Source organism: Dermacentor silvarum, chromosome 2, assembly GCF_013339745.2.
Source record: "Dermacentor silvarum isolate Dsil-2018 chromosome 2, BIME_Dsil_1.4, whole genome shotgun sequence".
Classification (NCBI taxonomy): domain Eukaryota; kingdom Metazoa; phylum Arthropoda; class Arachnida; order Ixodida; family Ixodidae; genus Dermacentor; species Dermacentor silvarum.
In genome coordinates this window covers 185,722,379-185,789,272 of record NC_051155.1, presented here as the reverse complement: position 1 = coordinate 185,789,272, position 66,894 = coordinate 185,722,379, and the positions used below count along the sequence as shown (strand labels likewise).

General features: G+C 46.8%; 3 protein-coding genes across 3 annotated transcripts in view; 2 read left to right on the top strand and 1 right to left on the bottom strand.

Annotated features, from left to right (window-relative positions):
- The first annotated feature begins 8,737 nt into the window (after positions 1–8,737).
- Positions 8,738–14,842, top strand: LOC125943244 (uncharacterized). Its single transcript, XM_049662022.1, has 3 exons — positions 8,738–9,149; positions 13,328–13,588; positions 13,654–14,842. Exons 1-3 carry the CDS (start codon positions 8,850–8,852, stop codon positions 14,383–14,385), a joined length of 1,293 nt encoding a protein of 430 aa, XP_049517979.1. The 5' UTR covers positions 8,738–8,849; the 3' UTR covers positions 14,386–14,842.
- A 6,990-nt stretch (positions 14,843–21,832) lies between these two features.
- Positions 21,833–43,348, bottom strand: LOC119442290 (protein CWC15 homolog). Its single transcript, XM_037707110.2, has 6 exons — positions 43,215–43,348; positions 42,871–43,001; positions 42,675–42,787; positions 37,131–37,201; positions 33,074–33,172; positions 21,833–22,081 (listed from the first exon to the last, which is right to left on the bottom strand). The coding sequence occupies exons 2-6, from the start codon at positions 42,999–43,001 to the stop codon at positions 21,848–21,850; spliced, it is 648 nt and encodes a 215-aa protein (XP_037563038.1). The 5' UTR covers positions 43,215–43,348; the 3' UTR covers positions 21,833–21,847.
- Positions 43,349–55,720: 12,372 nt separating this feature from the next.
- LOC119442289 (2-acylglycerol O-acyltransferase 2-A) overlaps positions 55,721–66,894 on the top strand; it is a 19,318-nt gene continuing 8,144 nt past the window's right edge. Inside the window, exons 1-2 of the mRNA XM_037707109.2 lie at positions 55,721–55,955; positions 61,088–61,395. Of these exons, the coding sequence (XP_037563037.1) occupies positions 55,774–55,955; positions 61,088–61,395 (490 nt within the window). The 5' untranslated portion in view covers positions 55,721–55,773. The remainder of the gene's footprint in view (positions 55,956–61,087; positions 61,396–66,894) is intronic.

Sequence of the window (66,894 nt, the reverse complement as noted above, 5' to 3'; positions counted from 1 at the left end):
AATTAATCCGGAGTCCCCCACTACGGCGTGCCTCATAATCAGATGGTGGTTTTGGCATGTAAAACCCCATTTTTAACGCGCCTCATCATTTCGATACATTGCGCTGTGTCATCAATAAAACAGTACTTCTAATCGGTGTCCGGCCGGCTGTCTCGCCACAGCCCACGGGCAGCTGTGCTGCGTCTGGCGCAAGGGAAACGCATACATGGTAACCCAACTGTCATTTGGTCTATAGTATCAACAGCAATACCTTTAACGGGAGGTGGTGTTTTACTTCTTTAGGCTGCCAAGCCAAAGGTATATTTTAAGCATTTGTACTATAGTATCGCTGCAGGCAACGAGTATTTACTCGTCCAGGCTTCAGCGTTGCTTCCTTCTTTGTCAGAATATATATATATATACTGATCACCGATGGGTCCCAGTCGTCCGTCGCTCACTTCGACTGCAAATTTTACAAGCTCTTCACGACGACGCAACGGCTGGCCACTTAGGATTTTATAAGACCTACGACCGCATTAAGACTCGCTGTTTCTGGCCTGGCCTGTCTACTAGTGTTGCCAAGTACGTCAGTTCGTGTGCGTCATGCCATCGAAAACGTTCGACCTCTCTTCCCACCGGCCCTTTACAACCATTGCCGTGCCCGTCCGTTCCCTTTGAATTCGTGGGCATCGACTTATACAGACCCCTTCCACTTAAACCCCATGGTCACCACTGAATTGTCACCGCCGTGGACCATCTCACTCGCTACGCTGAGACGGCAGCTCTTCCTTCTGGTGCGGCCTCTGAGGTCGCCGAGTTTGTCCTGCAAGCCATTATCTTGCGCCACGGTGCGCCTCGTGTTCTTCTAAGTGACTGTGGCAAGACATTTCGTTCCCATGTTCTTGCTGAAGTCCTGCAAGCCTCAAACACCATCCATAAGACCACCTCTGCGTACCATACCCAGACCAATGGTCTTACCGAGCGTTTCCATCGAACTCTTTCCGACATGATCTCCATGTATTTGAAATCCGACCCCACAAACTGGGACACTATACTTCCTTTGGTCACGTTTGCATATAATACTGCCGTTCAACGCGCAACAAACTACAGCCCCTTTTCCCTCGTGTACGGCCGTGCACCGTCTTTTGCTTTGGACACCACCTTTCTCTCTACGCCTTCTGTTCCATCCACATTTCTACCAGAGGAGTCCGCCGCCCGCGTCGCCCACTGCCGCGAAATTGCGCGCGCCCACACCGCGACCATTCAGGACAAGAGGAGAGTCCGTTGTGATGCGACCCGTCGTGTCATTTCGTTCCGCCCAGGCGACGAAGTGCTCCTGTGGACACCTGTTCGAGTGCCAGGGCTCTGTGAAAAATTTCTTCTCAGGTATCGCGGCCCATATACCATGCTTGAAAGAAAATCTGCCGTGAACTATCGCGTAGCTCCTGTAACCAAAGTTACTGACCGCCGTTGCCGCAGCACTGAAATTGTTCACATCCCTCGCCTGAAGCCGTATCTTCGGCGTTCCGACCGTTTCTGCCTCGCTGCCTTACCGGCCGCTTTCGTGAGGGGGGGGGGGGGGGGGGGGGGTAGTGTGAGTACTAAATGTGCAGTTCATCATCGTCTTCAGGTGTATATACCCATCCTGATAATCATCATCATTTTGTCGGGTTGGTGTTCGTGGGCTGTCTCGCGCTGTGTGACAATACAAGAGCTCTGCCTTCGTCCCGGGCGTCGTCCCACAATATATACAGGGTGTTTCAGCGAACACTTTCAAAATTTATTTAAGGCTGCCTGTGGCAGATAGCCCAATTCTAGTCAATGAGCTGGTCTACTCGAAGAGGCGGACATAACTTGCACGAAAAATTGAAATGCATAATCGACTAATTAACAAAAATTCACTAATTAAGATTTTAACTAATTACCTGTTGGCTCATATTGCAATTTACAAATTGTAGCCGTGTAGTTCGCAAGGCGGATCAACTTAGAATTAATTCTCAGGATGACACCAGTTTCGAGATATTAATTCCAGAACTTCGCGGAGGAATGCATTGGCGTTCCAGTTAATTTTGTGCTTCGATACAAAAAGCGACGTTTTGGTAAGAAGCTAACTGGAACGCCAATGCATTTCTCCGCAAAGTTCGGGAATTAATATCTCGAAACTGGTGTCATCCCGAGAATTCGTTCCAAGTGGATCCGCCTTGCGAACTCCACGGCTACAATTTGTAAATTGCAATATGGGCCATCATGTAATTAGTTAAAAACTTATTAGTGAATTTCTGTTAACTATTCGATTCTGCATTTTAATTTCCTGTGGAGGGGGGGGGGGGTGACAGCTTGCCAATATCATCTAAACAGCACCAATTTCAATTTCCTCACGGGAAATTGTAAAAAAAAATGCACTTTTTGCGAGTGTGCAGACGATTGCGCGTCTTACATTTAGTTGCAGTACTCAAATGCGCAAGGAAACAAAAGGGGTTAAACAAAAGGGGGGGGGGGGGTTAAGTCGGCCTCAGGGGGGGGGGGTTACAACCCCCCCCCCCCCCCTGCCCTTGTCGGTGCGCCACTGGACGTGCGTATAGCGTCTAGTCAAGGGGACGTACGCCCTATAGCGAGTTTAATGAGTCCGGTCAGCGCATTCTCGTTCGGTAGCAATCCTACGCCTAACACCACTGTCAACTAATGCGTTCTCAATATGAGCGGCGAAATGCACTGCTGTTCCTGTAAACGTGTATGAACACTGCATCTTTCTCAGTGCAGACAAGTGTTGATTGAAACAGCAATGCGTTTGGCCTCTTATTCTGCGGGCGTAGTTTTGGAAAGGTGACTCAATATTTCTGATAAACTGAGACTATAGACTTCTGACCAGCTTCTATTCTGCAATTGTAATGCGTGCTTTTAAGTAATCATTTAAACAGTTGATTAACAAGTCCGCCAGGAACATAAATAATTTATAAACGCAGCAGTCGCGTAGCTCGCTGTCCTTTTAATAAAACCGGTGAGAGTATGCATGTATAAATAACTTTGAGAGTTCAATATACAGGGTTCTCAAAGTTAAACTATCAGTAATTTTCATAAATATGGGTATGACAGCTACGCAAATTCTGCCTGAACAGGTGGTTTATGCGCTTCGGCCGGTGAACGCAACTTTCGCGAACAAGTTAGAATCAGTAAGTACATAATTGAATACAATTGTTATATACCTTTTCTTTTTAAATTTCGAGATTATGGCATATGTTTATACGAGAAACTTGAAGACAATTATATTCGAGGGAAACCCCATTTCACTTGACATTTCTTAAGCGTCAAATTTAACAATATCGAATTTAACGCGGTTGTCACACGGTGTACTTCCGATCGCGACCAAGCCCGATCGGGATCTAATTTATCGGTCACGATTGGCTTCTTTTCGCAAGCTGTGGGAAGGGAGCCAATCGCGGTCAAGACTTTCGATCCGCATCGAGCTCGATCGAGATCGAAAGTGGCCGTGTGACATTGGTATAACGCTCGGTAAGCTAATTTAGCATTCAGAGGAGGGAGTTTCAACACAAAATGGAGTATAGTCCTCGAATACGATTGTTTCCGAGTTTCTAATATAAACATACACCATAATATCGAAATGTAAAGAGGTAATTTTAACACATTTTTGTCAATTACGCATTTGCTGACCCTCAACTAGCTCGTGAGATTTCCACCAAATGGGAACTGGGTGTCGCAGTTCTCTCAGGACACTGGTAAACATTGCAGATAACGGTTGTATCGCGCTTCCCAGCTCTCGCCTAAAAAAACTTTTGGCAAAGTGCATAATTAACTGACCCTCTTGGAACTTCGCATGTGCATCAACCGTAATATGGCCCCTATTTCCTGGAAATGTCACCTCTGTGGCACATTCAGTTCTTTAGGGTCCTTGCGAAAACTTCGTACGCTGTTCGTAAGATACGCTCCTACTTTTCCGGAATGCTTGCATGAGTTATTTTCTACAAGTCATGTAAACTTCAAATAAAATCGTTAGTTTCGATCTGTTTAGTAACAGATAGAGGAGCTGCAGAAAAAAAGTTGTCCCAGACAGCTTGACGAAGCCACATCCTTTGCTTTCTTGCTTTCAGCAGCAGGAGCAGCGGATGAGCCAACAAGAAAGACACTTCTTACGAAAACTGTCACCCCCAACATGCCCCTCATCCCACAAATCGAACCTCGGGGCCACGTTTAATGTTATCTAAGGATGCCGAGCAAACAAAATACACGCTTCGAATAACGCACCTAACGCTGCAGGAAAAGAACGTTAATTTAGTAATTATTTCAAAAACTCCCGAATAACCTATACACACTTCAAACTTTCGGTGCAAATCACCCATAACATAGCCCTCATTCGATCGAAATATAAAATTTGCTGCCAACTTTGTTTCTCTCAGGGAAGCGGGGAAACTTTGTAAGCGTATCGTATAAACAGGGTGATCAACGTTAAGTTGACAGTTTTTGTTTTAATTAGGCGCTGAGACGTACGTGAAGACCACCTCTACCGTAGGGTTATGTGGCGAGGGGGACACAAAGTGAGATGATAATTATCGCTATTAGCAGTGCAATTACCAAAAATTGAATAATTAACTTTTGACTGGCTGCAGTAAGCAGGCACGTTTGTATTGAAAAGTTAGAGGCTGTAGTGTTTCTACGGAGTTTCACTTGGCAGAATTCTTCTAGCGTATCCGTGCTTTGAGATATCGAACTGCGAAGTTTAATTGCCATTCGCATGATTACACATGCAAAATAGTGAGGACCGTCGCAAAGCTCCTCCCTTATGTGACGCGCCTTTTGTGTACGGCGTTTAGTCTGACAAATAGGCAAAAGTGATAACTGCCCCCCTTTTCCTCATCGGCTGGTGTAATCGCAAAGCGCACAAGTCGGAACCGCTATCAAAACACGGAACTGCGCAGCCTGTAATGATGGTAGCTTCTGAACGTTATACCGAGATAAGGAAGGAGATTTGCGCCGGTCCTCACTGTCTTGCATGCGTAATCATGCGAACGTCAATTAAACTTCGCAGTCTCAAAGCACAGATACGCTAGAAGAATTCTGCCAAGTGGAACTCCGTAGAAACACTACTGCCTTTTCAATACAAAGGTGCCTGCTCACTGCAACCAGTCAAAAGTTAATTATTCAATTTTTGTTAATTGCACGACTAACAGCGATAATTATCATCTCACTTTGTGTCCCCCTCGCCACATAACTATACTGTAGAGGTGGTCTTCACGTACGTCTCAGCGCCTAATTAAAAAAAATGTCAACTGAACGTTGATCACCCTATATGTTGAACGCTTCTAAGCAGACAGAAAACGAGTGTTTAGCAATTTTATTTAACCGCTAATTAACCCACACACTTCAAAATTTGCCCAAACATAATCCTTAGCATGCAGCTTTACATTGGGGCCAACTCCGATTTCCATCTTCAAATACACGTAAAACGCAGAAATGCGCTTATGAGACAATCGCTGGCCCGATTTGAATGTTGTTGTTCTTTCTGGGGTTTTAGGTGCCAAAACCAATTCTGATTATGAGGCACACCATAGTGGAGGGCTCCGGATTAACTTTGACCACCTGGGGTTCTTTAACGTGCACTACAACGCAAGCACACGGGCGTTTTCGCCTCCATCGAAATGCAGCCGCCGCGGCCGGGATTCGATCCCGCGATCTCGTGCTCAGCAGCGCAACGCCTTAGCTGACTGAGCAACCGCGGCGGGTTGATTTGAATGAAATTCGTTACATCTGAGAGAGAAAGTTACATTCTAGAGACTCTAGGAAGCGAACTTTAAATTGAGAATCTCGGATATTTTACAAAAATTTCAAAAATTGGTGAGCTTCAAAAAAACGAAAAACTGTCAAAAAAATGAAGCACCAATGTTTACAATCCCGTAACTCCGCAGCAAAATCAGACATCGTAGTTCCGTCAGCTGCATATATGTTACAGAAACTCAAGTAGACAAAAGTGATATATGAATTTGCAGCTTGCGTTTAATTGTTACAATACTCACGAGGGTTTTGCAAATGTCCTATTCACAAAAAATAACGGCATATTTTGGAGCGGCGTATACTACATCAATTTTGTCCACATTAGATGTATTATTATACGCAGTGACGAATCGCGATACCCGCCGTGGTTGCTTAGTGATCATGGTGTTGCGCTGCTAAACACGAGGTCGCGGGATCAAATCCAGGCCGCAGCGGTCGCATTTCGATGGGGACGAAATGAAAAAAAAAAAAAACACACACTCGTGTCCCGTGCATTGGGGGCACTTTAAAAATGCCCTGGTGGTGAAAATTAATAAGGAGTTCCCCACTACGGCGTGCCTCGTAATAAAATCCTGGTTTTAGCACGTAAAACTCCAGAATTCAATTCGAATGGCGATATTCTTTTTTTTTTATTTCCGGCTTACAGAGTTGTAAATTGGATACTTTTTTTCTTTTTATTTTGCAAATTTGAAGAATTTTTCTAAAACATTTGCGGCATAAATTGAAAAACCATTTCTTACAGTTACTAGATTTTAACTTTTCCCTTTAGATGCAACAAGCGACCTCAGCGAAATCGGTGCAGTATAGTTGCCCACAAATACACGATTTCTTCGTTCGCATGTACTCGGATAAGAGAGAGAAAGAGAGAAAATTAACTTTATTAAATGTCCTGAAGGGGCCTGGGCACCCCTTACGGGGGCCGGCCCGGTGGCTCCGCCCATGTGGAGACTGGGAGTCGGAGCTCGCTAGCCACCTCTTGGGCCTTCTGGACGGCCTGGTGTTGAAGGGCCCTGTCGGGGCTCCTGAGGTGGTTGATCCAGTCGTCCTCGGTGGCAGGAGACCCGAAGCTAGCGTTTAGCGCGGGACACTGTCACAGCATGTGATTTAAGTCGCACTTTGGATTTTGGCATTTATGGCATTCTGGCCTTATATCTGGTAGGTATTTGCTGCATATATAGGGGTTGGGGTAACTGTGCGTTTGCAGCAGTCTAAGCGTTAATTGTTGTGCTTTATTTAGTGTTGGTGAGGTGAGGGGAATTCCTTTCTAGATAACTTATAGTGCGAGCAAATCTCGTGATAGGAGAGGAGTGGCTCCCGGTGCGTGTTGGGGCTCCCGGAGGCCGGTGAGCCGGCCCGCATCCCCGCGCGGCGCGTAAGATCTCGCGCGAGGTTATGGGCCAGCTCATTACCGTTATAGGGACCCCTGGTTGAACGTTGAGGCCTTCCTGTCCCGGGAACCTGTGGATGTGCTCGTCTACGTTTATTTGAGCGGATGCTAGAATGCTTAAGGCCGCCTAGCATAGTGTACCGCGGCGGTATGCCAGTGCAGCGGGTTCGGAGTCGGTAAATATTGTGTCGCGCTGAGGGAGGGCTAGAGCAAGGGCAATGGACTCCCAAACTCTTATGTGAGTCGATGATGTGCGGAGGAGAGCTACCGTCCCACAGCACAGGCTCTCACCTAGGTGGTGTTGTAAGCGTCCCTAAGCGTCCCAAATAGAAAAGAAACCTGCTATGAGCAACTACCTAAGAGGTAAAAACGAAATCAGGAAAGAAACAATTTATGATAACTCAAAGGGAAGCTCTTAACCTTTCGAAGCGAGATCAGGATGCCTTAGAACGCGCACTTATAAGGCGATCGGTACAATAAAGAAGAAGAATCATGTGCATGCATGCTGCGGCAAAGCTATATATAGGAAACGATGGAAGATGTTTCATTCGAATGTGAACATATCTACGCAGCTGTCGATTTAAGTTCATCTGGCCTCCTTGAAGCCCTTGGGTTCATGGTTAGCAGGGGGAAAGTAAACATGTCCACAATAGATTTTTTTTTAAGACCGCTAGGACATTAGGTAAAATAAGAACAAAAGTTTGGTGACCCAACCCACCACCCCATTTTGAAGGGGACGCTCATAGCATCCGTCCGTTCGTCCGTCCGTCCGTCCGTTCATCCATCTAAAGCTTCTCAAGCTTCCCGCAAACTAGATTCCTTCTATACCGCAAGCCAGAACCTCTCGAAGCGACAGCCTTTCTCCTATATCGGAACCGAGGGCCCATGTAACGTTTACGTCACGACGCCCGCTTCTCCCCCCCCCCCCCCCTTTTTTTTTTGCCTGTCTGGGCGGCGCATTTCCAAAGACCATTTTGCGCGCTCTGCGTTTCACGAGAATCTTCCGAGTACTATACGTATTTGCTGCTGGCTGTTTGTGCGCTGCAGACGGCGGTACATGCGTGACGCTGAACCGACAGTTTCTCACGTGGTCTCAGTTTCGGCATCACGGCGTTGCCCGTGTACTTAGATTTACGTGCCCATTAAAGAACCCCAGGTAGTCCAAATTATTCCGGAGTCTCCCACTACGGCGTGCCTCATAATCAGATCGTGGTTTTCGCACGCAAAACCCCATAATTTAATTTAATTTTTAACCGCGCGTACCATCAATCGATGGATTTACTGACACAACCTAACATCCCAAAGCAACAAGATAACTATGAGATGGCCGTAGGAAACTGCGTTGGTAGTACAGGACTCCGGATTTACGTTGACCGCCTGAGCTGTTTACCACGCTGTACCAAAGCTCGGTGCACGAGCCAAGGAGGTTGAAAAAGAAGGTTGAAAAAAAAAAAAATCCAAGGAGGTTTTTTCAACCTCCTTGGCACGAGCGCATCTGCATTCCACCATCGCCGAAATGGCGCGTATCATCATCGGGGCCGGGCGGCGCTCGAGCCGTGTTGAACTATAACGTGCGCAGCGGGGTCGGTGCGGGGATGAGGAAAAAGAAAATAAGATGGTGGTGGCCGTCGGCTGTGCTGCGCCATGGTGAGCAGGGTGCGGCGGGCCGCGGAATGATGTCCTCCACCGCTGCGGCACCATGTCATGGCACACGAGCGCCTTTTTCTCGTCGCTTGCCCTATGGACCGTGGCCGTGCTCTTCGTGTCGCCCGAGACGCAGGAGAGCCGCACTACATGGAGGCGAAGCGGCGTCAGCGCCCACGAACACCTCCTGCTCACCTGGCGAAACGTGACGGTCGCGCTGCTCTGCGCGGCCATCATGTCGCTCGGCTACTGCAAGCTGCGGCTCTACCTGGACGAGATGTCGGACGCGCTGGCCGCCGGTCGGACGGGCCTCAATCCGTACAACGTCAACGACGGCCACTTCGTGTTCAATAATGTACGTATACATAGTATAATCGAGAGTTCGAGGGAAGCCCGTCTGGTCGTGATGAAACATGAGAAAGAAAGATGTACACCGACCAAAGAAAACTTTAAAAGCAAGACGTTTCGGAAGACGTAGGGAAGCCAAAACGTCTTGCTTTAAAAGCTTTATTTGGTCGGCGTACGTCTTTCTTTGTCGTATATATAATATGTTATGTATGCGCGTCCGACGGTATGCTTATAACACACCTTGGTTCCCATAACTTGTGTGACATGCGGGGCTCGAGGCAGTGCTGAGAGGCTTCAGAATACTTGTAAAAGGGATTAATAAACTCACACTTGGCACACAACGAGGACAGGCTTAACAAACCGGCATCTTCCACGGCGACGGAAGAGTCGACTGGCTTCTGGCGCGCGGATCTGTCGGATCGTTCGGAACGCATAAGACAAGAGGTGTTGTCTGAGGAGCGTGCCCTCTCACATCCCATCCCTCTTTAGGAGGGCCAAGTCCCTCGGTTGCGAAGGCTAAATTAAGTACAACATTGTAATTTTGGTTCGGCAAATATAACAGTTAAGCGCACATAGTTGAGACGCGTACACAGAATTCGGTTAAGTGCGAAGTCTCTGGTTTAAGCAGGACAGCGATGTTGGCATTTATTAGCCGCGGCTCGTCTGTTTCTTGGGCGGTATGTCTCTTGGTGATGACAGTGGGGAGAGAGTCGTGCATCACTACTAGGTGGCGGTTAGCCTATTGGTTCCACAGGTGAGACTGGGCCCGGGTGGCGCAAAGCTTTATGAGAGACACGCACTGTTCTGGCATGGTGCATGAGACGAGGTCCGGAGCCAGAAAAATTTGAAGAGAGTTAATTAAATAAATCTTGGGCCACCTGTCCAGGCAGGCCTTCGTTGCCGCCACGGTCAATAAGCAAGGTCAAGTCACAAACGCTCTCACAGTCAAGACCCAGAAGTCCGAGATAGCAGAACAGGACGCCATCGCACTCGCGCTCACAGACCTGACCACCAGCCGTGTCTACAGCGATTCACGCTCGGCCGTCAAAGCCTTTCAGAAAGGCGCCTTTGCAAGACAAGCACTACAAATAATCAATACATCCGCACCGCTACAGCATCACACCATCTGCTAGTTCCCGGCATACTTCGGAGAGGTCAAGGACGCCCCTCCCAATCTCAATGAGATGGCTCACAGGAGCGCACGAGACCTAACCCTCCGCGATGCCACCTATTCTGGTTGTGACCATCCCTGCGAGAATCGGGACCCTTCCTCCACATACAAGGAGGTCACAAAGCACGTTTACCTAGATCGCAGAATATACAGCACACCTCACAATAAGCTCACCAGGCCTCAAGCCATCACCTCCAGAATGCTTCAAACCAACACGTACCCCACGCAGAACAGACTACATCACTACATGCCTGAGCTATACACATCATATTGCGAAAATTGCCCTAGAACACTAGACGTACATCACTTGCTCTGGCCGTGTGGTCGGACCCACGCAAACAAGAATCAAGACAAACAAAACTCCGCCAGGCTACAAGAAGCACTACGCAGCACGGACCTGGCGGAACAGCTCTGGGCCGTCCAGCGAGCCCACGATGCGGCCAGGGAGCTAAAACTCCCGGTCCCAACGTGGGAGTAACCCGCTCTATGGGGCCTTGCGCCCCGTAGCCCGCAGGACCTTGCAATAAAGTTATCCCATCCCATCCCATCTTCTCAGTCAACCGGCAAACGCACTGAAGCTATGTGCGAGCTTCCCGTGGGCCTTGGTCGCTTGGCGTTTTACATAGGCAAGGCCGAATGACAAATCATAGGGCCGATGAGTTATAGCTAGGTTATGAGAGAGCATTCCTTGAGAGAGCATTCCGCTTTGTCAGAAATGGTGACAGCTTGTGAACGCTGACTCGCCACGTGTCGGTCGATAAGAGTAGCTTAGCATGGTGGCTGATTGGGCAAGTTAGTGATTCATACTCGTAAATGGACAGCGCGAAGATTAAACGTGGAAAAAGGGCACCGCGCTTGTCCTTGTCACTTGTCTCGTCCAAGTTTAATCTTCACCCTGTACACTTACGAGTGGCTTTGGTGGTTCGAAGATAAGGCGGGCATGAGCCGCTTAAAACCAGCCTTCTTCCAATACGCCGGATGGCGCCCTCAACTAGTCTAACGATATATCACCAACTGCTATCTTGAGCAGTGCTGTATACCCACATGGAGTTCAATGTCACCGCCAACTGCTGAAGGATTGAGCATGTGAGGCGGTAAGACCGACTTTTCCAGTAATCTTAGGACTCGATCATATCTGAGAATGCCTCACATTCAGTGGCACAGCCAGAATTTTTTTCGGGGAAGGCAAGCACTCTACTGCGGACGGGCAGGGTGCGAGGGGGACGGAGCGCTGGGCAGGCCACGTACTAATAGTGAAATTTAATTTCAGGGGGTGGGGCACGCACCCGTTAGGCCACCACTTGGCTACGCCACTGCTCACATTCACCCATTCCAGGGATAGTGGCCGCAAGGAAGGGGCATTGAAGCAGATATCTGTCACAGGGCTGCTATGTAAAGCTAGTTGCAGGAGGGGCAAAATGCGAACTGACATGAGCTGGGCTTGGAGGATGTGACCGGCGGCTTGTAAACGCGAATGGCACTTTCGGAGCAATATGGTCTACGCTCAGATACTAGAGCGTATGCTCGTCGAGGTCATTCCATACGTTTCCCGGCATGTTTGGAACACTTAGCTATAGGGTTAGCGTCTAAGCGACATACCGGCAGAGTGGCTACACAGCCACCTCGAGAAGACCATTGTCTACTGTGCTAGATGTGGCATGCGAAGCTTGAGGCAGTGCTGGGAGGCCTAAGAATATTTATAACAGGGTTTATTAGACGCAAGCTTAATACAAAGCGAAAATAGGATTAACAAACAGGAATTTTCCACAACAACGGAGGAGTCGACTGGCCTCCGGCGCGCGGGCTAGACACGCGGTTCTGTCACCTCGCTTAATTGGAACGCACAAGACTAGTTGCCGGAAGAGCGCCCTCACACTTGGTATTATAGGCACTCACACTTGTAACAAACTTGCAACACAATAAAGTCTAAGTCAGCTCTATAAGCCGCGAATTTCCCGTGCCTTTCGGCCCTTTTGTGGCCCCCTCGACCACTGCAACCGAGACGAGCAGCAAGCTGAGCAGGCTTAACTGATACCTTTTCGCCAGCGTGCGGTAGATTAGACAAAGGGTGACCGTCTGTATGCAGTGGCTGCGTAATGAGCGGCAACCTAAATGAGGACCGTAATTCTTCCTGTCGATCGAATTCTTTATTTCCTCACCGACAGCCCCGCGCCGATGTCAAACTCCCTAGCGTGCCTACTCCTTGTAGTCTCTCACCCATGGCTGTTTCACGGTTCGGCACGTGTCTCGCCATTATACTATATTGCGTCTGCCGGAATCCGGCAAGCAAAGACACCTTGATCTGGGACCGTGTTTCGTAAGGTTTCTTTTCATTTTCCATTCTTTCTTGCCCTTCATCAGCGCATGACACCAGGTCTTCGTTCCCGCCAATATGGGGCACTCTCGCAAACGGGCGATAAGAAATCAATATAATCGAATAATCCCTACATCATCCGGTCCGCTGCTGAGCACGAGATCGCGGGATCATCGAATCCCGGCCGCGGCGGCCGCATTTCGATGTAGGCGAAATGTAAAACGCCCGTGTGCTTGCGTTGTAGTGCACGTTAAAGAACCGCAGGTGGTCAAAATTAATCCGGAGCCCTCCACTACGGCGTGCCTAATAATCAGGACTGGTTTTGGCACATAAAACCCCAGAAAGAAGAAGATCATCCGGTCTACATAGAGGGTGGTGCAGCGTAACAGACCTTCAGACTCCGGAGCTTGACAGTCCAGTTGAGGTGCGAGAAAGAGGTGTGACAGGTTCACTTGGCTCTGGCAGCCATGCGAGTGCACTGCTGTCACAGGACATGCATGCCACAGTTCCAGGAACACGACGGAATATCTATGCAGCTTGCCGCTGCGTACGCGGGTATCGGCTCACCGAGAGTTCTGCAACGAGTTTCGGGGCGGTGTGGTGGTGCGGACCTATCGCGGCTTCGACCATGTGACACTTCCGCAATGTACATGATACACAGGTTTCCAGCAGCTGTCTGAGAGGGTGTTTCTCAACGCAGGACAAGGTCACGATTACACGGAGCGTTCTCAACTGTCACGACCGTGCGACAGACTTTCTGGCAGCGTACAGCAACGACATCGCCGAAATGGAAGAGAACATCCGCTCCAACGTCCGCTTGCTCATCGAAGACATCGGCAACTGGAACGGCGAACTTGTCGTTGTCGCCCGGGAGCTGCGAACGGTGTCGACGTCAGGGCAGTCGGCCGTACCACCGCCCCCGAACACGGCGCCGTCCGACGCGTCGGGCAGCCCCGACCAGGTGAGTGCTAAGTGAACCCTGAATGTGAACAGTGTACGCAGCGACCATGTGTTCTGCCGTTGCAGGGGGCCGGAGTTACTGGTGGCTCGGGCACCAACACGCCGCAGCAGGGTCTCGGTCCGCTCAAGGGGCCCGACAACCGGAGCATGCTAGTGACAAAGAACCGGCGCCAAAACAAGCACACCGGCGGCAGCTCGTCGGGCGGCGCCGCCGAGCGCCCGTCGCGGCCACCGAAGCTTCTGGGCGCGCAAGCGGACCGCGACACCGAAGAAGTGGAGGTATGGCCCCCAACGACGCGGGGCCCGGCGGCGCGCAACAACGTGATGGCGTCGTCGCGCAACGCTCGCCACTCGGACCCTACGCGCGAGAACACCTTCCTGAACGTGCGCCGGCGCACTAACAGCTCGCGCACCGCCGAGTACAGCCCTCCCGAGCGACACGGGTTCGACGACCCTCGACCGCAGGCCGAGAACGTGCGCATCGAGCTTGAGGAGAGGGGCGGCCGTGGCGCCGTGCCATTAAATAATCAGCAGCAGCGTGAGGACGCAACGCCCACGGTAACGCCGCCGCTCCTGGCCTCGGAAGATGGTAGCCAGCTAGTGCCCTGGACAGGTACTGACGACCTGGACGCGGACATCGCGCCTTCACCCAAGGACGACGAGTCATCAGACTACCGCGCGGCGTCACTGCAGCGCCTGCCACAACACAACGAACAGCAGCAACAGCAGCAACAACAAAGGCAAGAGCACACGGAGCCCAAACCTGGCGACGAAGAGAACACGGGTGACAGACTATGAAAACATGGACAGTTCACACCTCAGAACGCAGTAAATTGAAAGCGATCGAAAACCCATGTCTGTCGTCTAACATCCGACAGTCTTCGAGGTGTTTTCTCTTCTTTTTTTCTTGTGGCGAACGCCTGGTAAAGGCTATACCAACGCCAGTTTTTCTTTCCTACGTAGATTTCCGAAGACACACCCTGAAAAGTTGGCGCCAACGGCTTTATGGTGTTTTCTGTTGTGATAATAGGTACTCGCAAATGGTGGAAAGTTCCCAAGCGAAAACATTGTTGGCACATGGAAGAGTGCTCTTGTACACCCAACGGCGTAGCCCGAAATATTAAAGCGAAAGCTTTACTAGGGACGTCGAGCCGAGTTTCGCCGTCGCCAGCAATTTGACCTTCATTTGACCGCAGCTGCGCCGTAGCCTTGGCCAACGTTTATAGATCTATAAACGTTGGCCTTGGCAGCACATCACGTGACTCGCTGCGCCGAGCCAATGCCTACTCTAAAAAAATCACCGCATATCCACGAAGTGAATCCTGACGAATGGGGCGAAGCACTGGGTATCGTTATACCGTAAAATAACCCGTGACATTGCCCCACTCGCGCATGTAAATGGGTGACACCGCGGTGTACAGTATATACAATGTGTTTTATTGCTCATAACGCGTATATCGTGTTGAGTTCCGGGTTGCCTTTCAATTTCATTATTACTGATTTATGGTCAGTGAAATGCAGAGCCAGCGGTTCTTCTAGCGGATACATCCTAAAGTTTGCAAAGACGAGGTCTATGCACGTTCCTCTCATGGTCGTGGGTTGCTTGTAGTCGTAAGAAATGCACCGTAAGAGAGCAGCTTGTTGTTGGCGTTGCCGCTTTGCCGCCGATTCCCTCGCTCTCGCCTCCGGGGTAGCTTGCTGTCGGCATTGCCGGCGAGCCGCCCTACCCGGGCCCTCAACTCCGGGTCCGCTTGGCGTTTTTGCCGCTTTGCCGATGCTTCCCGCGCGCTCGCCGCCGGAGTAGCTTGCTATCTGTGTAGACGCCGAGCCGCAGCATGCCGCGCCTTACGTTCGTCTATGGCAGAAAGAGATTGTGGGGTCTGGAACGCGCCATAGGGTGCGTTCCCCAGAACTGCCATCCCTGGCAGTTCTGGGGCATGACGTAGAAGCAACGCTCACCTTGTTTGGTCGAGGCATGTCTGCAGTCCTCGCGAGAGCAGAAACAGCTGTGTAGAGTGGCGCGCGGCGCCCAACGTACAATCAATGCACCAATAGAGAGTTTTAGATTAGGGGGACGCAAGCATAGGGGCCCGCTAGCGCTTGGGGCAGCGGTACTGCGCACGCGCAGACCGGTCTGTGCGTGCTCAGTACCGCGGCCCCAAGCGCTAGCGGGCCACTACGCTTGCGTTCCCCTAATCTAAAACTCTAATGAGCGGCGCGCGCTAGCGCGTGAAGGGGGCGTAGCTTCGGACGTTAGTTGCGCGTGATGAGCACCCAGAACCCCAAAATTATCGTATGGTCACGTGACTCATCTGGAATGAATCCTTAGCAAAGATAATACAGATTCGTTTTTTCAAACACCTAAGACAGCTTATATCACTACGCACTCCTCCCAAAGCCAAGAAATCGAGTTGTATTTAAAATTTTGTTTATTACCTACATCCTCATGAATTTCTGTATCATAAACAATCTTAAGGGTTAAGATTGTAGCATTATTTTGCCGGATTTGTAAGCAGGAAATTTTTTAAGTTCAACCAAAAAATTGAAAATGACCTTGCTGAGAGCTTCCTACATAAAGTGTTTTCCAAAAGCTTCTCAAAAGTGTTTACTTTAGCAATGGCGCTGCAGCTTAGCAGTGAATTTACCGTCATCGGTAGCGAGCGTGCACGAAGCTTCCACCCAATGTCTGCCAAGTGCGTCCTCAAACTGTGGATGCACTACAAGATGCCCACAAACATATGCCATGAAATGACGTATTATGTGGGTTGCATGCTGACACTTTTCGTTTTAGTGTCCACCAGTATCGCACATTCCTTTGTTTTGTTTTTACAAACGCCAAACTGGCACTGAGCGGCTATGCTGCCGTTCGCTTCAGCGAAATCTACTACTATAATCTTGCATGCGGAAAAGTCTCCACGTGCCGCTACTCATGGTTCACTAGACAAAAAAACAACTCAACACGATGTCAATAAGAATGCATACAAGACACAGTGACACGAAAAAAAAAAAAAATTCAGAATGCCAGCAATAACATTTGGACATGAATACGGCTTTGGCTATGCATTCTGTCAACATGCACACCGTAGGTTGCCACACGACAACTCAGATTCTGCTAAAGACCGTTATATAGGACGAGGGGCGGCTTTAGCCTGCTTTTCTCAAAAATAGATATCGACTTATATTCCAGTTTATGCAGTGCTTTCCCTTCAATTAGGTAAACATAACCACTTCAGGCATTATGTGCACAATTGTGCATGCAAAGTTAGTGCATCAAAATGAATAGCACTAATTCAAATTATATTTAAAATGAGTCACAAACATCAAGAAGCACTTCTCGATGGAACTGTGCCGAAAGTTTGAATATTAACCGTAATGTGTTTTAGTAAAATGAGTTGGAAGGTAGACAGCTGGATGTTTGCCCTCGGTGTCAGTTGTCATGTAGCAAGTTTACTTCGTTCATTGTTTTCACAATGTTTTGTATCAGGCATATACTTGAAGTGTCTGGACAGGTGCTTTCCAGGTGTGTTAGACATGAAAAAGTTAATATTCTCATATCTGACATTCCTGTAAAGACTTCTCACATAGAGTTCACATTCTGTAAACTTGACAGAACTCCACCTACGAATTGAAAATTTCCAATTTGTTCTGAAGCTGTACGGTTTTCATAATTCTTAAGCTACAAGAAATGTAATGAAACTAAACTTTCAATGGGCAGAATTAAATGCTGCCTGAAAGGGATAACAGAACAACGTAAACATTTCCAAGCACACATGTCATGATAGTAGTGACAATGGTGTTAACGCGGTTACCATTTCCTGTAAAAATAAAGAGGTAAAGAAGTGCTCAGAGCACCAAAACATAAAAGAAAAAGCAAACCAATGCATGAAATTACAAGTGCACCTGCATTGCCGAGAAAAAAGATTTGGGAGTGGTTGAGTTGACCACGTTTTGCGGATGGACGTAATTGATCGGGTTCTTAACTCGTCCCCGCACCTATAGAAATTGATCAATTTCATCGATACTTTTTTTATGCGTTGTTAAACATTTCTGTTGGAATTCTTCTAATAGCAACATCATGCACCATCAGAAATGACGACTGAACTTTTAACTATTTGTCATATTTGATGAATGTTGGAACACTGGGGAGACAGGAAAAATAAAACTTCGACTGGAGGGATCGTCGAAACTAGTCGACTCTGCTCATAGCACTTCAATAAAAAGATGCAAAATTTGAGCTTCGATTGACTTGGCAACATAAGCAGTAAAGACACAGAAGCTTCTCTATGGTTGTCAATTTTCCTACCCGACGTGTAGGCTGTTTTAATGATGTCTCAAACAACGGTAAATGTTCATGAGTGCATGTTTTGAACATTGTGTTTGACTAATATCAACAAGTGCAACATTATTTTCTCCATCGTGGGTTGCTTTTATCCATCAGCGCTTCGACAATGTGTGTACAAATTATTACGAGTATCCCTTACAGTCGTATCGGGTTTTCACTCACACAAGAGCACACTGGTCGATTTCGGCCTCACCTTCGCCCGAAGCTTGACTAGCCGTCTACTCTTACATTTTGAACACTGCCTGTACAAATGCCCGTATTCATTGCGGTACAATATTGTGCAACACTCCACAGTACTAGACAGACTGCACACTAGAACATCTTGCTTGCAAAAAAACGCTGATGCGCACAATAATCAAGTATGAGGAGGTTTCTGCAATCTCCCTGACCTGACAACCATTGCTTCGCGAGCCTAAAGAATGCAGTAAAAAATGAACCAGGTGCCTGCTGCAATGAGTAAAAACAAATGCTCCCTGTACAATAGGAGCTTACCTGTTTTCACATTTGCAAAACTACTGCTTTCCCGCATAGCACAGGCATCACTATGGCTAGTATTGATGCCAAAAACAAATCTTCATAATTTTCTTGCGTGATCTGACCCACAAAAGTTCGAAGTCAGAGCCGGTTGCATACTTTGTATGATATTTTGTATATTTCAGTTTTTTTTTAACTCTCCGTACTTATACTTAAAAAATGTCAGTTTCGCCCTAAGGGCGAAGCAATGAATGCGATAGCAACACAGCAATGTCATACGAAGTAAGGTGAGCGGCTTTGGTAGCAATATGAATTGTAGTAAACATGAGCTGATTAAGTAAGCAGGTGTGCTGCGGCGTAAGTAGACCGATATGAAGAGAGACTCGATAACCACGAGAAGGCGCTTGTGAAACGGTGGTGTTGATGAGAGGCGCTTCCCGTGGGCAGCGCGTGCGAAGGGACACACCTGTAGCGCTGCACTGCCGATCCGGGCAGCATTGCATGTGTAGCGTGCGTTGGAAAATGTGGCCCGACTATTACTAACTGAATGAACAAGTGTGGTGTGAGCGCGCACAAACAAACATGAATAGATCACACTGAATGACTGCAGACAACGACTGTTAAAACGCTGGCAGCAAGCGCATACGCCGCAGCGGGCGAAGGTATGTGCGGTCTATCGCTTCAACGGAAACTGAGCGGCGAATGCACGGCGCATAAAGGTCAGAGCCGTGTGGAGATAAGAGACGGTGCGGGCGAGCGACGAGCGCGGTTGTTGGCAGAGTAGAAGTGCCCCCCCCCCCCCCCCGCTCCCTCCGGCGCTGGCTTCCCGCTTCCTTGCTTGCGCGTGGGAGATTGAGTGCGTTCGCTCTCCGTGATAGCGCAAATCCCCGCACACTTCCGCTTGGGCATACGGCGCACGGCGAAGATTTTATCTATAGGGAACCTGACGGCGACGCCGACAGCCGAAATCCGGTTGAAGTGTCCATATAATTGCTATCGCAATAAAACAGAAAAATGATTACTTTAATTCGTGTTCTTTGAGGCGCCTCTTTGAAGTTTCACATAATAATTGTCAAAAATTGTCTGAGCAATTACTATTGCTATACGTCCTTACAAAACGCCGGTGATCAGGCTATAATTTTTGGTATCGCGGCATACACTGCGACTACTACGTCTTGAAATAAAATAATACATAAGAGCACTGCAAATGAGCACATTTCTAGCAATTACAAGAGTTAAAGCAGGGTTGTTCTTTCACAATGTAGACATGAGGTTATCAATATTGTTAATCGGTGTTGTTGCCTTTGCTTTAGCCAAATGTTGTGAGTGTAGAATATAAGGGGATGGGCCTGATCAGACAGCATGCTTCTTACCCTCCTTCAGTAGTGTACTTTGGATAAAGTTTACTCAGCAAAAATTTTGGCAGATCTTTCCTCTTCAATTCCTAAAACGTGCAAGAATTAATTGTATCATTTTTCAAATACTACCACAAGTTTGAAAATGCGAAATGCAGTTTTTCAGCCATAGAGTGCATTGAGCAGAGCTTTCAACGAATGCTGTACCTACACGGTATTGCAAACCACTGACATGCCCATCAATGAGATCGGTACATTGGTCGCAAGCCACATCGCGACCATGTTATCGAAAGCTAGTTGCACGCCACTCACATGGGCCACTCCTTTCTCCTGTACTCTTTCTCTGTATTTGACTTGCGATAAGCCAACGCCTCCTAGAAGAGAGCCAAGTGGTGTTGCTTCTGGGCCAGTGTTGGTAATCGTTTAAAGACAGTTGGCAGGTCCTGACCCATAAGTATCCATCTTTAATGATAAGTTGCCAAGTGATTATGATTATGATGATACTTCCTTAGAATATTGCCTTTCTTTTGTTTTAGTTTTTATTGTTCCTGGATGCCTTCAGGAAACTCCAGGAGTGCTTTGAAGTGCTTCTCCATGTAATGACGAGTAAATGTAAATCAATGTAAGAATGCAATATAAAAACTGATATAGTATAATGGTGAAGATGCTTTGTGTCAAATCCTATGAGCGTGATTAGGTTTTCCAATGCCTTGATGATTTCCACGGAAGTACCACCCTCTTTTCGATGAATGCCAGAAGTGTAGTCACAATTCTGTTTTCTAAAGTACTGAAGTAGCACACCACTTAATCCAATAATTTTGTTGAAATACTGCTGTAACACCGGCAGAGTGGCTGAGAGGTTGATTCTTGGATTGCCTATCTGTTGGTCATAAGTTCTAACTCTTGCGGCACAATGAGAACTTTTCTTTCTTTGTAATTTTTTCGCAAAAGACTGTTCCAGCGATGACACCAGTAGACATCAAAACAGCTTTTCTACAGCTATCGCACTGAAATATCTAAGCTCGTATACTCAACATTGAGCCAACAACCATGCAGTTTCAATGCCGAGGGTTCTGACCACTATGCCACAGTTGGTTTGACACATGGACAGATAATAGTAGTACGTACTTGCATTATTATTGTCTTCCCACATTAGAAATCTTCAGAACGATCAAAATGAACAGTGTCTTAAAATTCGTTTTGAACATACCTGTTTGAAGCAAATGAAACAAATGAAGCGCAAGGAGACATCATCATTTGCACTGTATCGGATACTAGACTACTTCAAGTGCAGTGAGCTCTAGCATCAGGGCAGTGTACGCACACGCACATCTTGCTATGGCTTGACAGAGCACAAAAGGACACCATATTCTGAGGTACAACGTCCATTACTGAAAGCAATCGATTCAAGTGAATCAAAGAGTGACTACATAATCGGTGAAAACCTAAGAATGCAGCACGAGTTCCACCCACAAAATCGCATTACATCTGCCCTCTGTGCTCCCATGCTCAGAAACATAGTTCTCAAAAGATACCAATATTGAAGGAAGTTCATATCCACCGTGACTTCATGGTAGCGGGTAAACATCATGGAAAATTTATATATTTTCTGTATTTTATAGAAACCACGCGGCAGCTCTGCACTGCCAAGTCTTGTAACCGTAGGGGCAAGGTGTTTTTTAAGTTGCATTTGCAGCTTTTTTCCCTGCCTCCTTCAACCTGTTGGAAATAAATCCAACTTCAAATGTTACTATAGATGGCAGATCTACACAAACGTTGCAGCCTCCAACATCAATGAGCAAGGACATACAACAAAAGGAGTTTCTTGTCAAATGCTGTATGTGTTAAAGCGATTTCTTGCTAAAAAAAAGAGAGAGACTGCAGCAAGCACAGTGTGTTCACAATACGCTTTATAATTACCACATGAAAGAATGTGTGTCAGTGTGCGCACAACCGCAGCTCTCCAGTGCTTGTATTCAGCCAATGAGAAATGGCACGTGAGGAGCAGCACTTTACATACCGTAATGTGCAGCTGGGATGGTCATGTCAGGTGATGCCGAAAGTGTCGGACAAGTGAAAATGTTGTAAACTACTTTATGTATTTCTCCATAAACTTCTTGTGAAACTCTGAACGCAGAGTATCGTTGATAAAAGTGCGTTCCTTGCTGCTCTCGAGATCCCCCTTGGCACAGTTTTTGAACACGACGTCGTCATCCCATCGTCGCTTCACCTTAAACTCCGCCTTGCTCGAATTCAGCAGAGGGTTTCCGCTCAGGATGTTCTCCATTCGAATCCTCTCTTCTTGAATCTTGCGTTCAGCTTCCTAAAATGATTAACAAAACACCATACTATGAGCATGGGGCTAAAAGTGCCATAACTTATCAAAACTACATGCATATGTAGCTTCCTTAGCTATCCCAGACAGCTTAGAAATGACTACCTAGTTCACTTCGCTGTTTCAATGCCATGTCGTAGGGTACTTGAGAAAGCCCTATAGCAGACCCTTTGCAAGTTTTTCACCATACATGTTTTGCGCTTTCCTCAAATGGCCCTGCTGATTGCACCATTGCAAGCAAGTTAGTAGTTGTTCAATGTCTAATTTCCTGGTACAGCAGAACCTCGTTGAAAACCCATAACGCTGAAAACCTATAACAGCTGGGAAAATGTAACAGTCAGGAGGGGCGCAAATCGCCACAGCATGTCAGAAACAGCTCTGAATGGCTGCCAATACAGTTATTAGACGTCTCAGGAGCTCGTACTGTGACTCCGCACCCGTATGTTTAGGGGACGCGTTATGATGTTCTGCGACAGTGGCCCCTTTCCACTGTTGATGCCTCACCGCAATATTTAGCGTATGCTTCATCACACAAAACAGCTTTATTGTGGCAAAGCTGACTAAACAGAACTACCGTAAAATTCCGAGCAAGCGCCCCCACCCGTGCAAGAGCCCCCCCCCCCCCCCCTAACTTCACAGCTAATTTCAAATTTTCGCGCCGTTCCGCAAAAGCCCCCCCCCCGCTCCGCACCAACACTGGCCTGCCACATCCAGTCCACGAAAATAATGGCAAATTCGGCAAATTGCACCGGTGCGCATCGGGGTGCCCCGCTGAGTCATTTCATCGAATTATATGGTCGCACCCGGGTGCCCCAGTGGGCACACGGGGCAAACTGCGGCTGGCGGTCTGTAGTTCACGGACCGCTGGCCGACGGCGAGATCTGCCTCTCACACGGCACAGAGGATTTCCCTGCGGCACAGCCACGTGACCACTCGACGACAGAGTGGTCGCGGCTACGCTCTGGCGTCGCCGGCAGCTTCACCGCTGCTAATCACTCGCCACCGATATTGTCGCTAGGCCTTTTCCAGTTCACTTCGAATCTGTAGCAGACGGCGCTTCAGAACGAACCGCCGACGCTCCCAAGCAGCAATGTTTTGTTACCGTCGTTGCCGCTTTACACCTCTCCTCGCAATAATTTCACACGATGAAGAAAACATGCTGATATTTGCGGTGCCACCAGCTGCGATGCGAGCATGGCCGAGCCGCGGTTCGCTGTCCACCGTCCGTAGCCATGCACTGCAGCTGTGCTTGACTTGTATCGGAACTCTCATTAGTGCTAAACGTTTCACCGTGGACATGGTTTTTAATAAAGTGAACATTACGCGTCACTTTACTCTAGCAGACATAATTTTGCCTGGAATAGAAGCTGCATAACCAATGTTCGTTTTGCCGATCGCGGCGACGCGTTGGTGCAGCATCGATGCGCTCTTTCTGTAGTCCTTTTGATGGTTTTGAGAGTGATAAACACCACTAACAAATCTTTGGCTTAATAAAGTTCATGTGTAATAAAATTTTAATGCAATTCCCACTGCACATTTGTTTTTGGCGGGAAAATTTCGTCATTGCCATCGTGAATTGTGGTGCCGTTCCGGGATAGCGCCCCCCCCCCCCCTAACTTTGCCGGTAATTTCGACTTGCTTGAGGGGGGTGCTTGCTCGGAATTTTACAGTAGTGGTTACAGTAGATTTCAACCGATGCACACTTTTTAGGGTGCTTCTCCATCTGCTCTGTGCATGTTTTCTCCAGATAGTTGTGCAATCTCGGTCGTTATTTCAAGCTTCGGTGGCTTGTTCAAAGAACCAGTCACTTAATGCAATGTATCGGTCACTTGTTGCAACACATTGGTCGCTTGTTGCAACGTGTGACAGCAAATTTCTCTCTGCATCGCGAAACTTACGCGACCATCGCATTCAAGCGCAACGCAAGATGCGAGAACATTACAGAATGGCGATGTATCAGATGGAAACATAATACATGGGATGGATGGATGGATGGATGGATGGATGGAAAAACTTCATTTTGGTCCATTGGGTCGCGCTAGTTTCCTAGCCCAAAGCGGGCGGCTCCCACGTTGGGACCGAAAGGCCTAGCCTATCGGCCGCTTCGCGGGCCCGTTGGACTGCCCATAGCTGTTCATCTAATGGGAGTCGATGAGATTTAGGCTGGGACCATGAAGATGCAAAGTAGCAGCTGAGACAATGAATCAGCGAGGAGCATATCAACAGAATTCCATTGTACTTTTATTCCGGTAGTATAATGCTTCTTTTGTTTTGCCACAACAGTCTTTAGCTTTGTCACATAGGGACGTACCATGATGGTTCAGTAGTTGTGGCCTTATTCTGCTGCATGAGATTACAGTATCGATTCTTGGCAACTATGAAGGCATAGGCCACAGTGACATAAGTCATACGAAGGTCAGTTACAAGAAAGCTGGTGTACTTTAGATTTTTGTGCACATTAAAAAAATTCAGGTTGTCATCAGTAATCTGGAGCCCTCCAAATTGGCACCTCTCAGAGCCCAAAGCGAAGCTTTCAGACATAAGGCACTAGCAATTCAATTCCTGATATGGCAAACTGTCAGAAGAGGTGGGTGTGCCTCTGGAGATGCCAAATTTGAGAAAGTATGAAACAATTTGATGACTTATAGCTGGTACGACAACACGCTGCGATTATTGTGTGATCCAAGGTAGGTTTTATGTAATGAAACCTACAATGAGCCCTTTACGTTGAATATTCAGCGAAAATTCAGGCCATTACATTGAAATACACAAAAATGTTGGCAATTTAAATACATTCCACCTTGGGAAAAGAGTGTTACCTTATACAATGCCTGGTATCCAGTTATTAAGGTGAAATCAGCATTTGGAACATGTGGAAGAAAAACACAGAAATGCTGGCACTGAATGCTCGCAGGAAAACCTTCCTACCAATTTTTTCACATGCTTGATTATTTGGACCTACCCACAGTGCCATCTGCATGCAAGCAATGTTACAAGCAGCCAGTGGGGTTGCGAGTAGCAAACCGTCATGGCGAGCTTGCTGTTATTTGCTTATAAAGTCGAACCTCAATATAATGATGTCACAGCCAACATGAAAATACCTTCGTTATATCCGATATTTCTGATAAGCATACATGACATCGTCAAAAAAAAAAAAAAATGCGATCAGATCTGTGCTAACGTTTCTAACATGCAACCGTGCCACCAGTGCGACCACAGATGATCAGTAGTACGTTGACTTGCCAGCTGCAATCCAACCAGGCCAAGCCACTGGGCAAGACACATAAGTGCATCCAGATTGTGCTGTTTTAAGTTGCTCTTGCTGTGCACATTCACTGACCGATTTTTTGAAAATGGTGGGAGGCCTTATGCCAGACTGGAACTCCACTACTACAGTCGTCAGTCTAGCCTGTGCATTGTGGTTTCCTGCTCAATCACCAATGAGGTCTATGAGTACTAACATATTGATGGCAAGCTTGCTGTAATGGCTTGTTGCCAGCCACTCTGCCAGTTACTGGCCAATTTTTGTCACAGCCATACTGCCAAGACTGGTATGCCTAACTTTGTTCGTAGCTGCCATGTTTGCAGCGTTGCGAGTGGGAATAATGTAAAAAAATTTGACCATCAAAAATTTCGGTTGTTGTTACACAATGGTTCTAGGGGTAGGTGGTGGTGCCATGGCGAAGTCCGAATTGCGCAGGTTTAATAAATCAGGCGTCGGAAATATTGGTTGGCAAATGTAGATGACATTTTTGCTACCAAAACACACATTTTGAGCCATGTGAGAACAAATATTTCCTTTACTATAACCGAAACCATGTCGGATCCCGCATTTTCAACTTCGTTAAACAGAATATTCCATTGAATTTATAAAGCATGACCAATGAAACTTTAGATAAACTTTGTTGTGTCTTATAATTTGTTACATCTGTGTTTGTTGTATCAAGGTTTGAGAGTAGATCTCAGTAGCTGACTTTTTCAATATTAAACTGAAAGAGTTAGATGGTGAATCATAACGAGAGACTTGAAGCCTGTTGATTATAACACATGTCTGTGTGATCAATTTGTGTGGCAAATCCAATGGTCATCATTAGTGTTGTGCAAATATTCAAATTTTGAAATAGTAGTTTCGAATATTTCGCTATTCGATATTTGCTTCGAGAGCAGCTGTAAGATTTGTGCTTTTCAAGTGTTGGCAAACAGTCGCGAGTTTGTTTACTTTCTAATAATCAGTAAGGCACGATTTTTAAAATCAAGAATAGACTCGCACGTTCGGAAAAACTGCATAAATATAATGGTGGGAGCTTTCAGATACAGTCAACGACTGTCTTTCCGGAAGCCTGATTTTTCGGACGCTATCGGGGCACCACCACGTACTCCATAGAGCCAATGTACGAGGGACGCTCCGAAACTAAGTTTCGTCATTAATTTTCACACGGAAACTTTATTGCCAAAAAAATTACACCATGGCATCATGAACTATACACCTTGCACTATTTTTCCACATAGTCGCCACTGACATTGAGACATTTGTCATAGTGTGCACTCAGTTTAAAGTAATCACTCTGGTGAAACTCGGTGCCCTGCGATGCAAGAAATGGTTGCACAGCTTGCTCCACCTCAACACTGTTTTGGAAGTGACATCCTGAGAGTGCGGCTTGTCCTCTACTCTAGTAATGTTGTTTTCATTCGTGATGTGGAGGGATGCCCACTTTGACCTTCATCCTCACCACTCTACTCTGCCTTCCTTCACAGAACATGCAAGACCAGCGACCAACCATTTGACGAGACATGACCACTTCACCATACTCGATCTGCAGGCGTTCATGGATGACAAACACACTAGTCCCACATGCCCAATCATCATAAATAACATCACGCATTTTCATTGGTGACCCCGTTGTAAGCACACGTCTGTCTGCCATCGCGATTTGTACTCGAATAACCTCGGGCATGTCGGTCTGCTGTTACTCTCTATTCTTCTGCGCTCTGTGCATGCGTCGTTCCACCTCCGCTGACGCTCCTTCTGTCATTGAACCAGCAACAGGCCTGGATTCTTACGGCGATTGTTTGTTTCACCTGGTTCTCTTTCAAAAAAAAAAAATAAATTACGAAATATACTTTCGGAAAGTTTCTCGTACAAGAACGTCTGAAATTTTGCACGCAAAAAACCTTCGCCGTCCGATTTTCCGCACTTTTGCCATGACTGCAGGTCTGAAATGGCATTAATAGAAGCCACCACCACCGCCATATTATCTCGCTGCCTCAAACTGGAGCTCTAGCACGCAGATCTGCTGGCAGCCGTAGCCACCACCACGGCAACGCTAGGCCTAGCTACTTTGACGTTCGCTACCGAGCTTCTTGCTATTCGTTGCTGTGTGTTTCATTGAAACAGTTCTCCGCTGTTAGCAAGGGCACCGACTCCGCCCTTGTGATCCTCGCCAATGACTTCGAAGCTCGTAAAGCACGGCGCATTGCATAATGCCAGTTCCCTGAAGTCAGCTTCACCTCAATACAGTAGTGTTATGCGGCGAAGCATGCCAAGAGTGGGAAGGGGCAATTGTGTATGCATTCCTTAATTATACACGTGTGCACCCGCCATCTCCTATCTCAGTATGAGCACCAATATGCCTAATAAGTGTACTGGCAGGCCTTTAGAGCGCTTTCCGACGTGCCTGTGACGATTTGAGCCCCTTGAGAGCAGCAAAAGGCATGCATTCGTGTTTTCGGACAGTCCGATTTTTCGGACGTTTTCGCAGCTCCTAGGGAATCAGAAAAATCGAATGTTGACTGCATATTATTTGTAGTCATTTCATCAACTTTGTTTAACAACGGGCAAAATAAACCAAGCAACAAGCTCCAGATACGCCGGCACCATCTTTGCCAATCTTGGCACCCTGGTTGCAAGCCCTCTTTTCTCACCACCGCCACGTCCAGACACCAAGTTAGAAAAACCAGTTTCGGACCTTTAAAATTTCTCATAACCTTCATAATTGCTCAGAAATTCATTACCATGATTTCAAAACATCTAAACTATAATATTCCAAAAGAAAACGATGAGTGAATGACATCAACATTGTGAAATGTATTCCAATAACTAAGTCATACTTGAATAAATTGTGGTCTCATTCTCACAAATTAGTCCCCTTAAACATTGCACGTACCGTATTTATTCGAATCTAGGCCGATAGTCTTTTTTCAAATAATCACATACGAAACTCTAGGGTCGGCTTAGATTCGAGGATTTAAAAAAACGCGCCAGTTTTTAAATGAAACTGATAAATACGGTGCATAGTTAGCGCCATCTAGAAAAGTTAGTATCGCAGCTGCTACTAGCCGCGCCAGTAGCCAACTGAAGTACATGAGCGACGTCGCCATTTTGACCTGCGTCGTATCGGTTGTATCGGTATGGTGCAGCATCGGCGTGCGGTGTGGCGTTATCGTAATGGCACCAAATGGGCGATGCCACTATAGCGCCGCTTTCTAAACGAATAATGTATTTACTTGAATCTAACACGCACTTTCAACACGACCCTAAATCTGCGTCGGCATTTCAAAATGGCCACCTCGCACGCGCGTCGAGCCTAGCTACCGTAGCATGCGGAAGCTTCCTCTGTGTGCTGCAGTACACGTGCTTAGGCAATAGTCTACCGTCTGTCTTCACGCTCTCAGCCAATGCTCTCAGCGTCTGCTCTATCTATCAGCATGAAGTACCAAGTTCATCGTGATGCCGCATTTAAAAGGAAAGTGATCATCTGTGCGGAGACGGACGGAAATCGGGCCGCATCACGGGCGTTCGGAGAATCCAAAACTTGCGAGCGGGACTGGCGCAAACAGAAGGAGAGAATTTTCGCCAGCAAAGCAATGCGGAACGGTTTCAGTGGACCGAAGCAGGACGTAATGTGCTACGATACACTCCGGCGATACGATCGCCTTGGCCCTATCTTGAAAGCAATCTGCGACGGGTAAAGTCCGCCGCGCACCGTGTTTTTGCCGCGTTGAAGCGAGACACATGCTAGCACGAAGGTGCGCTCCGTCTCTAGCGTTCTGACAGTTCGTTTCCGCGGTCAACAAGCGAGATGTGTTCATGTTTGCTTGTGCGCGCGTGACACCGTGCTTGTTAATAACGGTCTACTAATTTGCTATCGCATTCCATGCATCGCCTTTCGGGCGAAACTGCAACTTTTTTTTATTCATCGCAACTTCAGTGCATCGGGAAGAAATCTATTTTTCCATATGACAGAAAGTTGTACTTCTGTTTGAAAGCATGAGGTGTGCGGTACTGTAAAGGACTTTTTTTTTCCTCACAGAAAACGGGTGCGCGTTACAATCGAGGAAGCGTGAGAATCGAGTAAATACGGTAGTTGTGCTAGCCGTAGAGGCATCGTCAAACGTTCAAGACAGTCGGAACTTTGGCATCGGTATGTCGTTGGAGGGGGCCACGGGAGATGCTTTTTACGTGTGCCGCAACGGGAATGACATTTACCCAGGAACATTGATCGTGCGCTCCTTCCAAAAATGCAGCATCTCTAATGCGCTTGATGGTACTGAATATAGCGCACTGTTTGAAGATGTCAGCAGTAAGGAAGATAGCGACGAGGCTAGCAGCGATGGTGACATAGAATGAGCTCGGCATGTTCGAATTTAATAAATGCTGTTTTATTTTGCGAATGCTGTCGTCGCTTTTTCGTTCGGCCTACATTCGAGGTAAGTTTTTCTTTTTTTTTCTGACTTCGAACTTTTGGGGGGTCGGCTTAGAATCGGAGTCGGCCTAGATTCGAGTAAATACGGTATACAATTATCTTGCATGCAACTTTGTGGCCAAACATTGCACGAATCCAACAATTATCTTGTATGCCACATTGCGGCCAAGATTTTTGAACAGCAACTATTTGATATTCGATTTGAAAATATTTGGCCAAAATCACTATTCGCTTTGAATTTGCTTCGAACTCAAAATCCACTATTCACACAACCCTAGTCATCATGACGTAATCACACATTTGCCATTAGATTATATAACATATTTACATGAATATAGCCCACACTTTTTAGAAAAATGGGTCCGACAACTGTCGGCGCGTTACAATTAGATACGAAACCAAAACCACACTCGCGGCGTTGGCAACAGCCTACCGTCAGAGCCGTCAGATGCAGCGATATCACCATCATGAGATGGCGACAAGGTGGCAGCAGAGCATGTTTCCTTGAAAGTTGCTGTGGGTTCATTTCGTGGTCGACTACCATCACTTTCGAAGATAGCAACACTTTCATGAGACTTAGTGTGACTCGGCACTGTATGTGTCGGCTTATATGGTTACCAGTGTTTCTGGCACAGTGCTAAGTGCCAGAACGCTTTCGGCCACATATTTCGACAAGCTCTATGCTGAGTCGCATAAAATCTCGTGAAAGTGACAGTAGAATCTTTAAATGTGCTCACTCTATAATATCGCCTTGTGTGGTTGGTATCTGTGGGCAATGAAGTGAAAATGCGACAACAATGCGCCGCCGCTTTCATTATGATAGGTCATCAAAAAAAAAAAAAAAAAGTTTCCCTTCTGTGAAAATTCTGCATGTCTCGTTTTTTCCAATTGTGAACATGGGGACATGCTATCTTTATTTTATAAATTGGGTGCATATTACATTCAAGTGCATATCATGTTTAGGTGCATTTCGCATTCAGATGCATGTTATATTGAGGAACGTTTTTATTTTCTTACTTTAAGCCAGCAAAAATTCGGTACGCGTTAGAATCGTGCAAATATGGTAATTTGTCATTAAGCCCAAATTTGTGGCATCTTTTGCTAGTGTCACCATTGTTGCCATTGTCACCAGCATGTGTCACCATTGGCACAATAAATCTTCTACAGAGGCTGGTGCTTTTTTGGGCTGGCACCAGCCTCCACCTGAGCTAATGCACAACAAAAGCCTTAGGACTCATTTCATAAGGCGATGCATCGTGAGGCAGATTTCGGGCATATGCATCATGTGGTAGTTTACCTTGATGCCAGCATCACCATTTTCTGAGATGTATTACTGAGGCAACTTTCCATGTAGCCGGGCTGTCTGTGTGATTTATGGATGTAGCAGGCAGCAATATACTTGGATCTGTGGTGTGAATGGTGACTGGCCGCAGCCTATGGGTAGTTTACCTTGATGCCAGCATCACCATTTTCTGAGATGTATTACTGAGGCAACTTTCCATGTAGCCGGGCTGTCTGTGTGATTTATGGATGTAGCAGGCAGCAATATACTTGGATCTGTGGTGTGAATGGTGACTGGCCGCAGCCTATGCATGGGGTATTTTAGACTAACATCCACAGCTTTATGTTTCTCCCAAGTGGCAACAAGCACACTAACCGAGGGAATGCTGCATGATTTGTGTGGTCCTCACAGCGCATTGGCTTCAGAATGATGTGCTGTGCCTTTCTGCACATTGAAAATCCTGTGTTCAGTCCACTCCTCGCCAGACTAAGTTATTCATCGTTGTCTGCGTAAGGTTCACTGGCCTTCAAATTGGCTGTGGCACAATGTAAAACTTGCAGGCCACTTATCTGTGTCCATGGCTGTGTAATACTATATAGCTTAGACCACTTATAACGTAACCACTTATAGTGCAGAACTTGCTACAACACAGCCTTTTCCGACTCCCGTTTACCCTGCCATGTAAATTTATGTATACGCATACTGCTCACAGTGTAGCGGCGCAAGACGATACCGGTTATAATGCGGCTGCCGCGGCGATAGCGAGCACACTTCTCAATGAGGTGCATCGGCCGATGGGAAAGGAGAGCAATAAGGGTGATGTGGAGGAGGAGCACGCACAAAGGTATAAGCCGCTGTCACACCTAGACTTAGCCCCTGACGTAGATCGCTTTCAAGATAGGGCACGTGCGGCCACGCAATGTGCAGTTGCTGCGCAGCCTCCCTCCCTGCCACCGGCGCCATGCGTGCAACGAAATATGGCGCGTTTCCTCTTCGCTTTCCTTCCTCGAACGCAGGAGATAGAGCCGTGATCGTCGCCACCAACGGCAAAATGCGCCTGAAGTGTCCATATGATTGCCATCACAATAAAAGTAGGAGACACATGGTACGATTTGACGTTCGATACAATCGTACCCCCTGGACGCCATATCAGATGCTAAATCGTACCGTGTCTCTCCTACTTCACAGCAGCAAGTTCAGGGTGTGTTTATTACGCCGGAGAAAAAAAATCTAAATTTTGACGACTAAAGTTGGGGGTGCGTTCATTATGCGAGTGCGTTCATTACGCGAGTAAATATGGTAGTTGCCGCATCTGATCGCCCTGGGAACCAAACTCCGCTTCGTATTCGTGCATCAGAGGTACAGCTGCCCACCTGCATTGTCATCAAGGTTGAAGCCAAATCTTCCTGCATGCATTTGCTGATGAATGCAGCATCAACATGCAGGAGCTAACACTTTGAGAGTACACACTCCTAAAAGATTTCTAAGCAGAGGCCTGCATCATTTTGTAGTAATAACTTTGGGCGAAGCTGTGGTGCATACCTAATCTCATGCACAAAAGAAATAAAAAATAAGTTGCGTGTGTGCACAGAGATGATTTAACTGATGACTGATGGAGTTTGATGTCCCGAAGCCATACAAGTCCTACGAGACAAACTGCAGTGGAGGGCTCAGGATTAATTGTGACTGCCTGGGGTTGCTTACTGAGCACCCAAAGTTCAGCGAACAAGTGTGTTTGCATTCTGCCCCCACTGAAACGTGATCTCCATGGCTGGGAGTTTAATTCGCAACCTTGTGCTCAGCAGCAGAGCGCCATACTAAATGAGCCACCATAGCGGGCTAGCTTTTCTAAGGCCTAGTTTAACAAACACTACTTTCCTGCTGCCAAATCTGCGGCTTTGGCAGGAAACAAATCAAACTTATGACTGTGTAGTCACCAGTGCAGTACCCTGTAGTCACAGCTACAGTGGCAGATTAAATTGAAGGAGAACACACCCGTTTTGCTTCTTCTTGTGCACGTTCCTTCTTGATTCTGTTCAGTTCTGCCATCAGCTCAGCAGTGTCGTCCTCATCACTGTCATCACTGTCTTCATCCTGCATACAGAATCTTCTATTAAAGCTTAAGACAGATTAAGAATACTGAAGTGTGAAATGTTTGTGGCACATTCTTTTTAATCTAATATACTTGCAAATAACTAAACTGTAAAAAAAAATGTGTTTAGGACTGTAAGCTTTGGCAGTTGTGAGCAGTTACGACTGGCAGTTGCCTCACATTGCCGTTAAGAAACTGGAGGCTTCAAGAAGGTTTGTATTGCTTAGTTTCTTTGATTCATAGTCAAATAAAAATGTGGTATTCCATATAATTAAATAAGTTTGTTGTCATACATAAGCTGCACATAAATTCAACATTACATTAAGCTGAGTTGACACCTTGACATGTGGTCTATCAAGCACTACTCTTCAACAAAGTATGAAATGCAAATGCTCATGACATTACTTATATTCTGCCAGCCACTTGTCACACAATAGTTACTTGCAACTAGCCTGTGTGCATTTTCAGACAGCAGAAAATCATGACAGCAACATCACATTAAAAAAATTAAATCACTGAAACTATACTAGACTGGTCATTCATGAACCAATTTCGTCCCTGTAGTTTTCCCCAAATATATAATTTAATAGGGACCTTTCAGCTGCCACATGGTGCACAAAGGCCACCAATGACGGAAATTTCATGCATGGCATGTAAAGCAGATGACACCCTGGATTTAAAAGTGCTGTGCCTGCAGCATGGTCAGCGTCTTCTGCCGCATTTGAGAAAGTTTGCATAATGTAAATGAATTTGCTACTAACCCGCCTTTTGCATGTCCCGAGTGCGCATGCGCTGTTCCCTAGTGGCGAGCGCCGAAAACGTTTTGTACGGCGTCGGTGGTTCGTGCAGCTGACGATGCACGTGTATGCAGCATAGCCGTCGAGCACGCGAACTCTTTATTGTCGGCGCTGTGCCGGTCGACGACGCGGTATTTGCGCTGTGTTTCGGTAGAAACTTCAGCTGTTCACAGCGGTATTCGGTTAACATCCGGTACATCACAATATATGCCGACACGACACCGATGTCGGTCAGAAGTCGACCTCACGCCGGTGCCAACGCTCGGCCGGCTGTAGTTGTGATACTGTGCCAGTGGGAGACCTATATTGTCATACAAGTATATGATGAAGAAGCCACCGATGACAGCGAGTGATCGTAGTGTGATAAGTTTTCGTGCCGATGACGCCGACAAAACCAGTGTGCTGATCGCCATGCGAGTGGCCACCGAGTGAGAACATCGCACCGACAACGTGAATATCGTGGCAAATGCGCTCGTGTATGTATTTATTGACGCTCAAATTGAGTCGAAACATACTTCCGGCGCTGATATGCACGATTTCCAGCCCTTTACAGGCCTCCACATCAAGTTTGAGGCGGTGTCGATCTCGTTCAGGCAGCTTCATTATGCCTAACACAGCCTACGAGTTCGTCCGCTACTGGCGGACCTGAAATATAAGATAAGCAAGTACGACGAAGGAAATTGCTTATATAGTTCGGCACTGACCTTACCGACTTGAAGTGAACCACTCTTAGCATAGTACGATGCACACACAGAGTGGGAAGCGGCGACAAGGCGCAGTGCTAATACTGCGGTATAGGCACCGTTCTTGAACGAAGGCTGTCGGTCGCAGTCGCCGGCGCTTCCATGAACGAAGTGCAACTACGGAGAGTGTATTTTTATTCTGCCTTAGTAGTTACTGAAAACACAGTTTGCCTCTTATGCTCAACAGGCAATAAGTGATGGCCCTTTCGATACTGCATCGTAAGCAACAACACCGCTCGTTGCCACGCGAATACAGTGGGCATCGGCATTTTCGCGTGCCAGTGCGGCTAGGTGGTCATCGCCGTTTTCGATGTGCCCGGGATGTTCATGCCTTCTCGTCTCAGTGTGATCGCTTCTGATATGTGTGTGAGAAGTTTTCATATATGCTTTGAACATTTCCTCATTATTTCGTGTGAGCGGTGCACGGTTTCTACTGTGCTGGAAGCGAACAGCGGGCGGTGGCCGTACGCGTGCCGATGTAAACAAATGCGCCGTTCTTGCGTTGCATCAATACTCTGGGCGCAGTGCCGCCCCTTCAAAGTGCTATGGCCACTGTGGTCAATACTCAGCTATAAAAGCAGTTTTTATCATCCTATTAGCGTACGTTCAGTGCAGGTCTAACAGTGGCGAATGCATGAACTCGGCTGCTATATACGATACGGATAACCTCCCGCTGAGCGGAATCGACCCCAGCTTAAACTTGATGTGGGCGGCTGGCGAGTGCTCACGTTCGTGCATTTCAACTTCCGAAGCATGTTTGGACTCACATTCGGTACGAATAAATATGAGTAACAGGAATACAAGCGTAGGTGCTGTGTCAATCGCATTACGGTGCGATGCATTCGTTCAGAGGCACATCGCACGGTGACTGGTTTTGTCGGCGTAGCTGCACGAAATCCCGTCATCATATTTTGACGACTTGCGGCTGTAAGTCGCACCAGAGTCATTGCCGGCCTAGGCATCCTGTCCAACAAGCGGCCACTCACACAAAACGAAAATTACCAACGGCTGAGAAATGCTCAAACCCATTTCAGCTTGCTTCTTGCAGAGTGCCTCTGCATCCCGCGAAGCCTCGACGCCGTACATATTGTTTCTCGCGGAGCCTGCTAAGGTGTCACTACAGCGCAATGCAAAAGGCGGATTAAGAATGCTACATTCCACACATCTGATTACACATTTACATGATAAACATGTACGAAAGAGACGGTGAATATAGTGTCAATGCAAAAGTCAAAGTGCAATTCAGAGTCTGAGCAAAATGAAATTTATGTCTATACTAACGATTCGCCGCACCATCTCTGATACAGCCAATTGCAGGGATGCAGCAGTTATCCACTTTGCCCGGCTTCTATGCTGGCGTGCTATACGAAATGAGTGACATCACATGGGGGTGCTTGTCTTCGTGACGGTAGTCCCACCGTTGAATGCGTAATTAGTGTACGGAGTGTCAAATTTGATGGTGAATATTTTAGAACCCAAGAGCTCTAGAAAAACCAAACAAAATTAAGTTGGCTTCGAATACGGTTGTCTTTAAGTTTCTAATACAAATACCATAGTTGTGAAATTTAAACGTTAATTGTAACACACTTTCTTAAATTATGTATTTCTGCATTCTTCTTGTGCACAAGACTTGCATGCGCACAAGTGCATAAAACGCCTATGCAGGCAACATTGGTGTAGCTAGCATAGTGTTTTTATTAAATTACTGATTTAACGTTGAAGGCGCCGTATTATTTAATAGCATCGAAGTCTAATTAAATTGGTGATATTTGAGGATTCAACATTAATTCGAACAGCCCTTAGAGAGAAGCAAGCATAAAAACCTGACCATGTGCAATGCAAAAGCAGCTCCAGTATCCAACAAAACATGCTTCACGACAATTATTCCTTGTAAGGATATTTTTCCACCTGCTCCTTTTTGCACAGTACGAGCTTGGAACACAGCTTGGACAGCAGGAATGGCAAGGTGTGTTGCGTGATAGATGCTTTGAAAAGTATTGGAGAGGAGAATGAATTAAAGGTACTTCAATAGTAACCTGCTGTGCCAACACTAACCAGCCAACTGCTTTGCGATGGATGAATAGCTTGCCTGCCAGTTGGCCAATGATAAAATGGCTAGGAGATGTTCATAGTGCTCTTGGTGTAACACTCACATTATTGCCACACTGTAAAGAACATTGCGAGACACTTGCTCTTCTGGAGCACCGCGTGCAGGTTCTAACAGCACTGCCATTAATGCATGTTGAGGAAAATATCAGCTTCTTTGTAGACTTTATTCAAAAAACAAACAAAGGTAACAGATTTCCTCACTGCCTTGCAAACATTGCAACATAACATCAACATAACATCCATAACATTAAGATAACTGACATATTTTCCAGGCCCATGAAATCCAATTATTGAGATATTAAAGTACTAACCTCATCTAAGGAGTCATCAGCATCAAGATTTGATGCAGGTGCCTGTTCCAGTCTAGGCCTCTTTGATGGCTCTATAGAACAAAAGAAATGAACATGTGCAATTTCACTTAACATAAATATTTTGGTCACTTATGAATCAAAGTAAGACAGAGAATTACACACATTTGTATCACTCAGAAAAGAAAGTGCTTCCACAATTACACACATCGCACTACTGATGCAATTATTGATCTGCTCTCCTAAACGCAGGCTTCTGAAATAAAAAACAAGGCCTTTTTATTTGAACGACACGGTTAACAACTACAAAAGCTGTATGTGTTGTGCAATGGGCTTAGTAAACTACTTAACGACAGGCCATTGTCTCTCCTGAAGTCCTCAGTACACCATAGGAGCCTGGTAGACATTACAATTCACAATGTTAAATATTCAAATGAATGCAAAAGAAGGAGATTCATTAGTTTGGAAATTTTAATACAGTGACTTCATAAGTATTTCCTAGTGCAAAGCATGTTTACTTATAACTTGTCTGTCTGGTTGCATGGTGAAAAAATGCCACAAATTTCGGACGAAGAAAGAATAGACACAAATCAGTGCTGGTGTGCGTCTATTCTTTTTTAATCTCAGTAATGTTGTGCTGTTTTTCCACAATGCATCGTTAATAACTCACCCAAATGTCAGCTCTCATGAAGGCCATTAAAGTTCTTGCTTCCAGCAACACATGGTGGGGGTATTCTGTAAGTGTCCACCTAGTGGACATGTACATGAGCATCCGCTGCTGAAATTCTGATTGGCTGGGCTGGGGTACGCGTCAGCAGGAGACACGCACCCCCAGCCAATTCAGCATGTCAGCAGCAGACGAAATGGACATTGGACACTTACAGAATACCTCCTGTGATAAACACTGAGATCCATCTCGCCATGCTTATCCTAGCAAAGCGAAGCAACCCAATGTACAGTCGAGTGCAAAACTTTAGAGACCACGGGAGCGGCAACTAAACTGCATCGCTGCGCCATCTGACGGCTATGCGGCTAAGTTCGAGAGCGTGTACTGCACACGCGCGTCCTTTTTTATCTGCCAGCCTGCTAGTTCAGGCGCTTCAACCGCGTGCGCACCGATGATGATGATGTATAGTGTTTATTGGCGCAAGGGCCAGGGATGGCCAAAGAGCGCCAAGAAATGGTATGGGGAAATCAATGCTGCGATGTATGAAAGGTGTAAAATGTAATGAGGCTGTATAGGGGCCTAAAATAGTCACTGTAAGGTGTATAAAATACAAGTGTTAAAAGAATGCTAATGACGAGTGATTAGAGCGATGACCATAAAATATACGCTAGAGAGAAATAACATTACAAAAAAAAAAAAAACGCGTCGCTTCCATTAACACTCCCACCTCACTGAGACCCTTGGGCACAAGGGCCTGGAGGGACGTGCTCTACAAAAATAGCATGCCCGCAGCAATACCCTTTAGATAGAGGGAGGGCTATGAATCTCTCTGGCTAATAACATGCAGCACGACATCATTTAAAAAGTTAAGCACTGCCTTGGTTTCAAACAGAGGTTCTGGGCCAAGAAACAGTGTCGGCTGTAAGGGGATATTTTGTTTATAAGCTAAAGGAAAGTGTCTTCTACGCTCTGTTTCTGCTTCCCGGCACTCCAGCAAGATGTGGAGTATGGTCAGCCTTTCCCCACATCTTCCACAGAGAGGAGGTTCAGCACCAGTTAAAAGGTATGAATGTGTACCATATGTATGTCCTATTCTAAGGCGGCAAAAGAGAACTTCAGTATGTCGTGACTTTGTTAATGATGGCCAGTTGCCTAAAAGTGGCTTAATTACATGGAGTTTATTCAGTGTTTGTTCATCCCATAAGTGTTGGCAATAGTTTCTGAGTTTTTTGCGTAGAAATGGCTTTAAGTCTGTGTACTTTGACTGAAGCTCTCGAAAGTTCATATGTATGTGCGCATCTGGGGCGTGTTTTGTTACATCTACAAATGATGTATCGCATTCAACAATTTGCCATTTCCACGGCTGTAACAGCTTTGCTGGCGCCATTAGAGGAGTTGTAAAGACTGAAACACCCATTTCCTCACTGAGGTTCCTTAAACACAGTGAAAAGGGCTGCCTTATTGCAGGTCGGTTACTAAAGAGGGTGGCGCTAGTCATATCATTTATAGCTGAATAAGAGGGGTGCTCATCGTTAGAATGTACTTTCAGATAATACAAGAAACTGGAGTACGACCTCTGCAGATGCAGTGACCACTCATTTGATTCTGCGTAAAGACTTTCTATTGGGCTTGTCCTGAATGCACCCGTTGCCAGGCGGATACCTAGATGGTGAACAGGGTCCAGTATCTTTAGAGCGCTTGGAGTGGCAGACTGATACACTATGGCCCCATAGTCTAAGCGTGTGTGTATAAGGCTTTTGTATAGATTCATGAGGCACTTTCTGTCAATGCCCCATGTTGTGGGCGACAGAATTTTAAGGATGTTCATTGTTTTGTGGCATTTGTTCTTTAGGTGTTTTATGTGTGAAATGAAGCTTAGTTTGGAGTCTAAAATAATGCCTAGAAATTTTTGTTCGGTGTTCACAGGCAATCGCAGTCCATGCAGCTCTATGTCAGGATCCGGGAGTAGGCCTCTCTTTCTTGAGAATAGAACGCAGGAACTTTTCAGTGGATTTAACCTAAATCCATTCTCGAATGCCCATGTTGACACTTTATTGAGGCCAAGTTGAATCTGTCGCTCGCAGACTGCGAGATTACAGGACCTGAATCCTATTTGCATGTCATTAACGTAAGTAGAATAAAATATATTTCGTGGCATGTATGCATGCAAAGAATTCATTTTTACTATAAATAGAGTGCAACTAAGTACACCACCTTGTGGTACACCAGTTTCCTGAATAAATGGCCTAGGACAGGGCATCGCCAACTCTAACACGGAATGTACGATTGAATAGGTAACTTTCAATTATATTAAGCATATTACCACGGATGCCCATTTCTGAGAGATCCCTCAAAATACCGTAGCGCCAGGTTGTGTCATATGCTTTTTCGATGTCAAGAAACATGGCCAGAAAGAATTGTTTGTGGACGAAAGCATCACAAATGCATGCTTCAATGCGGACGAGATGGTTGGTTGTGGAACGACCTTCTCTAAACCCACATTGATATGGGTCAAGTAATTTGTTTGCTTCAAGGAGATGTAAAAGCCGACAATTAATCATCTTTTCAAACAACTTGCAGATGCAACTTGTTAATGCTATGGGCCGGTAACTTGCGACTGAGGACGGATCTTTTCCTTGTTTCAAGATAGGTACCACAATAGCTTCTTTCCATGAATCTGGAATGTACCCTGCTGCCCAGATGGTGTTGAAAAGGGACAGAAGTGCTACTTGTGTGTCAGGATGAAGATGTTTAATCATTGTGTACATGACTCTATCAGGTCCCGGGGCAGATTTCATACAAGTGTTCAAGGCAGCTTTGAGCTTGGCAGTTCTAAATGGTAGGTTGTAAGGTTCATTGGGGATACATTTACGGTTCAACCCCTTATTTCCCGCTACTGCTTTGTATTTGAGGAATGCCTCTGAATAATTGACCGAACTGGATACACGCTGAAAATGTTCCCCAAGTGCGTTAGCCTGGTCTTCAAGGCTGTCGCCTTGATCGTCCACCTTTGGCACTTGAAACATCTCTGTGGGTTTGGTATATATGGCCTGACGCGTATTTTGATATATCCTGTTTCAATGTATTCAGGAAGTCTGCTCGAGCCAAATGTCAGAATTAAGTGCTTGGTGGATATTTCTTTGTCATCATGGCATATTTTGATTCTTTGCACATCGATCACATTGTGCTCTTTCCATCCTTCTAGCAATTCCACTTCACTAAGGTCGATCAAGTCGTCGTCTGAGACTATTCGTGGACTTATGCTGCGTGACTGTTATCGGAATCTCCCCAATTTTCTCAAGAGTCGTCAATTTGTCGTGTTGGCTTTTGCTGCAGATTTCGAGAAGCAGGTTTCCACTTGCCATTTTTGTTGCTTTGTAGCCTGGGCCAAGCTTTTCTGCAAGGCATTTGGACATAAGGAACGGGGAAATTACCCGAGCTGATTTTTCTTGTTGACTGTGCAGTACATGGAAGCAAGGAAAGTTTTCTTTGGTTTGGCTCAGGAACTGAAACGTGACATCGGTGCGCCCTCTCAAGAGAGGGCGGATCAGGTAGCGGAGGAAAGGGAGTACCTATTACTTAATTTCTTGTTATTCAACAGCGATGATAGCCACCCACCACCGAGCCCAACGAGGGGACGCTACAAGGTTTTAGTAACACTCGCAGACGCCAGCTATACATCACTGCTGTAACCTAATATAATAGACCCAAGGTTGGATGTACTACACCTAAAACGAAGTAAAGAGAAGACAGGTCAGATGGAAAGTGAGAGAGAAAGACGAAGGCTGGAGGGAGAGAGAGACAGGAAGAGGCAACTACCGATTTCCTCCGGGTGGGTCAATCCGGGGGTGCCGTCTACGTGAAGCGGAGGCTGAAGAGGTGTGTTGCGTCCGCCGGGGGGCCATAAAGGTCTAAACTCCCGGCATCGGCTCAACCCCCAGGATCCACTTTTCCCCGGACACGGCTAAGCCACGCACGGTTAAATGTGGGATGGTCCAACCCTCGTGTGCTCGGGTCCGTGGTGTCGCAACACACCAAATGCCTGCTTGCGCAGACGCCCCTGCGGGGGTGCGCACCGAAACGGGGGAGAGAGCGCAAGGTTCCACTTCTGCAGTCGCTGTGGAATCGTAGAGCGCAATAGTCATCGCTGCTTCCTCACCTTATCACTCGCTGCTTCCTCACCTTATTACATAATTTGATTTCAGAAAAAGTGACGCAAAGCATGCGGAACGTCTAGAAGCAAGGCACACAGAGTGGCGCGCTCCCAGTGCTGCCGTACAAAAGAAGTGTTTTGGTCATGATATAACGATATCATCACTCGGGCGATTCCACGGCGACTGCAGAAGTGGCACCTTGCTCCCTCGCCTGCGTTCAAGTGCGTGCGCGGTTGGAGCGACCGAACGAGAAGGCTGGCAGGTAAAAAAAGGACACGCGTGCGCAGTACGCGCTCTGAAACTTCGGTGCCCAACCGTCAGAAGGCGCAGCGATGCAGCTTAGTCGCCGCTCCCGTGGTCTCTAATATTTTGCACTTGACTGTACCTGCTGTCACAGTTAGCCCCCCCCCCCCCCCCAAAAAAAAAAAAAAAAAACACACACACACACACAAACAGCTGTTAAGTAAATCATACAGAAAACTGCTTAGCCTCAATATCTCACAGATGTCGAGGGGTGTATCCAGCTCTCCTGACATATATTTAGGTTTTCTTTTACGTAAAGAATACGCTATTTGCTGTAGCTACAAGCAAATGCACACCGTGCATTTGCTATGCGCAACTGCACTACGAAGGGTCAGATGCATTTGTTTCGGCAAGATACTGAAGTTGTCCCGATGTCATTTCAGTAGAGAACAGTGAGCAAGACAGCCTTTGCGAACTACTCACCCCTGATTATCTTCTTGCCGTCTCTTTCGTAGAGCGCAGCTCGCTCGCGTTCCTCGAGCTCACGGCGGAAGTCCTTCGCCTTGAGCTCCTCGCTGGTGCCCTGACCGGGTTGCCTGTTCAAAAGAACGCGCAGAATGTGTAAGCTTAACAGTTCAGAAAGATATCTGCAGGCGCTCACACCATAAATACTACCCACCTGTACTTTAGCTTGGTGTGTCCCGGGAGATCCCTGCTGGAGTACTGTTTCGACAAGGCCCCTAAGTCTTTCTCATTCCGGCCGCCACCACCCCGGGCCGGCTCAAACGTGGGCCTTGCAGCGGTAGTCATCTAATAACAGAGAAAGATGGTCAAAAAACCTGTGACAGGTTTGGATCACCACAAGGAATCGCAGTTCACGCTGGCCACTAACGCAGAAGACCACATCCGTATCGTATTTCAACGCTTCACTCATAACAACCATTTAAGATGTTACGCTGACATAGAAACGGGAACAAAATTAGTAAAGATATACAGCAAAATTAAAGAAAAACCCGAGTTTACCTTGGATCAAGCGACCCTTCTCCGCGACGACAACACGCTTGATGACTACCGCGATTGCGCTTCTAAAGAAAACATTACTCTGTCATTGATGCTGGATTTTCTTGTTTCTTCGCCAAAATAAGCGAATAAATAGGTCAAGGTTTATGTCATTGTCACCCATGAGAAATTTAGGTTAATGCAGACCATGCAGACAATGGATGGATGGATGTAAAACTTTAATGAAAGTCCTGAGGTACGCGACTCAGCGCGCAGTCAATGAAGACAATAAAAAAAATATCAATTTGAGTCAAGTTGCTTTATAATCAAGAAAATGAGATTGCAATAAAAAAGAGGCGTTTCGCAAACTAGTGAGAAATTTAAATTTAAAATCATCCGTTTGTATAGCGAAATGTCTTGTTTCGGCAAGACATTGTTATTGTTGTTCTTGATTTTCCATTTAACTCCATGGAGGTGGGGGGGGGGGGGGGGGGAGTGATAAGAAAGAAGTCGCATTTCCTTCCGAGAAAGCGATTTGCGTGGACATTTGCGACTATATCTCTGTGACGCAAGAAGGATGCCATATTAATTCTCGAAATAAATAATTGGTGGTCTCATTAAATCACTGATTGCGTGTTTGAAATTATTCTAATACCACCAAAAAACCCCCAAAAAATTGTTGTATATACGTAATTCCAATTATTTGGATTTCTTTATCTACCAGGTAAATCTATTTCCTATATGCATAAAACGTTATACCTCACCCTGATTTACATTTTCATTTAGGTTTTTCTCTCTCCCCCATCCTTTTAACCCTTAACCGCCGCTTCTTGGCCAATCCCTGTAGTGGGTAAGCGCCACAAGTGAGTAAGAAGCGAGCAATTAAGCAAGCAAGCAAGCAAGCAAGCGTTCTAAAATTTTGTAAACAACGAACGTAGGGCCGAATTCATGAGTTATGAGTTGCGTCCTTCGGAAACTAGCAAACAATATAGGTTAAAACGAAGCCTATCTGTTGTTTCTTGAAGACGTCGCTGGGTTTGGCTGAGCGTTTCAAGTGGCGCGGCTGATAAGGACATCCTGGTTGCAAAGCGACCTTTATCGCCCGAGCCGAAAGTGGCAGCGAATATCGTCTGGCCTGAGCCAGACTGAATACTGGAATGACAGGCGGCTTCTTTTTTTTTTTTTTTTTTTTTTTTTTTTTTTTTTTATCGCTATGGAGGAGGTTTCTATTCAGGAGTGTTGATTTCATCGCTCTACAGATTAACGTATCGCATATTGTCACAGCGCCTCGCTTGTAGTCGGCAGGCTGGAGTCTCCTCGAGCCGTTTAGAGTTCCACACCACATAGCGGGTGAGTCTACTGTGTCGCCTTTTATTCCCTTTATTTGTATTTTTTATTACATTTTTTCTGCTCGCTTAGCATTACACTGAGATTCACAAGGAGAAATTCTTTACGACGGCAACAAATATGCGTTCACTCGAGCAACTACCACTCAACTTGCAATCATACAGCAGTGAGCATTCAAAAATTGCGTTCAAAATACATGTGACTTTGTATTTACTTTAAATGTTTGCGATCTCGTACATAAACATCAATTACTATATTGCGTTCTTACTATACTAGATTACAATTACTATATGCAGGGCAGGGTACGAGTGCTTTCAGAGTTTGCACGTATTTAAGTAGTTCTTCCCGCTCGCGGAAAGCACGGGCTTTGCTACCGGCGTTATAGTTTTGATGACAATTAATGATTCAAGTACAGAACTCAGCTTTCAGTGATAGCTTTATTAAGGCATGGATGGTGTTGTAGATATAAGTTCCTCCGCAAGTGTTACGTGAAAATTATGAACAGTAACGATAAAAGCCTCCTTTATTAAACCTCGCGCATCTGGATGCTACTAAAGAAGAAAATAATTAGTTTTTATTTCGAAAGTTAAAAAAATCGGTCATCGGGGCTTCTGTCCCTTTAGCAGCAATCATGTAGCCTTCGCGCCTGTGCACTTACTCATGTTTAAGAAAAAAATTAATATATGCACTTTTTTTTTTTTTTTTTCATTTTGTACCCCTATATGCTTCTGCGTGTTGCGAAAGGGAACGTATTCTACGATCACATATGTCATTGACACGGAATGAAGCTCGATCGCAGAGCCCCTTTTTAATTGTATCGTTTATGAAGACATTCTAACAAATTATATGCGGCCAATTTTGTGCAAACTTGTGGACCGTTCGCTGGATGTCCAATGCCGCATCGTCGCGCATAACGCCATGTGCGTGTCGCTCTCGTGTCGTTCTTCCGAGTGGGCATGTTCCATCTTTATGAACTGCTTTTTATTCTCTGTCCGCTTCTTCCTTTGCTACCCTTTTTCCGTGTGCCCATGCGGCCTCTACAGCCGGCAGGCGTGATGGTGCACTTCCTCGTGGTAGCACTTGCGAGACAGCTCTTTCGTTTGTTCTCTCCGTGATCGTTCTTTTCTTTCTTTAATTTAGCGAACCTAATACAGCAACACCAACAAAAGTGAAATCATCGCGATGAAAAAGAAAACGTAATTTTCATTAACCATTTCACTTCGGCTGACGAGTAAAGTCGCCATCACGACACGTTTCTGAAAATCTCTTCGTTTCCTGTGGCGCGGAAAGGGTTAAAAAGCTCGGATTGGCAACCTTGTGACGTATTCTGCGACTGTATTGATCTAGGTCACTCTATATGCGACTATCACTTCCGGCGATACTATCACCTCAGCCTGTCAGGCGCGCGCTGATCGTCTGGTTGAACAAAACCGAATGAGCCGATTGGCTGGCTGAGCACTACGTCATGCGAAGGCGATAGTATCGCCTGATAGTAATGCTCGCAAAATACGCCCCTATGACGGCTGTGCACCCAAGTGACTCAAGCCACCTGCATATTTTAAAAGCTATTTCGACGATACGCGGTAACGGAAACACGAAGCAGAACATCAAGCAGTGACAGCGGGCTTCAAGTTCACACGACAGTACACCAGATGGTGAAATCGAGATGCAGTAGTCAGCGTTCTGAAGCAGTAAATTGGTTACACGTGCTCCGAGGGGGTGGCGTTCAGTGGTCAAACTAGATATGTATCTATTTTTGTTTGTTATGTATCTGTTTGTTTTATGAGAAGAAACGCCTGAACAGCACCCGCCACTATGATCATCTGTGTACCGTTCTGGGGGCTGTACTAGCAAATGTGACTTGTTTGCGCCCATACTCCTAGCGAGCGTCCCTGTGTTATGCCCCGCGTTATTGTCCTACCTGTTACCGGAAGGTTCCACATGGAACATTGTTGCCTTGCTGCACCTCTAATAAGCCGCTTGTCAAGTCAAGAGTGCACAGAGCGCACAGGTTCCAGCAGGTTTCAGTCCGACAGATGAGACTCTGACCCAGCCCCACTGCAACGTCTTTGTCTTTGCCATTGCTCGTGACAATATATATATATATATATATATATATATATATATATATATATATATATATATAATGTTACGGGCCGCCTCCTTGCATCAAGGAAGAAGACGACGATCGCCGGGGAACGCTGCGCGTGTTCAGCCATCTTTGCCATCTCTGCCCACAGTCCCTGTTTATAAACCTTGTCCCGCTTTTATCTATTTGACACCCCGTCACAATGTGTATATATATATGAAGGAAGTAGTTCTTTGGATCCGGTGTTTCATAAATTAAAAGAAATGCAGGCGCACGTAGAAAAGCAAGAACATTTAATTTCGACGTTTAGGCCGGGGTCCAGCCTTCATCAAGAGGCCGGACCACAGCCTTCCGGGGTCGGGCGAACCATCTGTTGCACAGCTGCCTCTGTTTGATTCGCGCAGCTCCCGCATTTGAACAGTGTGCGTCACCCTGGTTTTAATTTCCCGCCGACATGCTATGAGGTGAAGTTTAAGTGCGATCCAAGATATTGCAACTATGGGACGGACGGACGGCCGCAATTTATGCCCGTTTATTTAGCACAGTCATTTCCCCTGTTCCATCTGGGTCATTCCATGCGAAACGCCTCAGTTAATGGGCTCTGCCACCTTAGGTTTATTTGGACTGCCGAGGGCGAGGAGGGCCACTAGAGAACTGGGGAACGCTAGGTTGAGACGTTGAACACACGGAGTTCAGACCCATGTTTTCAAATTCCTGTCTGACGACGGCCTGAATCATCGCAATCGTGGTAGCTGGCGGATCAGGAGGCGTCGTGGATAAAGCTGAGGAACAGGCAGCCAGGCCCACAATCGCTCGCACCAAGAGCACAGACACACTTCGTCGTCTTTCGCGCGGCGGCTCGTCTCTTCAACATCTTTCGATGCTATCGTAATAATATGTAGTGCTCAATCACTCATTGCGAGAAGTATATCGCAAAATATTTTGCGTGTATTTCCGTTTAACTTTTTACCTGTGTGGGTACCACATAAGTTTCACGTTAGAGTTTTTGATGGCATCACCAAAAAACCTGGTTATTTCTTTATATACTTATTATTATTTTCTCTAATAAGATCGAGCTTTCTCCCCTGCCGCGGTGTCTGTCCCGAACTCTGCGTGGCTGGGTTTCGGGTTGTGATCCTGCGATGTCACACGAGTCTGCCGACTTCTTTCTTTCTTTCTTTCTTTCTTTCTTTCTTTCTTTCTTTCTTTCTTTCTTTCTTTCTTTCTTCTTCTTTCTTTCTTTCTTTCTTTCTTTCTTTCTTTCTTCCTTTCTTCCTTTCTTTCTTTCTTTCTTTCTTTACACGGGTAATATCGATGTGCAACTTAAGGCTGAAAGCACGATACAAACAAAATATTTTCAGCCTCGAAAATCTTTATTGAATATTTCGCTTCTTCTCACTGCATGCAAACAATTCTTTAAGCAGAAGCTTTTACCTCTGGGCCAACTCCGATTTCACTATTCATACACATGTCAAACGCAGATATGCGTTGATTAGACAAGCGCTCAACAGTCTTGAACTGAGTTAATTGAATTTAAGATAGAAAGCTGAATTCTACCGACTGTAATAAGAATGTTGATGTAAGGCTCCAAAGTTTTTATGAAAATTACCCAAATTTGCTATGTTTACGAAAAATGTGCGAAGCTTACAGATCCGTAACTGAGCACCGAAAACAGATATTGTAGTTCTGGAAGCTGTATGCCAGAGCATCTGAAGTAGACAAACAAAGCTGATATAGGAGTTTAGAGCTTACGTGAAATCATTACAATGTTTACGAATCTTTTGCAAAAGTCGTACTCACAAATTAGTGGCATGTTTCAGTGCAATGTATAATATATCAGTTGTTTTTTTTTGTACTTTAGATGCCCGAATAGACGTAGCTTACAAAAGTATGATATTATGTTTTGCATTTCTAAGTTACAAATATGTAAACGTGAGGTTTCGCTTTTTTTTTTAAGATTTTGCAATATTGAACAATTTTTACAAAGAAATTGATGACCTCAATAAAGAAAACGTGCTTGCTACAGTCGGTAGAATTTAACTTTTCTTTTTAATCTAATAAACCCCATCAAATTCGGCACAGCTGATGCAGACAAAAATAATTTCTGCGTTATGATGTATTCAGAAAGGAGCTCTTGAGGTAAGGCTACCACTTAAAGGGAGTTATTCAAACAACATTGCTTTGAGCGAATCTTTTGTCAGATATCTCAAATCTGTCATTTCGCGTACAATTTTTTTTATCGAGAAGAAAGAAAGTAATAACAAAACGTACGCCAATTTAGGAGGACAAATTCCAAAACCCAATCATTTCAAATCATTATTAACAATATTTTTTATTCCTTATTTTACAATGCGTGCTTCGCCCTTGACCGTATAGTGTTAGAACGGCGCTCAAGTACTGACCGAACTTTTTTAAAACCTGAAATAATTCGAGGCTACATTTCTCACAAACATAAACACGCAAGGCAATAACTTTGAACGAAATTATGGGTGGTAGAGTTGGAAACCTGGCGCATTAGATGTGCTGTGACTTATGTGTCGTAAAAAGTTATCGGTAGATTTTTTTTACATAATAAGTGATCAGCAAAGAACGTTATATAAAGAGAGCGAGATAAGTGAGGTGCGAAAGGCAGGGAGGTTAACCGGAAGATAGATATCCAGTTTGCTACCCTGCGCTTGGGAAGGGGTAAGGGGATACAGAAAGATAAAGAAAAAAATGCACACACATAGAAAAAGAGGAGATGAAAAAAGAAACACGCACGCACGCACACACACACACAGACGCACACACACACGCACACACACGCACGCACGCACGCAGGCGTGCACACACACACACACACACACACACACACACACACACACACACACACACACACACACACACACACACACACACACACACACACACAACACACACACACACACACACACGCACGCACGCACGCACGCACGCACGCACACATGCACGCACACATACAAACACGCACGAACGAACGCACACGCACGCACGCACGCACGCACGCACACATGCACGCACACATACAAACACGCACGAACGAACGCACACGCACGCACGCACGCACGCACGCACACGCATACACACACACACACACACACACACACACACACACACACACACACACACACACACACACACACACACACACACACACACACACACACACACACACACACACACACACAACGGAAACGTTATACAAAAGCAATATTGAGTTTATACGGCTACAGCTTGAAGTAAACATACAATTTCATGAACTTTTTCAAGAAACATTTCGAGCGAACCTTAAATAAGAAAGAGTTTTCATTGTCATCATTATGATTACGCAATAGGCGTGATAGCCTAAGTTAAGGGAAACACGACTGGTAGGTGGGCATACATCCTCCGGGGAAACTCATTGTCTCTGGGGAAACTTACTGTCAGCGTCGATGGCGTAACCGTCGACGATTATGTACGTGGCCGACGCTTGTCGTTCAGAGACCTTTGCATGTCGAGCACTTTATCTGTTTTCCCTGGAAATCACACTGCCGGCGCGTTGCCAACGATATCGCATGTGTGCATATCGCGTGAAGAGCTCGCAGCAGTGTCGGTGCAAGTGCTTCTCAGCAGGATAAGCTCTTCCACTCCTGCGCGTGTTTCCACAAATAGGCAAACCCTTCGACAGGTGACCCGAGACGCCCTTGTGGCTGGGCGCCGGTCCCCGCACAATCCGCCGCAGACGTTGGTCTGCTCAGTCATGCGAGGTCCTCTCTCTTCAAACACGCGTCGCTCAATAAGAAAGCTGCAACTGACTGGTTTTCTCGTTGGAGAAAACAAGGCGTATGTGGAATATTACGAGCCAGAACCACGATGTGATTATCAGGCACGCCGTAGTGGAGAACGCCGGATTAATTTTCACCACCCGGGTTTCTTGAACGTATATCCTAAGCACAAGCAAACGAGCATTCTTGCGTTTCGTGCCCTATCAAAATGTCGCCGCTGCGGCGGATCAAATCGGTGGTCTCGAGCTCGGCAGGCAGCACTATGCCACAACCACTAAGCCGCCATGCGGGTTGGAGAGAACACAGCACATTCACAGGAGCTAGCACTAGAGAAAATTAAGATAAAAAGACTAATAATCTCCTGGGCACCGCAAGGACGTTTGTTGCGATTGATAATTTTAACCTTCTTCTTTCTCGGGATTTTCTGCCCCAGTCAAAAAAACTAATTGAGTCCAGTTGGATTTTTCAATGGGACCCAACTGGTCCCAGTTGGACATCATTGGAGGTCCAAGTTCCAATTGGGCTTCTTGAGAAGTCGAGTTGGTTCCAATTGGGCATCATGAGAAGTCCAGTTGGTTCCAGTTGGACATCACTGGAGCTTGGTATACCAATTGGTCCCAACTGGACCCAATTGGAAGTCACTATGTAATCTCGCGAAACAACGAAATAGTTGATTTAATAACAGCACAATTATAATGTGAGTTTTAAAGTGAAATATCTTTGTATTTTGGTGTGATCAATGGAGAGAAGCATTTAGTTTTCTGTCAAGTTAAAAATCTATCTTGAAATTTTACCATATTCTCATGAATCACTGGCACCACTTGGTCACCCAAATTTTGCTCACATATATGACACCTGACATGCATCTCTCATAGTGAAGTGGTGCGGGTAGGATATGTCATTTAAGAGAATTTCAGTAGTGTGTTCATGCATGATATATGCTTTCGAAAGGAGTTTCAAGTATATCTGTGTCATGTCAAGGAAAAAAAAATGCCCATCTAGGCATTTTTTTTTCTTTCCTTTGTTTTTCATGTTGGTCCCAACGAGTCCAATTCAGAGACCAATTGAGTCCAATTGTGTTCAAAAAACCGATTGGTCCAATTGGACCTGTTGGATATTTCCAATGGGTGTCCCAAAACACAATTGGAACTATTTAATTGGTTCCAATTGGAAATTTTCAACTGGTTTGAGCAAACTTTTTTTGACTGGGGCAAGTTATCAGCTGGGAAAAGAACAATGAAATCTTACGCTTTAGAGTGCTCTTGGTCTCAATAGCACAATTAAGGGCACCCCTGAGACCAAATGTGTTAAATTTTATTGATGGGCTCAACATCTTACAATTTACGCAGTCAATCGTTCGTTTCTCTTCTTTTCACGTCGGTCCTTCTGATGTCCCTGCATTATGTTTTTTTTTCCCATGTTAGTCGCACAATGTAGTGCTAAAAAAAAGTCTTTTTTTTTTTCTATGAAGGATAAAGTGTTTGTTTGTGTGCCCTCTCCTGCTTACAGCTTGAAATGACTGGCCCTAGAATTGTACTAATCATAATAAATATTTAGGCTTGAGCACTTCCTCTCGTTGCCATCTCTTGTTGTCGACATTTAGCAGACGCCACTGTCATCCTTGTCCGCTCCTATTACATTGAGCTACTCTGGCTGTCTACCTGCGCGTCCCTTTGCCGTCCAATCTACATTATGCCGATGCTGCTGTTCCGATGGCATCTTGCCCCGATTTTGCAGGGTTGCCATCTTCGGCTACTCTGTGCCAAATTGTCTACTTTTTAGACATATGAGCTACAGGAATTGTGGCTTCTCTGTACTACTTGGCTAATTATTGACTCCTTATTTGAGGTAAATCAACAGCATGCATCGCAAACTACTGGTAGTAATACTGCGTGTTGTATAATCACTCATATATTTCCATTGTTTATACTAAATATTTATATCTTTGGTACAATGTTAAATATGCGGCAGATCTACAATCGGACTCAACGACAGAATTGATTTTTTTTTGTTAATACTGCAGACTGGCCAGAATAGTGGGTGTTGGGGTGATCATTTGGTCTCAATTTGTCCATATTTTTCTTGGATGTTTATTTTTTGTTTGTAAACTTGGCAGGCTGCTCAGTTATTTCGGTTGCCGCGATCACACTTGTCTACGTACTATTTATACCCGTGTGATTCAGCCGACGTACGGTACCTTTCTGAAGATAAATGTTGCCGAGAACGGCTTTTGTATGTTGTCTGAAACTAAGAGCTTCCTCGTACTTTCGCCCCGTACCGACACTTACACGGGTGGCACCGGCGCCCGTCCGGGGATAGTTCAACGCGCTTGGAATTAGAATACTGTGCTCCTAAACGTTTAAGGCTCTTAAGTGTACTGGTTTGTTCCTAGGCTGCAGAATTTTTATTACAGACGACAGTGAGCTCAAGCTACATCTGCGATGAGAGTAGTTGTGAACTGTGTAATAATTCTGATACCCTGGTTCGCGCCAAAATATCTGACACTAGAGCTTTACAACGATACCTATTGAAGGTTATTTCATTCAATTGTAGTGTCGTCAGTCGCAGCTGTATTGATGTTTACTTGCCACAAAAAGTCCCGTAAAGAGAAAAGCGTCAGTGTCTCAGTCCTCGATTTCATTTCGAGTGCATGAAAACGACGCGATGCAATAATAGGCAGAGAAAACGGAGGTCTGTCTGTCTTTACTCTCGTCACCGCGCGCCTTCTAAACTTCGTCCTCACCAGTGCTTAGGTGATCTTTGTCTTGGCAGCACAGGGGCTCCACCACAGGGCCCCCGCCTCAAAAGACGGAGTCGTACCATCGGACGTGCACATTCGTACGACGTTGGCGAGATAGTCAGTTGGGAATGCAACAGCTTCAGATGCTACTGAAACCGAGTTGTACAGGCTGAACTGTCGTTTGCGTTGGCCCGGTAGGTTCCGAGAAATCAGGTTTCAGACGGTCGATGAAAACGACCGTGTCACGGCCATTGATTCGTAACTTGAAAGTCTTTTCGCTGCGTGGAAACATGAGGTGCGGACCACTGTATGGAGCCTCAAGCGCGCTACGAGCGGAGTCAACACGGAGAAAAACATGCTTGGTGGAGGAGTGACGGTTTGTGTTTATGTGCTCGCTTAGGGCTGGTACGGATCCGGGGCGAAGATTTAGGTTAAGGCGTCTACGTATGTGGAACGAGAATTGTTGTCAGACGTGCCGGTAAAACGCTTACAGACCATTTCGGCCGGTAGGCGGAGAGATGTGCCGTAGACGAGCTGAGAGGCGCACATTCCATCTCTTCCTTGATCGCACTTCCTAATTCCAGGAGAACGATTGGTAGAGAGGTGACCCTTTGTTCCTGAGTGCAAGATGCCATGAGCGCAGCTTTTAGCTGGTGGCGAAGCCTCTCAACATGATCGATAGATTGAAGATGGTACGCCGTCATCCTTATGTGTGACGTGCCAAGAAGATGTGTCAGCTGTCGGGAGAGAGCTACCTCGAATTGTCTACGGTCGGTCACAATCTGAGCCGAAACTCCGAAGCGCACGACCTAGGCGACTACAGTCTCTGCTATAATTTCTTTGACAAGGGCGGCTTCTGAATGAAGCAAATGCGCGAGTTAATGGCTTGTGATCCGTAAAAATAACCAATTGACGTTCTTCCAAAAAGTAACGAAAGTGGTTCACGGTAAGGTAAGTCACGAGCAACTGTTTACCAAAAGTGCTGTATCACTATGCAGTTATAGAAAGCTTTCTAGAGATAAAACCAAGTGATCTCTCCTGGCCATTAATCTGCTGTTGAAGCACACCTCCGACTGCACAAGCGGAAACATCAGCAATAATGCTCGTTGGAGCATCGTGCTCCGGTTGAACTAAAGGGGTGGGTGCAGAAGCTTGCTCTTTTATAGTGACGAAGATGGTGATGGCAGAATCACACCACTTCAGGCAAGTTGCTACAAATCCTGTGGGACAGAGCGGGGCTTCAAGACGCCGCATGATAGCGGCACATCGATAACTGAACCTTTGATAATAGTTGAGGAGCCCAAGGAAACGGCGTAACTGTCGCGATGATTCGGGACGCGGAACATCTGTGATAGCTTTCACATTGTGGGGGAGGATACGAATGCCGTTGGTGTCGACCTGGTGACCCGATAGTTCCAAAGAATTCCAATAATCGGGCCACGTTCGGCGAAACGCTTGAAAACAAGGCGGATATGTTTGAGATGGTTGGATGAAGGTGAGCTGGCGAAATGACGTAATAAAGATAGACAAAAACAAAAGACAGGCCGCAAGGAATGACGTCAACAAAGCGCTGGAAACTTTGCGTGGTGTTTTGTAGGGCGAAGGGCATGAATTAAAAAAAAAAAAGGCGAAATTGTGTGACAGTGGCGGTCTTCTGAACTTCTTCGGGTGCGACAGGGATCTGATGGTAGGCTTTCTGAAGGTCGCGTTTCGTAGGTATGGTGCATCCCCGTAGATTGGTGGTAGTCTCGTATGTATGTCTTGTTGTTGTTCGTCGAGTCTTACCCCTTAAGGGTGAGAGTGTTATTCATGGGACTAACCAAACACCCTTTATACACCCATAAGGGTGTTAAGTGTTTTTGCGTGAATGGAGTGGAAACTTAAGGTGCAAAGAAACGGCTGCTTCGATGGTAGATATTGCAGAATCCCTATAAATATACCCTGTCAGCGCAGCCTTTCCCTGGCCTCCGCCACCTCCCCGTTTGAGGAAAACGCTGCTTTATGCATTGAAGCGCAAAGTTAACTGGAACGCCCATGCATTTCGTCGGACACTGAAAATTAATATCTCCATTCCTCCAGCCTCCATTCCTCCGCTTTATTCACCCGAATCGTGCTCGATATTGCTCGACGCAGAGCATTTGATGCCCGCAATGCCCTGCCAATCATGCGCGAACTTGCCGCGTGTTTCTACGAATTTTCTTTCTGGCATGTCAATCTTCGAGCGTGCTCATTTTAACCGTTTGTGCAAACCTGCGAATTCTGGCATTCATATTTAAGCGTAGGCCTATAGCACACCTCCAGGCGCCATATATAGACAATCAAACGTTACAAAAGGGTGTACGATAAGACAGGGTGAACAGGCATGTTCCAGGTACGCTGTAAGAGGTGTTTGAGTGTGTGTGCATACCTACGTATCTTGTACGTGTGTAGGCAGCAGACACAAGTGTCTCGCTTTCTGAGTGTTGGACAACATTATTCGCCCTTGCGGAATGCACGAAGCGACTCCACTATTGGAACAAGACAACGCGTAGATAACGACGTGCTCGCAAAAACTCATAGCTTGCTTCTCTCGTCTTGACAGCACCTGCAGAGATCCTTGGAGGAGGCACGGTACCTCAGTTTGCCATGAAGGTGCTGGGTGTGGAGTTCGCGCCGCTGAACGTGCCGCTCAAGCGACGGCTGGAGACGGCGGGTGTGCTCTTCCTCGTGGTGTCCTTCGTGTTCGGAGGGTTCTTCTGGAGCGCTGTGTTTGCCTACGTCTTCTTCTACACGAACTACTACTGGATACCGCTGCTATACGCCATCTGGTAAACTGTCTCAAACGTTATAAACTGAAGTTACATTCGGGAAAGTTAGAAAAACAGTCCCAAGTGAAAGTTAGCTTGGCTGTCGGATTGACTGGAAGAACATAAGATTTACCATTGAAACGAGTTATAATGAGCGATTCGTGCATGCGCAGTTAAGGAGGAAGATTTACCTGAAGAACCACCGTTTTCAGTTGAGGAGTGGAATTCACAAAGCTTTTTGTTCGTAAGTACTATTTGCCATTTACCAGCCGCCTTCGTCAATAATACTATTACGGTATTAATAGCTTGTACAATGGATGATTAAAAAAAAGGAGGTGAGAGGCATCATTCGCTGTGGCCTTAATGACATGCATAACCTTATCAGCTTCGGACATCTGCTTCGAACATGCTTTTGCGGCACAGAGCGAACACGTCCTTAATGTACGTAAGGAAATATTCAGTGTAGGTCTGGACACGCCAAGCAAGTTCCTCTTGGGCGGCGCGCTGACGTCCTACAGGCCTGCCAAATAACTCCGAAGCCTTTCCTCGCACAGTGTCCAACCAGTCAGTTCTTCCTCGTGGATTTCAAACCAGACCTTCGCTGTACCTTTTAGGTTGAACAATTCAAGGGTCACTTAGTTATCCCTACGTGGCTGAATGCGAAACCATTGCGACCAGCGAACGATGCCTGTGCCCTTTCAGTCGTTGAGTAACTACATGACCGAAATGCTTTGATGCATTGTATGATTGCAACAACCAATGATGTTCGTCATAAGTGCGTACAACGCAAGGTTGCGGCTTCGACTCCCACCAAAGGTCGTGGGTTCAGTTCAGTTTATTTTCCCTAAAGACCCCCGATCTTAGGGATATTACATAAGGGCGGGTACAAGATTCGACTTTACACTCGTTCCGGTAACATAAGCACATATATACATATACATATTATTGCGATAGCAATTATATGGACACTCAAAGCGGATTTTTGCCGTTGGCGTGGTCGTCGACATGAGTTGAGGTTCCGTATGACGTCAAACGGCGATGAAATCGTTGCCACGCGCCGTATGCTGTATGTGCGAGCAACGCCTCCTATATATATGTCTTTATAGGAGGCGTTGGTGCGAGTGAAAGGGGGCGAGGGACGCGCGTTTTCACGGGGAGCGAACGCACGGCGGAGAGCAAACGCGCATCCTGCGCCGTGCTCCCTGAAGGGCTGCAGAATTAAGCGTCTCTTTCCTCCTTTACAATCACCATATATATGGAGCAAACGTGACTTCTTCCGTCGTGCGAAAGGCCGTAGAGGGATGGGAGGGAGGGGAGGCGACGTTTAACTTCGGCACCAAATGCGTTTTTATATAAAAAGTTGCAGTGGCTTAGCTCGGCTATGCCAGGATATACGTAGCGTTAGCAAAGGTTCAGCTGATTATTCTTAGCTTTCCTGGTTGTCTCCTACGCTCAACCGCTAATTGCCAGGCAACTACTTCGGGATCCGATGAGTCAAGCTTCTCCGTTCTTCTGCGCTGTTGAGCAGCATTTGCGCTCTCCTTCTCCGTGGCTATACCACACTGGCAAACGCCAGTCAGAAACGCAGCGGCTCCAGCGCAGTGTCAGACGGCGACTCCACAGCGAGCGCGCGCCGGCGCCAGTGTGTCTACCACGGCTACGACGTCACTCCTCTGGAATGCGCAGACCGGCGGCGGAGTGCGCGAGAGGTGCCGGCTCCGGTGCCTCCGGTGCGCAAGCCGTGTGACATCACTGATCCTTGCGCATGCGCAGCACGGCTCTTGATGTGCCGCGCGAAACGGGCTTGGCTAGGCCAGTGTAGCTAACGCTACAAAACGTTGCGAGGAGCGAAGGTGGTAAAGACTTCCGACGCTGCTCGACGAGTGTCCTGTTCTGTTCTCCTCGAAGACCTCCGAGTCGCCCCCAGAGGCACTGGCAACAGTCACCAACGCCGTGCGCGTTCGGAGCGAACGCGGGCAAAACGCTGATGACGTCGACAACAGTTCTGCGCGTTGCTGGTGCTGCTGCATGTCCTAGTTTACACAGCTGATAAAACTACTATCCTTACTCCGTATAGCTCTCTACTAATTTGCTATCGCAATTGATGCTTCGCCTTTCGGGTGAAACTGCGATATTTTATTGCGATAGCAATTATATGGACACTTCTACCGTATTTCTGCCGTCGGCGTCGCCGTCGCCGTCGCCGTGAGGTTCCGTATAGATAAAATATTTGCCGCGCGCCGTATGCCCGAGCGGAAGCGTGCGGGGACGCACGCTGTCACGGAGAGCGAACGCACTCAATCTTCCACGCGCAAGCAAGGAAGCGGGAAGCGAGCGCCGGAGGGAGCGGGGGGGGGGGGGGGGCGCATTTCTACTCTGCCAACAACCGCGCTCGTCACTCGCTCGCACCGTCTCTTATCTCCACACGGCTCTGACCTTTATGCGCCGTGCATTCGCTGCTCAGTTTCCGTTGAAGCGATAGACCGCACGTACCTTCGCCGCTGCGGCGTATCCGCTTGCTGCCAGAGTTTTGACGGTCGCTGTCTGCAGTCATTCAGTGTGATCTATTCATGTTTGTTTGTGCGCGCTCACACCACGCTTGTTCATTCAGTTAGTAATAGTCGGGCCACATTTTCCAACGCACGCTACACATGCAATGCTGCCCGGATCGGCAGTGCAGCGCTACAGGTGTGTCCCTTCGCACGCGCTGCCCACGGGCAGCGCTTCTCATCAACACCACCGTTTCACACGCGCCTTCTCGTGGTCATCAAGTCTCTCTTCATGTCGGTCTACTTACGCCGCAGCACACCTGCTTACTTAATCAGCTCATGTTTACTACAATTCATATTGCTACCTAAAGCCGCTCACCTTACTTCGTATGACATTGCTTTTTTGCTATCGCATTCATTGCTTCGCCCTTAGGGCGAAACTGTGACGTTTTTTTTATATAGATACGCATTTGGTGGCGCAGCTAAACGTCGCCTCCCCTCCTTCCCTCCCGTCCCCCCACGACCTTTCGCAGACGGAATAAGTCGCGTTTGTTCTCCGCCGTGCGTTCACTCCCCGTGAAAGCGCGCGTCACTCACGCGCTTTCACTCGCACATACAGCATACGGCGCGCGGCGACAATTTCATCGTCGTTGGATTCTATACAGAACCTCACGGCGACGGCGACGACAATGCTGACGGCATAAGTCCGCTTGTGGAGTCCATATAATTGCTATTGCAATAAAATTAATGTATGAAGAAATTAAGAAAATGTTCCTGAAACAACTCTAGATTACTACATGGCTGAGCAAACATCCCTGTATCAGTTTACAAGAGAGGAGGCTCCTAGAGAAATAATATTCAGAATCGAAAAATTTCAATCAAGTTGTCTAAACCTTGATTCTGAAATGTTTTTCCTTAAAGAAGAAAAACAGTGGCAGATTAAGAGAAACTGATCTATGGTTTCATCTTCTCCACATACTGGACACAGGTGGGAGGGCGCCAGACCAGTCCCTGTGACGATAGAAGTTTAATACTGGTATTCGACACCGTAATTGCGGTGTGAGAGGAATTTTTGTGCCAATAAGGGAATAGGAGGCGTCGATATTCTGAAGAATTAGCTATGGATGGATTCAAAAAGTCTTGAATAATTGCATATCACCTGAATCTAACAGTAGCTAGGTATGCTGATGTAGAAAGTAATGATAGTACAGGGCCATCGAGGGCCGGTGTCGCGAGACTGTCAGCCGTTTCGTTCATGAATAATCCCTTATAGGCCCAGGCACCCAAAGCAATCTAATTAAATTTATGTGGGTGGGCACTAGAAAATTAAATGTACGTAAAAGGTTAGTTCCACTATTTGCTGTGAGCGATGAACCTAAAGATAAAGAATCCGTTATTATGAATACCGTCGATATTGATGAATTTAGTTTGCGTAGGGATAACACTACAGCTAGAAATTCAGCCAGACATATACGCATAAGAAGTCCTGAATCCTGACTGAGAATGACCAGTCTAGACCAGGAGCGAAAATGCCAATTCCAGATTTTTCTTCACACTGTGAGGCGTCTGTCGCAATGACCGTATTTATAGCTAAACTCAATAAATGGTCTTGTAATAGGTCACTTAATGTATTATGAGATATAAGTTTCACGTTTGGGCAGATGTCATCATATATGATTTGTAGACTCTCTCGTACATCACACATCGCACCTTCAAGATACGTACATTTAAGGGATTGAATAATCAATGTTTGTAGAAAGACCACCTGTGGTGTATAAAACCCAAGAGCGACGTCGTATTCAGACTAATATTCAATGTCTCCTTCATCAGCCTGTTACACTATGTCCAACGTTACAGTTGGCTGGCATCAGCTCTTACGAACAGTTCTAGCGCAAGAACGTTTTTTGTCAATACAGGCTGAGGTGCGTAAGCGCCTCAACAGAAGTTAATTATGAATCTGGAAAAGGAGAGCTCAAAATATCAGACTTATGGGAGGAGGGCGTGGAAGGTGACGTGGACGGCGGAGCTGCCGCTACTTCACTTCCACGGCAATACCTAGCCTTAAGGGGCGTTACATATGTGCTCCGTAATATACAGCACCAGCATATGCTCTCCTACAAAAGTTCTAAAACCAATCCGCGTGTGATCCGGTGCGTCGTGTAGGGTTTCTGTAGCACACTCGGCACTCCGAAGCTTAAGAGAATGAGGATGCACTGTCCTTGATACTCTAGCTTGATTTATCACATGATTTATCAAGTCATGATTTATCGAAGACCTGGTTTTTTATCAAATCAAGTGTTTTGTGTACACTCGTATGTCCCTCTGATTGCGTGTTATGTCAATTATAAATTAAAACTGCTGTTTTCTATATCTAAACTGCCATGTAAAGGGGGGCTATAACGCCTGTCAAGCGAATTTATTGCGCTTTTGGTTCGAGCCTGGCTCCATTATCTTGAACGGATAAATTAATTGTTCTTGCTCTCTCGGCGCCTTCAGAGCAGCGCTATAGTTCTACAGACAACTCTCAATACGTGACCAGACCAAAGGTCTGATCACGCGCTTGGTTGCTTCAAAACTCCAGGCAAATAGCCCACTTTGTGAGTGACAGGTTGCCATGGTGTCGCAGTACCCAATAACGGGATGATGGCGAACAAATTCACGCAGGTACCTGTACGACCGCGACACGCCTAAGCGTGGGGGCCGCCAGAGTCAATGGGTGCGCGAGGGGCGGCTCCACAAGTATGCCGGGGACTACTACCCGGTAAAGCTGGTCAAGACGAGCGATCTGACTCCGGCTAGGAACTACATCCTGGGATACCACCCGCATGGCATCATGTGCATGGGTGCCATGTGCAACTTCGGTACCGAGGCCTCCGGTATCTCCGACCTCTTTCCGGGCATACGCGTGCACGTCCTCACCTTGAACGTCAACTTCATGTTCCCGGTTCAAAGGGAATTGCTGATGCTTTACGGTGAGTGCGACCCAACACTGTTCTTGTCGCGCTGTATTGATGGCAGGGGGGGGGGGGGGGGGGGCTATAACGTAAAATGATTCCAAACTGTTTTGATTTCAAACTGCTGATGTCAAATTTACGTAACCACCGACGCAAGCATCGGGCGGGGACACGCAGCGTTGTCTGAACAACCCAATCAAACACTCTGCTCGTTTATAGGAGGTCACCTTTGTTCGCTTTCAAAACCAATAACATTGTCTACACTCAGCGGTTTTTCTTATCTAATTGGCTGACAAGAGGAGAAGCACGCTCTATAGTGGAGAGGGTTTCGATTAGGCCCAGCCAGCACAGCGAAATTAGATAACCGTACGAAGAAGGTGGTGCCGGCTTCTCCGATTAGTCCGCTTCGCCTTACTTAGCTTGCGGTGGCTGGTCGAAAATCGCAGTGGCGTGCAACGGAAGGATAAGAATGCCACTAAAACAGATCCTCAGCAAGGAAGAGTTGGCAGAGCGATGTCGTATGCATGCCGAAAGGGCTCGATAACGTTTTACTGCCACGCGAAAAAGTTTATCATGCGCAAAAAAATACATGCTCACCGGCAGGTGCGAGTAGCGAGGGCCTGAGCGATCGGCGGGCAGCCATCTTCTATTCCTTTCGGAACGGGGCAGCCTGTGGCTATTTAGAAAAAAAATTCAGTTTTGTTCGGCATATTAATGCATTTTTTTTTCGTGTACACGTCACTTTGACGTGGTGAGCTTTCGCGCTTTTGTGAGGTCGCGTGACAGACAGGCGAAGTGGGCGTAGACGGAAACATTGGACCAATAGCAGAGGGCTAATGGTTAAAAGGCGTCGAATCAGGAATGACTATTTTTATTTTGTGCGGTTTAATCATGCATAATCAGTGCGTAGATGTAATATCAGATGGGGAGCTATCGCGGTTTTCGTGACGACGCGTGACAGACAGGCGAAGTTGGGAGTGGCCCGAAAATGTTTTTACCAATCGTGGAGGCTGATTGCAGAAATTGAATCAAAACATTTTGGAATCATTTTACGTTATAACGCCCCAGTTCGGTGACAAGCTGACAGCACAGATTAAAGCAGTAATCAGGGAGAGTGAGAGTGAAAGTTTAATACCTTAAAGAAGCTTAGTGACAGGCTTGTCATTCTACGGCGGGTGAGATGGGGAGGGATGGAAGAAAGGGAGTGAGATAACAATTGTGCTGATCCCGCACTGTGAGGACCACGCGAAGCATTTTGCAGGCAGTGCTAGCAGTCCAGCCCCGTTCGGTGTTCTGCAGAGCGTTACCAGATGGGCCTTTGTCCACGTCAATCAATTTTCAGTGTGCGAGGTGATCGTGTGCGTCACAACAACATCAAGTAGACGACGATGGTGATGACATTAGCATGATGGCAATGGCATGACGACTGATTTTTGTACTCCGGCGAAAAAAAGTCTTAATTTGTTTCGTTAAGACTTGGGTCGGTCCCGATGACTGTGCAGCCTAACACAGCGTTTCAAAGCGCTAGCAGCGACTATGGAATGATGAGAAAAACTATTGCACTCTCCCTTTTATAAACAATTCGTTCATATGCGACGTGGCGCACGTGAAAGACAGTGGTAAAATCATATGCATGGGTAATATTGAATTGCGCATTTCATTCCCGAGTGTGTGGCCGAATAGAAACTGGCGCGTGCGTGATGTGCGACGGGCCACACGCATCACTCGTTGGAGGAAAATTTTATTTTCGTCAGATGTTAGAGTTCTTTGAATTACTGGGTTCTTTCTTCTGCCAGGTGGCGTGAGGTAACTGTAAGCCCTTGACTTTCTGCGGTCTCCAAAGCCCAGTTGATGGCCTGCAGCTGGACCGCGGGATCCCTGCTGGACACTGCTACCTCCCAGTCCGAAGTGTCGTTAAGTTGGAGTACCACCCTAGGCTTTAGCCCGGCGCACTCGCTCAATATATGTGTCAGGTGCGCTTTATGGGCGTCGCAGTTTTTGCATTTAGGTGAGAAGCAGCCCGGATATTATACATATTAGAGAATACGTGTAAGGGTTGGCAAATGTGCCAGTCTGCAACTGTCTCCAGGTAACTCGTTGCATTTTATGCAGCGATTTATGTGGAGGGGGTATTATAATCTACCTTCGCGGTAGTGCATATAAATTTCGTGGAACGTCACCACGCGATCCCTCGCTGAACCCAAGTCGAGGCCTCCCACCGCCCGGCTGACGAAAACTCGGGCATAATTGTGGGAAGTCTCATTTCCAGGGTGCGAGGAATGTGCCGGGACCCAGATGATTTGAATATGGTGATCAGGTGGTCGATATTTGTTTAGAATTTGCAGGGCGGTTTGTGGATCTTGCCACTGGCAAAGTATATAACTGCAGTTTTATAATCGCTAAAATGATTTACGTGGTGGTGCCATTTATAGCCAGAGCTATAGCTGCCTATTCTGCGTCCTCTGCATGCATGCAACTGTTGCTGCGGAGGCGGCCTGACCTTGATTGTTGACTATCCCTATAGAGAAGGCATCTCGACTTGGGCATTCCGCAACGCCGACGTGGACTATAATTGTTAGAAATTTTGCTCCAGCATGGATTTAATTTCATCCATGGGGTCTTCTTCAGTCGGTAGAGGTCGCTTTTCATGCATTGGCGTGAGAGAAGCATGCGTGTGATAGCCTAATTATTAAAAAAAATTGATCGTAAGCCAACGGTTAGAGCAATGGGCTGTTGTGCTGGGGGGGGGGGGGGGGGGAGGGGTCGAAGTTTGATTCCACTATTGGACACTTGAATGATTTGTTTATTGAAGAGCCCCGAAAAGAGGCCAGAGAGTAACCTACCGACCGCAAATTAAGTGCCTGGGATGAGCCAAAGAATGCTTTGCATTACGACAAAGCATACACATTGAAACCTATATTCCACAGGAATGCTATAGACCTCGTGCATATTGCCGACAACCATATGCGCATGTTGAGTTGCTGACACCATCGTTGAGGGTAGACGTGCGGGCGCCGTGCTTACAGGCCGTGCTTACAGGCCGTGCTTACGGGCCGCGCTTACGGGCCGCGCTTACGGGCCGCGCTTACGGGCCGCGCTTACGGGCCGCGCTTACGGGCCGCGCTTACGGGCCGCGCTTACGGGCCGCGCTTACGGGCCGCGCTTACGGGCCGCGCTTACGGGCCGCGCTTACGGGGCCGCGCTTACGGGGCCGCGCTTACGGGGCCGCGCTTACGGGGCCGCGCTTACGCAGGCCGTGCTTACAGGCCGTGCTTACAGGCCGTGCTTACAGGCCGTGCTTACAGGCCGTGCTTACAGGCCGTGCTTACAGGCCGTGCTTACAGGCCGTGCTTACAGGCCGTGCTTACAGGCCGTGCTTACAGGCCGTGCTTACAGGCCGTGCTTACAGGCCGTGCTTACAGGCCGTGCTTACAGGCCGTGCTTACAGGCCGTGCTTACAGGCCGTGCTTACAGGCCGTGCTTACAGGCCGTGCTTACAGGCCGTGCTTACAGGCCGTGCTTACAGGCCGTGCTTACAGGCCGTGCTTACGGGCCGTGCTTACGGGCCGTGCTTACAGGGCCGTGCTTACAGGCCGTGCTTACAGGCCGTGCTTACAGGCCGTGCTTACAGGCCGTGCTTACAGGCCGTGCTTACAGGCCGTGCTTACAGGCCGTGCTTACAGGCCGTGCTTACAGGCCGTGCTTACAGGCCGTGCTTACAGGCCGTGCTTACAGGCCGTGCTTACAGGCCGTGCTTACAGGCCGTGCTTACAGGCCGTGCTTACAGGCCGTGCTTACAGGCCGTGCTTACAGGCCGTGCTTACAGGCCGTGCTTACAGGCCGTGCTTACAGGCCGTGCTTACAGGCCGTGCTTACAGGCCGTGCTTACAGGCCGTGCTTACAGGCCGTGCTTACAGGCCGTGCTTACAGGCCGTGCTTACAGGCCGTGCTTACAGGCCGTGCTTACAGGCCGTGCTTACAGGCCGTGCTTACAGGCCGTGCTTACAGGCCGTGCTTACAGGCCGTGCTGCTTACAGGCCGTGCTGCTTACAGGCCGTGCTGCTTACAGGCCGTGCCTACAGGCGTTAAGCATCGGCGTCGGGCAGAAATAACCATGCCCAACCACATAATCCCACACCACCCCGACCACACAGACCCTCCGCGTGGCGCAAGACGTTAGTGAACAAAATTTGAATTTCTCAAAGTAAAATCCGTCAGATAATTCGTAAAGTGCTACTTAACCACAACCTACAGACGTGATAGCGTCGGATTGTAATTTGAATATACGAGAAAAAAGTCTGATGAGCAGCCAGGATGTTTGAATGCTTTCGCGAACGTTCCCTTCTTAAAGGCGAAGCATAAGCGTCCTCCAATTCTGATGGTGTTTGGCTGTACATTGGTTCTAGGCAACATTGAAGGGAATGTTGAAAACCGAGCCTTTCTAAGTTTTGGACACGCGCGCGCCTCGGGGCAACAGCAAACAATTAATAAAAAACCAAAGTACATCGAAACACCATCAGAATTAGAGGACGCTTAAGCTTCGCCTTTAAGAGTGGAACGCGATAGCTTATCAGGCTTTTTTCTCGTATCCTCAAATTACAGTCCGACGCTATCTCGCCTGTAGGTTGTGATTAAGTCGTACTTTACGATTTTTCTGACGGATATTATTTTGAGAAATTCAATTTTTGTTAACTAACGCCTAGCGCCACGTGGAGTCAACCTTCCCCTTGCAGGTGCGTTGACCGAACTCGTCGCGGCGCTCGCTCTTCACGACCATCTAGCGTTTAAATTAACCCAACAGCCAGTTTTCGGCCCGAAAGGCCAACTCGACCCCATTTCACCGGGTTCCTGGGAACGCAACTTAAGCAACTGCTATAGTAAGCGCCTCTAAAAAATAATTGTCCCAGATGTTTCCGGCATCTTTTCTCATGCGATGCCCGTGGTTCCCTAATGCAAGAATTTTAACGCGTGCTGCTGTTTTTTTTTAGCGAAGCTGTATAAGGCTAGGCGCAACCAAAATCCGTCCGTCCGATGTGCGCAGAAATGTGGGCCGATCCTGGTGATCGTGCAGATAGGGTCCAAGCGCAATGGCACCTACCCCCGTGGACTCCGGGTGGTGGGCTCCGGGACCTGTAACGCGCCCTTGAACTACCCTTGTCACACATAAAAGAGAAAGAGAAAGAGAGGCGCGCCATTGGCTGCGCCGTCAGTGACGTTGTTCTCTCCGTCACAGCCGAGCGCGCGTGCAGCAGTTCCTCTCCGACTTCAACATGGGCAGGCCACGCATCGTTCGAACTCACGAACAGCAGCCAACTTGCGAAGACCAGCGCCTACAGCAGCACCGTGAGAGAGCTCGTGTTCACCTTGCCGATGTTGCAGTCCGGGCACAAGAACAGGCCCGGGTGGCCGAGCGCAAGCAGTAACTGCGTACCGAGGATCCGGCAGCCTATATACCAAGCCGTCGTTTAATGAACCATCGGGATTAACCCAGTGATAAACACCGGGGCCACAAGTTTC

Bases quoted from the DNA above. Each gene is read 5' to 3' on its own strand.
- LOC125943244 (XM_049662022.1), top strand. From the start codon at position 8,850: ATGTCATGGCACACGAGCGCCTTTTTCTCGTCGCTTGCCCTATGGACC. The intron at 9,150-13,327 runs GTACGTATACAT...TTCTCAACGCAG, and splicing joins GCCACTTCGTGTTCAATAAT to GACAAGGTCACGATTACACG. The intron at 13,589-13,653 runs GTGAGTGCTAAG...CTGCCGTTGCAG, and splicing joins CGTCGGGCAGCCCCGACCAG to GGGGCCGGAGTTACTGGTGG.
- LOC119442290 (XM_037707110.2), bottom strand. From the start codon at position 43,001: ATGACTACCGCTGCAAGGCCCACGTTTGAGCCGGCCCGGGGTGGTGGC. The intron at 33,173-37,130 runs GTTAGTACTTTA...TTCTGTATGCAG, and splicing joins CTGATGACTCCTTAGATGAG to GATGAAGACAGTGATGACAG. The intron at 22,082-33,073 runs GTGTGTTCTCCT...TAATCATTTTAG, and splicing joins CACAAGAAGAAGCAAAACGG to GAAGCTGAACGCAAGATTCA.